Raw genomic sequence first — 72,089 nt, forward strand, 5'->3', positions numbered from 1 at the left:
GAAAGGAGGAGAGTGCATAACGTACTGTAGATGTGAGAAGGAATACAACGTGGCTGCTATGAAACTGTGAACTGTGTTTACGAGTGATCAGGGGTGTATTCATTCCACCGATTCTGTTGAAAAGTGTTTCTTAAACAGAAGCAAATGGAACAAAACGGGGATAAACATACCGTAATTTGTCCAATAGAAACTCTCGTTTGAACTGTTGGGCTAATGATTACACCCAATATCAGCTAGATGCAGGCAAGAGTGTGCAAGGCGGTATTGAATGTCCCGGTCTGTCCATGTGTCATTGTCTGTCACATCAAATTTGTCTCTCAACCTGTGTGCACCTACGTTGTAAACTTTCATTCATAGGCTAGGTTGCAGCAACCTCATGATGGGTACAGGGAAAATTTGAGTATCATATAGTAGCCTAAACCTATCGCTGTTACATTTATCTGGGTGAATGGAATATGAATGACAGTCATCCAATATGCTGTAATAGAAATAAGGCCATGCTCATGAAGAAAAAAAATCATCCTCCCTCATCTGAAACGGAACTGACCGATTTCTGCTGTGAATTATTTCAAGTACTATTTGTACAGTGTTTCTCAGAACAATGGTTCATATCCATATCGAACTAGCCTGGTTAATGCATGTAACAAAGGTGAACATCAAGAATTCAAAAGGCAGTTAGCAGGGCCTAAATGCAATGAGCAAACCTGCCTTTAGAAATTAACCAGCGCTGTGCCCGACAGTGCACTAAGCTGCAGGAAGGGTCATCTGTTGGCCTATGTGTGTTTCCAAATGGCACCTTAGTCCCTACATAGTGCACTACTGTGTGCCCTGGTTAAAAGTAGTGCACATATTAGGAAATAGGGTACCATTTGGGATGCATTCATAGTATCATGGGTCAGTACCGTTGTCATCATGTGGAATAAAAGGGGTCATGACCCCCAGGCTCCACTATGATCAAAGACCTTGGCCAACCTGTTCCATCCTGGGCAAACCCATTGACCCTGAACTAGTCTGCCTACTGAGGCCCAGCACAAACCAAGAATAAACCCCAAGGGAGAAAACGTGCAGCAAAGACACAATTGGCTTCGGGCTGTCTTTAGAAAGTCATTACTGACTGTCCTTCAATCAATCAAAAATGTCCTTCTGTTCACATATTTAGATGAAGCCACAGGGCGGGGGTAGATGGAACGTGATCCTAAGATTTGAGTCTGTTATTTTTGAAAGGAAACATAGGATGCCAGACGGATGCAAATCACAAGAAGACAATATACATTCATCAGGGATTTGGTAATTTCTACTATGGTTTGTAGGTCATTATTAATTAATATCAATCATCTTGTTCACCGATGATGTTAGGCTGAAAACTATGCCGCTACTGTCCGTTGTCTCACAAAATGTTTTGGGGGAAATAAAGTGTCATGATCACATCGTGTCAGTTCTTCACTTTTGTCTAAATCCATTGAAGCAATAACAATGCACAAATTGGTTCAATAACTATTCGCACTCTCTGTCAAGCAAAAATACTGTCAGTTGTATTCTTTCCAAATGACAACTTAATTTACATTATTTTCGTTTTGTATATTTCTGCTGACCACTGTCTCTTGCACGCATACAGTACACTTCCCACTTCTACAATCAGAGCTCTGTGTCTGCAGACAATACGTTAACCCTAGTGTAACAAGAGAATCTCCAGCCCCAGCACAGTGGGGTACATTTTAATTGGCAGTAGTCACTATAATGGTGATTTTCCCTGTATGTTTGGCCCACTTCTAAACACTCCCTCATTCACTACTACAAGCCACTTTGTAAAATATGTCCCTGCAGAAATGGGTCTTTTGTTCTCTCTACACTCTGTTGTGTATTCCTAGAGAGAAGTTCTCATGGAAGGCCTGATGGAGTTCCATTCTTTTCCCAGAGTGCCTTTCTTCCTCTCAAATGGGAAAAGAGGGAGTTTTTAGTGTGCTTGCCATAGACATCATCTGACTGTGAGGTAATACCCTAGCTGCATACCCATTGGCTGATGGGGATCAGGCTATGCTCGGCCCACAAAGGACAGGGTACAATCAGATCTGAACCCCGACTTCATAAAGGTGGCCATTCATGCTGGCTGACAAATTGCCACTGAAGCATGAGACGAAAGGACACCCCCCCCCCCCCCCCCCCCCTTTCCCCCTTCAAGACACCCTCTCTTACCACCATATTGGGGAAACAGGCTGAATTGCACAATCACCAAGCCTCCCTCAATGGCTGTCTGTGCTAAGTTTGGCTTTGAAAATCTGTGCCACTCACTCTCTTTATATTCTGTATGAGAAGGAGTAGGGTGTGAGAGCTAGCACCACATGAGGTTCGCTCTATGAATAGAACATCGTGCTTGTCTACAAGGGAATCTGGCCATGCCAAGAGTGATATTAAACTTTATACAGGGTTTTTGATTTACTAAGTGCTTGATGAAGTAGCAATGGCTATCTTTCATTTCACCACATATAAACAATGTAAAACACTCGCTGTTCCTGTGAATGTACAGCGCTGAACATTTGAATTTAAATGTCTAATCTCCTGTAATGTAAAAAAGGACTATATGCCCATGCGTCTTTTCGTTTAACCTCTCTGTGAGTTAAGTTACAAAGGGATTAATCAAAGTCCATACTTGATGAAGGAAAAACAGCGTTGAGCCTTGTTGTAAGCCAACAATATTACTCTCAATTACATTCTGGGGGGAAAAAACACAAAGCTGGGAGTGAGACAGAGTGAACTGGCCAGTCAGCAGAAGTTACAGTAAGCAATATTTACAGACCAAGGGCATTTCCCCCAGGAGGATTACAGGGCTAGGTTAGGGAGATGGGTTACTAGAAGTAACAGGCCAGATGACTCCTCTCCTTGTTGACGCAGATTCAGCACCAAGGCCTTGCATTGAGGAAGGAGAACCTAAAGATGACCCACAATTGAGAGGTGTGACTGAAAAGTATCTCTCCGGATCATCTACTCTTTATATAATACAATACTTCTCATGACTCATAGGGTTGAAGGGTTTGTATAGGTCTTGCCCAGCCCTGCAGCTATACTAGCTATAATAGGAGCCTATAGGCCTACTGCACAGTTAAATGGAAGTGGCTGTATTTTAGCTGAGTCTGCAATGTACACTGACATCATCCAACAATGTTACATCATTCATTGTCTACAAGCATAAATTACTTGTTGCAGGAATAGACCCACTGGTATTTAGGCTATTCTGTGCTGTAAATGGCATCCTTTTAGGTTTTAGTTGCCGCATCCAAAGTCCTTTTAAAAGTAGGTAAGGCCCCGATGTCAGATATTCTGACATTGAAATGAAGTGACAGAGAGGAGGGTGTGAGGACAGGTATCACCGATACGCACTACTCTTCACCAAAATGGCTGACGACTTGTCTCTTCATTAGACTGAAGGTGTGAAATATTGACCTGGGGTATGAGACTCGTTCACACACCACCTCCACATAATTATCATGCACACTACAACCATGCACCACAACTGTTACTAGACAGTTTTTTAAATATATAAATACAGTACCAGTCAAAAGATAACACACCTACTCATTCAAGGGTTTTTCTTTATTTTACTATTTTCTAGATTGTAGAATAATAGTAAAGACATCAAAACTATGAAACAACACATATGGAATCATGTAGTAACCAAAAAAGTGTTAAACAAATTCAAATATATTTTATATTTGAGATTCTTCAAAGTAGCCACCCTTTACCTTGACAGCTTTGCACACTCTTGGCATTCTCTAAACCAGCTTCATGAGGTAGTCACCTGGAATGCATTTAAATGAACATGTGTGTCTTTTAAAAGTTAATTTGGGGAATTTCTTTCCTTCTTAATGCGTTTGAGCCAATCAGTTGTGTTGTGACAAGGTAGGGTTGGTAAACAGAAGATAGCCCTATTTGGTAAAAGACCAAGTCCATATTATGGCAAGAACAGCTCAAATAAGCAAAGAGAAATGACAGTCCATCATTACTTTAAGACATGAAGGTCAGTCAATGCGGAAAATTTCAAGAACTTTGAAAGTTTCTTAAAGTGCAGTCGCAAAAACCATCAAGCGCTGTGATGAAACTGGCTCTCATGAGGATCGCCACAGGAATGGAAGACCCAGAGTTACCTCTGCTGCAGTGGATAAGTTCATTAGAGTTACCAGCCTCAGAAATTGTCAAGTAACTGCACCACAGATTGCAGCTCAAATAAATGCTTCACAGAGTTCAAGTAACAGACACATCTCAACATCAACTGTTCAGAGGAAACTGTGTGAATCAGGCCTTCAGAGTCGAATTTCTGCAAAGAAACGACTACTTAAAGACACCAATAAGAAGAAGAGACTTGCTTGGGCCAAGAAACACGAGCAATGGACATTAGAGCGGTGGAAATCTGTCCTTTGGTCTGATGAGTCCAAATTTTAGATTTTTGGTTCCAACCGCCGTGTCTTTGAGTAGGTGTGTCCAAACTTTTGACTGGTAATGTATATATATATATATATATTATAATATATAATTCATATGCCATTTAGCAGATGCTTTTATCTAAAGTGACTTACAGTCATGCTTGCATACATTTTACGTAGGGGTGGTCCTGGGAGTCAAACCCACTACCCTAAGCGTTACAAGTGTCATGCTCTACCATCTGAGCTAAAGGACCCTTTTTCATGGCTGAACATGTTCATTACTGGCTACTACCCCTCTTTTCCTCCACAACGCAACCCTGTAGTGTCTTAGAGACACAGCCAAGATAAACGGGACAACAAACAATGCACAGCTGCCTCTAACACATAACACCATGGCCATAGATGGAAAGACTGTGTGGGCATGGTAAAGTAATTTCAGAGGCAGAAAAGAGGATGTTTGGCTGTTAAAAACGTTTTAAACAAAGCCTTGGATAAGACTTGGATAATCTAAGTAACCGAACAGATGCTCTAAGCCTAGGGATAGTAAGACTAGGTATCACTCCCTTATTAACTAACATCGTGTCCTTGCTCTCCATGTTGAATAAAAGCCTCCCTGATCAAAGTAAGAAATTGTAATCTCTACTTTTGCTGTGCCATGTGTGTGTTCTCTGCTCTGCCGCCATCCCTTGAATTTAACAGTCATATTCCACAGATTCCAGTTCCCCAGGGGCCTGCCCAGTTACAAAATCTTGACAGTAATCCACAGATTGAATGTTTTGCGGCATCAACCCAGCCAGCAGGAACAAAAGCGCTGTGAGGAGCGGCGACTGATCACAGTCTGCTTGACCATAATGAGGGCTGGTGTTTAGCGTAGACTTGACCTACTGGGGTCCCTCGCATTGACCTCATAACTACAGCTCTTAAGGTTTTCAGGAAGCAGAGAGGGCCTAAGCATACGTGACAGCATTAACCGTGCCTTATTACCCACTTAATTGGCTACAGCTCAGTACAGATAAAAGGAATTCAACAAAATCCTATTCAGACAGAGAAACATGGACATGTCGAGCTTGTGTTCTGAGTTTTTACATCTTAAAACATAGATTGTTTATGTTACATCACAGATATCACAAAGATATATAGCAATACTCTCCATTACATAAGCAAGGCAGGCTGTTGAGTTCCTACTATCGCCCTAGATCACTGTGTAAGGCGATACAAAGGGCAGAGGGGGTAAATAATGGTATTAAGTCCACTAAGGCTTAAGAGCTTGGCCTTCTGTCATTATTGTCTGTGTGGATTATTGGTTTGAAATGTAGAGGCTTGGTGGCTTTCTGAGAAAATGCGCCTCGCTTCTCATAAGATGCCTAGAATACTGCTGATAGTTAGGAAAGTGTCTTTAATGGGCTTAGCCACATCCCTCTCTCACCTCAGTTCCACCCTACCCAAAACCTTTTTCAGAGGGTCTACAGTGCCTTCAGAAATAATTCACACCCCTTGACTTTTTCCACGTATTGTTGGGTTACAGCCTGAATTGAAAAATAACAAAATTGAGATTTTTTGGAACACTGGCCTACACACAATACCCCATAATGTCAAAGTGGAATTCTGTTTATTTTTCAACCCCTTTATTATGGCATTCCTAAATAAGTTCAAAATTGACTTAACAAGTCACATAATAATGTATATAGACTCACTCTGTGTACAATAATAGTGTTTAACATGATTTTTGAATGACTACCTAATCTCTGTACGTACCCCACACATACAATTATCTGTAAGGTCCCTCAGTCGAGCAGTGCATTTTAAACACAGATTCAACCACAAAGACCAGGGAGGTTTTCCAACGCCTCGCAAAGAAGAGAACCAATAGGTAGATGGGTACAAATAAAAAGTAGACATTGAATATCCCTTTGAGCATGGTGAAGTTATTAATTACACTTTGGACGGTGTATCAATACACCCAGTCACTACAAAGATACAGGCGTCCTTCCTAACTCAGTTGCTGGAGAGGAAGGAACCGCTCAGGGATTTCACCATGAGCCCAATGGTGACTTTAAAACAGTTAGCGAGTTTAATGGCTGAGATAGGAGAAAACTGAGGATGGATCAACAGCATTGTAGTTACTCCACAATACTCACCTAATTGATAGAGTGGGTATGCTTGTCATCAGCAAGGACTAGGGAGTTTGTTAGGGGAAAAAATGTATGGAATAGAGCTAAGCACAGGCAAAATCCTAGAGGAAAACCTGGTTTTGTCTGCTTTCCAACAGACACTGGGAGACAAATTCACCTTTCAGCAGGACAATAACCTAAAACACAAGGCCAAACATACACTGGAGTTGATTACCAAGTCGACATGAAATCTTCCTGAGTGGCCTAGTTACAGTTTTGATTTAAATCGCCTTGAAAAACTTTTGTCAAGACTTGAAAATGGCTGTTTAGCAATTATCAACAACCAACTTGACAGAGCTTGAATGTTTAAAAGAATAATGGGAAAATGTTGCACAATCCAGGTGTGGAACGCTTTTAAGAGACTTACCCCAAAAGACTCACAGCTGTAATCGCTACCAAACGTGTTGCTAACATGTATTGATATAGGGGGTTGAATACCTATGTAATCAAGATAGTTATTTTTTGTTATGTTTTATTTATTTTTTTACAAATGTTAGAATTTTTCATCCACTTTGACATTGGAGTATTTTGTGTAGTTCATTGACAATTTTTTTTGAATGAAATCCATTATAATCCCACATTGTAACAATAAAATGTTGAAAAGGTCAAGTGGGGTGAATACTTTCTGAAGGCCATGTATAAGAAGTGGTGTGGAGGAGGCCAATCCAGGCATTCACTTCTACTGCCCACTGCAGGTAGATAACAGTCTCCTGATAGATTTATACTGTTGTTTAAAGCCTGGCCTGAACCCAGGACAACTCAGGGAGGCTTGCGGGTAGTGAAATCTGAAGAGCAAGAGACCCATTCTAGTCTCAAACAGTCACATCGACAGGGCAAATATTGACCCAGCTCTCTCTCGCTTGCTCCATCAGTGGCTGGTCCTTTGAGGGGAACCAGCCTGTCTGATTGGCAGTCCAGTAATTCACGCTTATTAGTGCATCACAGAGTCATTAGTGAGGCCTGCCAGAGTTCTGCTGCAGTTACCCCGGAGTCGTCTTTATCACCATGTCAACCACTAACCTCATTTCCACAGTCCCTTCCACCAGGCATTGTGACTCTCCCAGACTCTCTCAGCCCCTGAATGCTAATGTTAAACCCAGTTGAGGGCATATGAGTGAAAAGATTTCGTCCCCAAATCCAAAAGGCAAGGGCAGATAGTCCTTCTGGACTGTGGGGAGAGGGGGAGAGAAGCGGGGAACAAGGGGAGAGGAGGAGAGGGTCGAATAGGGTTGGGGCTGTCTGATCTCCCATCCCCCGCGGAGTGGTTTGGTCTAGAGTGGCATTTGCTAGCTTTTCATTTTCTCCAGCGAGGTCATGAGTTAACCTCTCTCACAGTACAGCTATTGAGGGGACTGGGGAGCAGGTGAAGAGGAGAACTGTAGCATGACAGCTGGAAAAACAATCTCCCAACTAGGGCCACTTTGATCCAGAGAGTTTGATCTCTGCACATGAGAAACTGATGGTGTCGCAGAGAACAAAATATCACAACTTACAAATGTAGAGAAAATTGTTGTGCCATCTTTTATTTTTGGGAAATAAACAAGTGCATTGAAATATAAAAAACATTTTTCTCATAAATGCCCTCCCCTTTTGTGCAACAGTTCCACTTAGATGCAATTTGCTTTATTCTGCAAGCAAAGCAATTCACCGTTTACAGTTTATTCATAACTGCCAGACATTTTAAAAGCAATAACCATACAGTGTACTTAGCAATTAGTGATCTATTTCTCTTTGATTTGAACATGTCACAGAGAAATCAATAAGAGGTCAAAAAATGTTGTACACAATATTTGGCCTTTTGCGATTATATAATCATCAACATTATCATCTGGTATCGTGTCCGTATTTCGACCTCAGAGATGCTTAAATTGTCATCATTTAATTGAAAGTATTACATTATACATTTATATTTCATGGTCATGTGAATACATATGAAATATCTCTACAGCATTAATAAAATCCCTGAATTTTTCCATTACAGTAGCTCACAAAAAAAATATCCCTGTTTTAGTGTCCCTTTTCAATACGTTTGAAATAGGATGTATAGTCCAAGGACTGCACCGCAAAGACCTGAGTCAGCTTGCAGGCCCCATCACACACAATGTTATCATCATAGCTCACCATAAAATGGCAAAAATACTTCTGAAACGCTTCACTTTGCCCCATTTCAAAACTCAGGGCAAGTTGAAACAAGCTGTGTGGTTGAATATCCTTTAATCCAAATGGTTCAGTGATTACGTATTCAAGTTTCCAGTCAGATCTTTTTTCTTGGTTGGCTTCGATGAGATTCAAGTAGTACTGCCAAATATCCTTCAGAGAGAGAAAAATACTATTTCAAAAGCATGAAAAGCAAAAACCTTTACTGAGAGAGTACCTTGATTAGAAGTAGATTTGTTATGAATGACAGCACCATTAATCATGAAGGAACAGCATTGCTGTGGGTCTAGGGCAGGGATCATCAACTAGATTCAGCTGCGGGCCTATTTTTTTCTTGAGCGGATGGTCGGGGGGCCGGAATATAATTACAAATCATTTGTAGACTGCAAATTGACAGCAAGAAGCCCAAACCAATATAATATTTGACTAAAACATAATGATTTCAAGCCTTGCTTGCATTTGTATACGATCACGTGTTTCTCCCTCTATTATGCGTGGAAATACTAGGGAATAGACTTCCAAAATGTATAATCATTTGGAGACGATTTCCAGGGCTTTTTACAGTCTTTTATGTCCAACAATGAAAATCCCCCCGCTCCCTCCCCCCAAAATGACCGCCAGTTGGGGAACCCTGGTCTAGGGATTTGTTAAGTTGTTGAGACTGAATGCTCCCCATTTGAAAAAGTGTTGTCAAGATGTCTCTGATTCGTTCGTATTTTCCACATTGCTTTTCTTAACAGATTACCCCAGGAAGTAGAGCTACAAAGAGACTAACAGTGATTTTCAAAGGCTGGGGCCTTCCCACTGTTGACTGTGGCGGTGACATGTTTGAGCTCCCGTCTTTGGGGCATGCTGAAATCACATGTAAGCTACTCTGAGCTCTATGCTGTATGAGCGAGAATCACATTGGGATTGCTCTGTTGAAACTGTACTTTAATAAACCAAGCCAAGGACAGATCAGTGCTGACCTCATGAAAATAATAGGAGGGAAAGTGAAAATGCAGAACTGAAATCAGTCTCTGCATGGTAATCATGAAATAAGTTCAGCTTAACTACATCACCTTGAGAGGGTTAATGTTAGACATAAGGATGATAATACATAATGAATGGATATTTCCAAATGAAAGTAGATTGTCCCAAACCCCTGGATAATGGTGGTTCACAAGTTAACTGAGTTCCCTACTTACCAGCAGCCCGTAGTCCTTTGGGTCATAGTGCTACATGTGGAAGGCTCTGTTGTTGGAGTACGGCTCTTCTGCACTTTTGATTGGAGTAACAGCCGGTGTGACAAACAGGGAATTAACCGGCTCCCCTTCAAAGCAAACAAATGATCATTTGGGTAAATAAATACATGGCTAAAGGCATTAATTCCTTAGTTCCTCCTCCATTGCATTAAGCTAGCTAATTATACAAACACGCATTTTTGTGGCTGTGGGGATTCTAGCCAACACCGACAGTCAGGATAACACTGAACCCACAGGAGGTGTATGAGTCACATTGGTCGATGTCGATTGTCTGAGTAATTTGAGGTGGAATTGAACACGATCTAAACACGTCATTATAGTTGGAAAGGTAAAAAAAAGGTCACTTAGAGTATGATGCCTCCTTCACACAATGAAGTAGAGTTCAGAATTTGATGACAGATAAAAAAAATAATGTTCTAACCTCATCCAGTCACTTACCCGACAAAAATTAACTTTTGCAAAAGAGGCTATGATTAAGTTAACAGCATATGATCTATTGAATACTATCGAATGCTATCAATACTATAAGTTAATCAATACTAGTTACTCCTTGATGACAGTCACTTATCCAACGCAGAGCCTTGACGCATTCCAGTGACTCACCTTGCTGATCCTGCAAGACCATTACGCTGTCTCTATGAGTGTGGCCATAGAAATACCCTGAGATGATCTCCCTGTAGTTGCGAATTATCTTCACAAGTCTCTCACTGTAGAGTTCTCTGACGGCCGTGGTGTTCCTGGCATAGGGCAAGTAACCCACTGGAACATGAGCAATGTCAACCTAAGGAGGGATGACAGGAGAAACAGCATGCTTAGGCATGATAGGACTGGTTTGGAGTCAAACCTTACTTTAAAAAAGACTTACATGTTATATCCTGTATAAGCAGTCTTCTGGTGCTTAGAATCCATGCAGGACTATTCAGAAGCCCTCAGCACCTGGCTAGACATATTCCTTCTACTAAGTCATGTAGCTACAGTGCCTACAGAAAGTATTCACAACCCTTGAGTTTTTCCACATTTTGTTGTGTTACAAAGTAGGATTAAAATTGATTAGTCATTATTTTTGTCAACAATCTACACAAAATACTCTAATGTCAAAGCGGAAGAAAAATTCTAACATTTGTAAAAATAAATAATTAAAAAGTCATGAAAAATAAAACACTAATATATCTTGATTAGATAAGTATTCAACCCACTGAGTCTGGCTAAAGCATGAGAGAACTCATTTTAGGCCTGCTGATCAGGCTTCTTGGTACTTTGCAATTCTTTTTTGCATTGTTTTTAATATCCATAAACATTACATATTGATAACCATTGTAAAACTCACAATAACTTGACCCAGCACACAATAACCTTACCTGATCTTTAACTTATTGTCCCGTGTGGCTCAGTTGGCAGAGCATGACACTTGCAACACCAGGGTTGTGTGTTGAGTTCCCATGGGGGACCAGTACAAATTAAAATGTATACACTCACTACTTTAATTAGCTCTGGATTAGAGCATCTGCTAAATGCCTAAAACATACATTTTGTGAAGGAACTCTCAGTTGGTGTAGCCCAAGCTGCGACTGATAAGCCTGAACACAATCCTAAACTACATCCCCAATAAAGTGACGGTGAATATGAGTGACCCAGCAGGACAGTTCCATTGGCTGCAGGACACCCTGGAAATATCCTCACAGAGAATGGAGAAGGTCAAGAGGTCAAACAGTGCATTCAGAAAGTATTCACACCCCTTGACTTTTTCCCAAATTTTATTGTGTTACAGCCCGAATTTAAAAATGATTAAATTTAGATTTTTTTTGTCACTGGCCTACACACAATACCCTTTAATGTCAAAGTGTAATTATGTTTTTCTTTTTTTTTTATTATAAAAAAATGAAACGCTGAAAATGTCTTGAGTCAATAAGTATTCAACCCCTTTGTTATGGCAAGCCTAAATAAGTTCATGAGTAAAATTGTGTTTAACAAGTCACGTAGTAAGTTGCATGGACTCACTCTGTGTGCAATAATAGTGTTTAATATGATCTTTGATTGACTAACTCATCTCTGTACCCCACACATACAATTATCTGCAAGGTCCCTCAGTCAAGCAGGTAATTTCAAACACAGATTCAACCACAAAGACCAGGGAGCTTTTCCAATGCCTCGCAAAGAAGGGTACCTATTGATAGATGGGTAAAAATGTAAAAAGCAGACATTGAATATCCCTTTGGTCATGGTGAAGTTATTAATTACACTTTGGATGGTGTATCAATACACCGAGTTACTACAAAGATACTGGCGTCCTTCCTAACTCAGTTGCTGGAGAGGAAGGAAACCGCTCAGGGATTTCACCATGAGGCCAATGGTTACTTTTAAACAGTTTGAGTTTAAAGGCTGTGATAGGAGAAAACTGCAGATGGATCAACAACATTGTAGTATGTCCACAATACTCAACTAATTGACAGAGTGAGAAGAAGGAAGCCTGTACAGAATACATGTTTTCTGCAACAAGGCAATAAAGTAATACTGCAAAACATATGGCAAAGCAATTAACTTCTTGTCCTAAATACAAAGTGTTATGTTTGGGGCAAATCCAACACAACACATCCCTGAGTACCACTCTCCATATTTTCAAGCATAGTGGTGGCTGCATCATGTTATGGGTATGCTTGTAATCATTAAGGACTGGGGAGTTTTTCAGGATAAAAAAGAAACGGAATGGAGCTAAACACAGGCAAAATCCTAGAGGAAAATCTGGTTCAGTCTGCTTTCCACCAGACACTGGGAGATGAATTCACCTTTCAGTAGGACAATAACCTAAAACACAAGGCCAAATCTACACTGGAGTTGCTTACCAAGAAGACAGTGAATGTTCCTTAATGGCCGAGTCACAGTTTTGACTGAAATCTGCTTGAAAATATATGGCAAGACCTGAAAAGGTTTTTCTAGCAATGACCAACAACCAATATGACAGAGCTTGAAGAATTTCGAACAGAATAATGGTGTCACGTCCTGACCATAGAGAGCTCTTAATTTCTATGGTAGAGTAGGTCAGGGCGCAACTGGAGGGGTTTATTCTAGTTTAATTTTTCTATGTTTTTTGGTTCTAGTTTCTGTTTTTCGATGGTTTTTTTTGTTGGATGATCCCCAATTAGAGGCAGCTGGTCATCGTTGTCTCTAATTGGGGATCATATTTAAGTAGTTGTTTTTCCCACCTTTGTTTGTGGGAGATTATTTTGAGTTAGTGCATGTTGCACCTCTGTCGTCACGGTTTGTTGTTTGTTGTTTGTTTATAGTTTATTGTTTGTATTGCGAAGTTTCACATTTAAATAAAAGATGTGGAACGATATTCACGCTGCGCCTTGGTCCGTTCCTACACACAGACGTGACAAATGGTCAAATGTTGCGCAATCCAGGTGTGGAAAGCTCTTAGAGACTTACCCAGAAAGACTCACAGCTGTAATCGCTGCCAAAGGTGGTTCTAACATGTAATGACACAAGCAACTTACCTTCTCTCAGAGTTACAAGGGCTTCTGGCTTCAAGCGAGGCTCTCACAATTTGGCTGCAGCCTGGTAAATATCATTGGTGGAGGTCAGAAGTTGATCCTGAAAGTAATGTTTAACACGATCTTGAAAATACAGTACATATACAAAACATGAAACAGAAACATTCTTATAGAGGTAAAATAGGCAATCAACTGCTGCCCACACTAAAAATGCATGAAGGAAACTTTATCTTTCAGACATGCCGATACAATCTCTGGTTTGAACCAGGGTGTCTACCACTGTCAGCATTTAACCAGATGTCTATCCATCACAGGTCATCTCCGCCCCATCAAATAAATAGAATACCTGGGGCCAGTAGTCGTGGTTCCCGAGGGCGGGGTACACCGGCATGTCTAGGAGGAACTCCCTGATGGTTTGAGTCATGTTGCTGATGACTTGGATCACCACGTCCGTGGACAGCTCCCCTGATGGGACATGTGGAGGGCTGTCTCTGGAGAGAGGAATAAGCTCATTCGAATAACTTATTACAGAGAGCCCAGGGCAGAATTAATGAAATAAAACAAAGATCTGCTAATGTGTTACCCATAAATCCCTGTAATCCAGGAGTTGTCTTTTTTCACATTTGAATCTAGGTGCAGTGGCAGGGCCTTTCACCAAAGCATCTTAATTATGCTTAACAAGTATTATACATGCCAATAAAATGTCAGGCTTAACCGATTAACTGAAGATTTGTGAAATAAACTAGCTTAGCGCCATACACATGCAGTACAAGTCCTTTCGTGTTATGTGTGATTCAAATTTTCAGGCCTTAGCATAGCATTTAGTCCATTTTTAGTAGCCTTTGCTATGCATTGCTCTTTATTCATATGCACACCTATCTGATGCGGAGTTGTCCCCACTGGTTGAACGTTGGCATATTGACTTTATAGCACTTGGTTTTAATATCAGCAGAAGTTATTGTATGGATGATTTATGGCCTATTTGGCTGCTGTGCAAATTGCTTATTGCATTTCGGGTCGAGACACAGCCTAGAGCCGTTTCAAGATGATACACTATACAGACATTGTTCATGCTTCAGTGAGCAAATCACTGATTGGTTGCTTATTTTACAACAATTCCATCAGTGACAATATCATTGTTAGTTATCCAATGACAGGAAGGAGGAAGCAATATGTTTTGTTAGTTGTTTAACCTCTCAAAAGGTGCACAGGGTACTCCTCCATTAGTGTTGTATATGAAACAGGAAAACAAATCCACATTAACACCACATGTTGTTTTCCATACCATAGAAAGCTACAAACCTTGTCCGGATCATAAACTCTGGCTGTGGGGCAACTTGTTTCATGTGCTGGAAAGCTGACAGGATGAGCTGGTAGAGTCACACATGAAGTTTCCAAAAAGACCAGGGTTTGAGGCTGGGACACCCTTAGAGGAGAAACACACTTTGGTGTATTCATCAGTCACATGGTAGGTGGGGTCAAAATGCAGGTCAAAGATGTGACAGAATCTCCCTGAAATTGAAATCTTATTGGGCATGTTATATCAATCTATTGTATTACATGTAGGGGATTATGTAATTCATGCTAGTCAGGATTTATTAACTATAGGTAACACAACTCAGTGGCCAGTTTATTAGGTAAACCCATCAAGTACCGGGTCGGACCCCCCTTTAACTCCAGAACATCCTGAATTATTTGGGGCATGGATTCTACAATGCGTGGCGTTCAAACATTGCTTCATTGGTATCAAGGGACCTAACTTGTACCAGAAACATTCCCCACACCATTACACCACCGCCACCAGCCTGTACCGTTGACACCAGGCAGGATGGTGACATGCGACTCCTGCTGCTTAAGCCAAATGCACAAAATTCTAAATCACACTATCAGTGTCATACCATGTACAATACATGGATAGATCTAGGCAATGGGGACTGTCTAATTGTGTTATGATGTTTTACAATATTGCGGACAGGCAGAGATGTAGAGAATGAAGTTGGGTTAGTCCTAAGTCATTATCTTCAACATTGTTACCTTCCATTACAGAACTTTGCTTGTGTGTGGATTGAGGCCTATACATTCAAATCATTGGTTTCTCCATTGTATTGACATTTCCTTATTTATATTGTGGATGGTGTTTCTGTGGACCAATGGAAAGTCTACAAAACTATAAGCAAACCAGCCTTTGTATTGAATACATGAAATTGTGATGACACTGATTAAAGTCCCCTTATTTTACCAGCTAAGTTGACTGAGAACACATTATCATTTACAGCAAGAACCTGGGGAATAAATGAGCCAATTGTAAGCTGGGGATGATTAGGTGACCGTGATGGTATGAGGGCCAGATTGGGAATTTAGCCAGGACACCAGGGTTAACAACCCTACTCATACAATAAGTGCCATGGGATCATTAGTGACCACAGAGAGTCAGGACACCCGTTTAAGTCCCATCTGAAAGACAGCACCCTACACAGGGCAATGTCCCCAATCACTGCACTGGGGCATTGGGAAATTATCATTTTTAGACCAGAGGAAAGGGTGCCTCCTACTGACCCTCCAAAACCCCTTCCAGCAGCATCTGGTCTCCCACCCAGGGACTGACCAGGACAAAACCTACTTAGCTTCAGAAGCAAGCCCACAGTGGGATGCACAGTGGTATGCTGCTGGAATGTATATTAAATAGTTTGGTAAAATATGCTTAACATTTTTGTAATTACCCATAATTCTGTACATTTGAATACTTGTACTTCCAATTTTGATCATCATGATTTAGCGACTATAAATAAAATGTGTTGATCTACTGGGATTTATTTTCTTAAACGTTCTGTTCTGTCTGCTTGGACTCAAGAGATTAGTAGCCTATGCTTGCCTTAATCTTTTTGCAGGCAGTTATGTTCTTTTGTTAATGTATTTGCAATTTTGATGGTATAATATAGTTTTGATAAATATAAACTCAGCAACTCAGTTCTCTCACTGTCAACTGCGTTTATTTTCAGCAAACTTAACATGTGTAAATATTTGTACACTTTAAAAAATTACCCACGGGCTTAGTAAATATTGCAAAAGAAAATCAATGATTTTTACTTAAAATAATAGGTTTCTGGTTTTACTTACATTTTTGAATATAGTACTTCATTTATATGTGTTGTAAAAGACTGGCATTTGCAAATAAAAATCCAAGGTAATATGCTGCTAAATTTGAACAAATATTTCTAAGTAACAACCATCAACTTAAAAATATGATATTCATAATATCATTATTATGTTGGACTGACATGCTAGATCAAGTTCTGAACTTATATTGTGCTTGGAACAGCTCAATGGACCTCGTCTTGATCTTTCTCCTCTGGAATGGCCATATTTTCCAGAATACATTGACATGGTATGTAAATATATTCAAATGTCTTTGTGTTGTCATTGTAGCTCACATTAGGGCTTGTAAGGCCCTATGATTTCCGCAATGCCGAAATCCTCGACGGAATCCAGAAATGTAAACAGAATACACGGTACCCCTCAGACAGGATATTTTTATTACAGTAACCCAACATTAGTGTGAATAATAGGTATTAGATATATACTGTATTTTTTTAATCACCCAAATGGATTGAACACATTAGGCAACAAAAAGTTAACATGGAATTCCTGAAAATAAAACGGCATTTGGGGAAAAAAAGAACAAGGATTTCATAGGGCCCTATTAGTGTTTTACACAACGCGCTGTCACCCAGGCAGGTATTGACAATGTGTGTCTTCCTTATTTTAGAACGAGATAACATATGGGATGTGTAAGTAATAATGTTTTAAGCGTTTGTAGTGCTTATGTATACACAAAAAAAAATATTGATTTTATCTTAATTCCGTAGGGATCAGGCAGCACATGCAATGTAAGATCTGCAGTTTTTCTGCATTCAAGTACAAATACGTGACAACCACAACATTGTGAGTGCTAAAATGGCAAAGACCTTCTCATATCGAAGACAAGATGTCGTTCAGGCCCTTCCTGTGAAGGACTTCAATGAAAGATGGCCAACCTGGTTTGAACCCACTCAGGTACAAAATACAGCTGAATGAAAATAGTCAATGTAGGTAAAAAATGGATTTAAATATTTTGCTGTCTTGACCTAATATTATAACCTACAATTCAATATGCATTAAAGATTAGTCTGAACATTCTCACTCTGCACAAGCTTTGGGAGGGGTTTCCCAATAGCATCTGTCTCTCAGATCATCTTTTGTACTTATCTGTTCAGAAGATGTTTTCTCTCCCTCTCTCATATTAAGGAAGAGTTCAGAAGAATTACAAATGTTGCTCTTGAGTCCACCTTTATGCAGAAGCTGGACGAATATACACCAAAACTTTTTGACTTGTTTAAGTCAAAAGGAGGTGCTGTACAGGCGGACATGCAGAAAATCCTTGAAGTTCTGTACAGGGTATGCACAGTAACACCTTCACAATAGTATATAGGTTATACTGTAAGTATTTAGTTGCCGGTATTAAATGCAATTATTTGCATAACATTATATTACAGTGCAACACCATCCAGGAAAGAAGAGACAGTGTGATCCGTGGCCTGATCATATACCGCGGTGAGAGGGTTGAAGACCTTATCACAGAATACAAGGTAAAGGTTTTTCATTTTTGTATCCTTATTTATCTCTAAATGAGGTATCTTCCTTTCTTTCCCCCTCTCCTCTCAAGTTGCACAGTTAATGTAATAGCCTAGTCTGTTATTTCTTCATTTTTTCACTCAGGATGCTGACGACACCATGATCCGAGAGGACCTCGTTCAGCATGTGATGAATGTGTTCACTGTGAAGGATCTGCACCAGAATATAGAGCATGGGATCTGCATCGAAGGAGCAGAGGTCCTGGCTGGTATTCCTAGTGTTACACAGTCCTGTACGTTGCTTATGGGCCTCATCTATGGCTTAAATCTGAGGTACCCAAAGAACTGAAATATACATTTGAGGTGTTCCAAAAAGTATTCTTGGAACTTGATGATCTCAGGACCTCCCCACGGGTCCAAGCTCTAAAGACGAAGTTACTTGTTTTCAGAGATATCTAAAGATATCTATGAGATATCTAGAGCATGGTGTTTGCAACGCCAGCATGGTGTGTGCAACGCCAGGGTTGTGGGTCCGATTCCCACGGGGGGCCAGTACAAAAAAAAAAATGCATGAAATGAAATGTATGCATTCACTACTGTAAGTCGCTCTGGATAAGAGCGTCTGCTAAATGACTAAAATGTAAATGTAAATGTAGAACTCTCAAAGGGCCACTCACAAACTGTGGTCTAAACCCTACTGAGTTAGCTGAAAAGCTAGTTGCTAGGTGGTATAGGAGCTACAGTTTACATGATGCTCGTTGTCAGGTGAAGTCATAAGAGACATTGTTCATTCCTGTTTAAAAAACAGCTTCGTTTTAAAATTTACTCCATGTGCACTAGTGGATATCTGAGATTATTTGTCAGATGCAAGGTGGAGCTATACCCAGAATGCTTATACCTGTCAAAACAATATGTGCATATGGAGTCAGGTTTTAAGGGAGAATTTGGCATATATTTTGTAACAACTTACTCCATGTACGTTTTGAAAACCCATGTTTTGATTAATCTAAAACAGTTTGAATGAGGTTGTATTTGAGCTAAAGTTCATATTGTGACTTGTGTAAAGTCTATTAAGACACATCTTTAACTTACGTTTCTGTTAAAATATTGCTTTGTTGTTAAGGGGCACACAGACCACTAGAAAATATTTGCCAAACTGTACAAGATGTGAGGTCAAAGTGCTAATCCCAAACTATCACCTAAACTTTATGCAGTTGTGAAGATCAATAATTATTTGTAGTCAGGTGCAAGCTATCGGATGTAACTTTACCTAAGGAGGCAAGGTGTAGTTATACCCAGAATGCTTGCAGATGACAAAATATGAATGTCTAAGGAGAAGGGTTTAAAGGGCAATTTGAGATTGAAGTTTGAAGAAATGATAAAATGATAACATTTATTTTATTCAAAATAAATGTGTGGAAGTTCGAAGTTGAACACTGTTTCTTTTTGCAAATTCCCTTGAATAGAAATAATATTTTTTTGTAAATTATCCCAAGTATATTGAGGTAACTATTTGCATCAGCTTTTTAAGAATATTTGTGAATACAATTGAAGTCGGAAGTTTACATACACCTTAGACAAATACATTTAAACTCAGTTTTTCACAATTCCTGACATTTAATCCTAGTAGAAAATCCCTGTCTTAGGTCAGTTAGGATCACCACTTTATTTTAAAAATGTGAAATGTCAGAATAATAGCAGAGAGAATGATTTATTTCAGCTTTTATTTCTTTCATCACATTCCCAGTGGGACAGAAGTTTACATACACTCAATTAGTATTTGGTAGCATTGCCTTTAAATTGTTTAACTTGGGTCAAACATTTTGGGTAGCCTTCCATAAGCTTCCCACAATAAGTTGGGTGAATTTTGGCCCAATCCTCCTGACAGAGCTGGTGGAACTGAGTCAGGTTTGTAGGCCTCCTTGCTCGCACACGCTTTTTCAGTTCTGCCCACAAATGTTATATAGGATTGAGATCAGGGTTTTGTGATGGCCACTCCAATACCTTGACTCTGTTGTCCTTAAGCCATTTTGCCACAACTTTGGAAGTATGCTTGGGGTTATTGTCCATTTGGAAGACCCATTTGTGACCAAGCTTTAACTTCCTGACTGATGTCTTGAGATGTTGCTTCAATATATCCAACATTTTTCTTCTTCATGAAGCCATCTATTTTGTGGAGTGCACCAGTACTTCCTGTAGCAAAGCACCCCCACAACATGATGCTGCCACCCCCGTGCTTCATGGTTGGGATGGTGCTCTTCGGCTTGCAAGCCTCCCCTTTTCCTCCAAACATAACAATGGTCATTATGGCCAAAATGTTCTATTTTTGTTTCATCAGACCAGAGGACATTTCTCCAAAAAGTACGATCTTTGTCCCCATGTGCAGTTGCAAAGCGTAGTCTGGCTTTTTTATGGCGGTTTTGGAGCAGTGGCTTCTTCCTTGCTGAGCGGCCTTTCAGGTTATGTTGATATAGGACTCGTTTTACTGTGGAAATAGATACTTTTGTACCTGTTTCCTCCAGAATCTTCACAAGGTCCTTTGCTCTTGTTCTGGGATTGAGTTGCACTTTTAGCACCAAAGTATGTTCATCTCTAGGAGCGGTATGACGGCTACGTGGTCCCATGGTGTTTATACTTGCATACTATTGTTTGTACAGATGAACGTGGTACCTTCAGGCATTTGGAAATAGCTCCCAAGGATGAACCAGACTTGTGGAGGTCTACAATTTTTTTTCTGAGGTATTGGCTGATTTCTTTTGATTTTCCCATGATGTCAAGCAAAGAGGCACTGAGTTTGAAGGTGGGCCTTGAAATACATTCACAGGTACACCTCCAATTGACTCAAATTATGTCAATTAGCCTATCAGAAGCTTCTAACTCCATGACATAATTTTCTGGAGTTTTCCAAGTTGTTTAAAGGCACAGTCAACTTAGTGTATGTAAACTGCTGACCCACTGGAATTGTGATACAGTGAATTGTAAGTGAAATAATCTGTCTGTAAACAATTGTTGGAAAAATGACTTGTGTCATGCACAAAGTAGATGTCCTAACCGACTTGCCAAAACTATTGTTTGTTAACAAGACATTTGTGAAGTGGTTGAAAAACGAGTTTTAAAGACTCCAACCTAAGTGCATGTAAACTTCCGACTTCAAATGTATATATTTGAGTAGTAGGAACCCAAATTAAATACATTTTACTAACCTGAGTACCTTAAGTCAACAAAAACATTTGTAAAACAGAATATAAACTACTATACTGAGTAAATTCAGCAAATTAAACGTACAATATTAGCTCTGTAACGGATTGCATTTAGTATATCAAACTTATAACATTAGTTCTGGAACTTGAAGGATTTAAGCAGGTCAAACAAAAAAAAAACGGTTCTGAAACTGATCAAATTAAGTTGAATGAAAGGAATTTTTGAGATCCAGTTAGTTGTTTGCACTTCACATATTTGAGTTTGTAATACACTAATAGCGAAGTATATTATACTTACAAGATCCTCCTTGTTGGATTTATTTAAAAAGCTGATGCAAATAGTTACTTACATTTTTTTGAGTAAAAGGGGCACAATATGTTTTACAGTGTAAGGTTCAACAACTGAGACATAAACTGAACAAGTTCCACAGACATGTGACTAACAGAAATTGAATAATGTGTCCCTGAACAAAGGGGGGTTCAAAATCAAAAGTAACAGTCACTATCTGGTGTGGCCACCAGCTGCATTAAGTACTCTCGCCTCATGGACTGAACCAGATTTGCCAGTTCTTGCTGTGAGATGTTACCCCACTCTTCCACCGAGGCACCTGCAAGTTCCCAGACATTTCTGGGGGGAACGGCCCTAGCCCTCACCCTCCGATCCAACAGGTCCCAGATGTGCTTAATGGGATTGAGATCCAGGCTCTTTGCTGGCCATGGCAGAACATTGACATTCCTGTCTTGCAGGAAATCACACACAGAACGAGCAGTATGGCTGGTGGCATTGTCATGCTGGAGGGTCATGTCAGGATGAGCCTGTAGGAAGGGTACCACATGAGGGAGGAGGATGTCTTCCCTGTAACGCACAGCGTTGAGATTGCCTGCAATGACAACAAGCTCAGTCCGATGACGCTGTGACACACCGCCCCAGACCATGATGGACCTCCACCTCCAAATCGACCCCGCTCCAGAGTACAGGCCTCGGGTGTAATGCTCATTCCTTCGACGATAAACGTGAATCCGACCATCACCCCTGGTGAGACAAAACCGTGACTCGTCAGTGAAGAGCACTTTTTGCCAGTTCTGTCTGGTCCAGCGACGGTGGGTTTGTGCCCATAGGCGACGTTGTTGCAGGTGATGTCTGGTGAGGATCTGCCTTACAACAGGCCTACAAGCCCTCAGTCCAGCCTCTCTCAGCCTATTGCGGACAGTCTGAGCACTGATGGAGGGATTGTGCGTTCCTGGTGTAATTCTGGCAGTTGTTGTTGCCATCCTGTACCTGTCCCGCAGGTGTGATGTTCAGATGTACCGATCTTGTGCAGGTGTTGTTACACGTGGTCTGCCACTGCGAGGACGATCAGCTGTCCGTCCTGTCTCCCTTTAGCGCTGTCTTAAGCGTCTCACAGTACGGACATTGCAATTTATTGCCCTGGCCACATCTGCAGTCCTCATGACTCCTGCAGAATGCCTCTGCATATTCATGCAGATGAGCAGGGAACCTGGGCATCTTTCTTTTTGTGTTTTTCAGAGTCAGTAGAAAGGCCTCTTTAGTGTCCTAAGTTTTCATAATTGTGACCTTAATTGCCTACCATCTGTAAGCTGTTAGTGTCTTAAAGACCATTCCACAGGTGCATGTTCATTAATTGTTTATGGTTCATTGAACAAGCATGGGAAACAGTGTTCAACTCTTTACAATGAAGATCTGTAAAGTTATTTGGATTTTTAAGAATTATCTTTGAAAGACAGGGTCCTGAAAAAGAGATGTTTCTTTTTCTGGTGAGTTTATTTATGTTTTGAGAAGGCAACCACATTTTGAAAACGCATTTACTGTTTTCATTTTATATGCAATAATGGTTGACAGCTCAACAATCACCTTAAAAAAATAAATCATTGCTGCAATCACCGCATATAAACAATGTACCTATGCTAGGGAGGTGAATGCTATTTACAGGTGCAAGAGGCGCCGCGTAAATCAGCAGCCCATTGAACAGCAGCCCAACCAGAAGGGACACGACGCCCATACTCTCACATTAAGCTCATAAAATGTGTGCGAAAATACGTCGTATAAGTTCTCTCAGCAGATACAAACAGGAAGTATGGCGGTCATGTGACTGCTTTATTCGCTCCCTGGTTGTGAAAACAGTGTGGTCACGGGAGCACTTTAGATAGCTTACATTTCAGAGTGTCAAGCGGAGGTCCCTCGGCGCAGATCTACTAAAATGATATTTGACTTTGGCACAGGCATACACACGCCAAAGCCCTTTTTGTAACATTGTTTCAACATGGACTTCCAAGGGATGTGAGCTTGATTTCTGCTGATACATTGCATGGAATAGTCATAAAATGAATACATTGTTGCAGACACTTATGACATAGGATCTTACCTACGAGAACAACATCCAGCAATGCAGGACAGACTTGCTCAACCCTTGAGTGAGTGAATATGTTGACTGAGTGAATATGTTGAGTTTGAGGAAATTGCGTAGTCAATGGGTATCAAATAGTCATTTAAATAATAGAGAAAAAAATATATACTTTTTGAGTTAATTTTTTATTTCAGCATGTTTCACACATGTTTACAAAAGGATCATCTATCATGAAAGAAATGTATATAAAAATGTCTTTAAAAAAAAAAGATTTCCAGCCCATGTCATAAAACATTTGGAAGGATGAAGTGCAACGGTCAGCATACAGTAAAAAAAAAAAATCATAATAACATTGGCTGTCTTCCAGTAAAATGGACTCAAATGATTTAAATAGTGATGTCTCCCAGCTCATGCCTTCTCATAGGTACGCACCGCCACAATGTCTTCAAATGTGAGAGTCTGTGGATCAGATCAAATAACAAATAAATCACTGTGAAATGAGCAAATCAAACATGAAATAGAGTGGAAATAAACATTCATCATTATTCAAAGTAAGATATTGCTTGTTTTATGGTGATAAAAATAAGACTCCAGTTTCTATTAGCTAAATACATGCCACCAGGTCACACCAGAAATGATCATTTAATATGATAATTGTGTAATATGATAAATGCATAATATGGACAATTAGAGGTAAGCCTGCAAACTTGCATTAAAGAAATAGATATATAACTACAGTCATCATGCTGAACTGATGAGGACAATGAACATTTTCTTTACTCATTTTCACGTCTCCACATTGACAACTATACTACTATTCTTCAGAATAAAGGCTTTCAGCGTAGAAATACCCTCTCCACCAGTACTACTAGTACTAGTGGGCTTGCTTCCCCACCTCCTTGTTTCATCATCCATATTACCCAGGAATTCACATTTCATAATTGACTTAGTAAGGCTCTTACCATGACCAATTTTCCATCCTTGATTTCTCTCACAAACTTGGTCTCCTTGCCGTCCCACTTCTGAACGTGCGCAAGCTTATCGCCATCCAAGCTCACAGTGGACTACAAACAGACAGGCAAAATAGGTCAGAATATTGCTCTCACCAACTAGTTACATATAATTGCAATGTTATTCTATCAAGCAAGAGATACATACAATCATACAACATCCAAAACATAATCCAGATCATATTACTCTTACAAATTCGGACTGGGCTCTGTAACAGGCTTCTCAAACCCAGTGAAAAATATGAGCTGTTTCAACTGCCAAAGCCTATAGCTAAGTAGGGTCCAGTGCATATATCCTCAATTTTGACCATAAATCCCACATTGTAGCACTTACTTTACAGTTTCTGTCATCTGCAGTGGCCTCGTCAAACTCCTCCCCCAGTTTGAAGGATATTTCTGTGTTCTTGAAAGTACTCTGGGTTTTTACGACCACTTTGTCCCCCTCTTTTGAGATGATAACGGTTGGTTTGGTCACATTTCCGACCTGCCTTGTTGCAAAACCAACACCTGCGAAATGAAGGGAAAAAGGAAATAAGAGGTGTGATCATGCGAACTACCATACATCATGTCATTTATAAAATATAAGTCATAAATAAACTGTCTTATTATTAGGTTATACTTTTAAAGTTATAAAAACTCACCAAGTGCTTTCATGTAGTCATCGAAGTTTTCACTGTCGACCAGTTTCCAGGTGGCACAGAAGGCATCAACCATGATGAAGAGTTAGAGGACCGTGCAATAAGAGAACTGAGGTAAAGTTAATACTGATGGTGCCGTGAGTCTGAGCGTTTTCCCGTACACCTACGTTATTTGTTTTGGGCTTATTAATATGCATCCTATATGGGGCGGAGAATTACTTCCCATTGGCTCAGGAGATACTCTCTATCTTCTGATTGGCGTTGAGCGCTTCTAAAGCTATATTTCGATTTTTACTTTACATTGATTTCACTCAGCGTACCCATTGCAAATTACGAATGTTATTTATCAACTGCTCGTGCATCGATTGCAGTTGCAGATCCGTCTTGTGACTTACTAGAGGAAAGTTCGGCACAACACTAACTACTCTCCTTGCTCTGCAAGACAGACTATAAATGGAATATGTCATATCTAGGTGTGTGAAATGACTCAGTCGGAATCAGAGCTTGTTTGATAATTCTTTGTCATTAAGTGGATTAATCCACTCAAACAGTCGCATGGGCATTCTGCATGGAGGACAGCCATTATGCACTCTGTGTGAATTCGACTAAGCCATATGTTTCAGGCAAAAAAAGCTTTTTATTTTCAGTATCATAAATCTGAAGGAAAGTAAAAATGGAACATTCATGTATTGCATTATTGAGTAGGCTATGGTTACAGTAATTATTCCATAGCATGACATCAGGTTCTGACTATTCTGATTAAATATGTGATGAATATGTATGCATGTGCATGTATGAATACTATTAGAACACAGTCATCTTTTTTACTTGGCCCTCTGAAGATGTTCAAGTGCTTTGTCTCCAAGCGCTTTGACATTTGATACAGAGTAAGTTAACATGGGTAGCCTAATTCATAGCATGGGCATTTCTTACTACAGTAACATGCATAATCCATATTTGAACAAATATTTATCCTTCATTTATTGTTTCAATATCTATATTCAGTTAACAATTTTCTATATATTTAATGTCAATAAAAAAGGGTGTTATAAAGAGAATGTACTGTGTATTTGCCAGTAGATTCTGAAAGATCCATTAATGTCGGCGTGAAAGACATGTTTGGTGCCCTCCTCTGGCCAAATCAGTCACCAGACACTGTTTCAATACAGTATAAGACATAAATAAAATACAAAAATAAAAATTTCAATGGCGACAAACACAACAATATTCTGATTTCATGGCTAAGAAAAGCTCTTCTGACATACTGTATTATTGCAGCTGACTAAGGAAAAGTAGGACAGACAATGTAATCACCATTTTACTGCCAATGATTGCGCAAAGTTGGTATCAATTTCACTGTGTAATGAGATGCCTCCCCTGTACAAAGACAACAAACAAACATAGATTTTTTAATCATAGCATCTGAAAAATATTCACAACAATGCCGTATGTAGAGGATAATGTTTATTAGCTGCAGTGGACATTGAAATGCATCTTTACAGGGAGGCAAATATAATGTAAAACTATATTTACAGACCGAAAATACATACATATTTTTTTTTTTTTTTTTTTTTTTTACTTCTAATGACTTTGTTGTTAATAATGTTGATTTTAACAGTAAAAAACATACAGTAGAGGTTGCACTGTAGCACACTAATAAACCACAATTATAAGATAAAAATTGTACTTACATCACCAAATGGAATGTTTATACTTTTGTTGTGCAAAGAGACATTCCTGCATCTACATGTTGACATTCTGAGAAAATGCTTTCATTGGAACACCTCTGTATGCAACGTATGTACAAGTCACTCTTGCTCAAATATGAAATGACATTTTTCAGAGTCATGTCCGACTGTCAGCCACTTCACCAGTTCACTGCATATGCTAAGATGAACAAGACATAAATGCAGGCTCATTCACCGTACATGTAATGAATTATGGGTAATCTTGAATGAATACCCCCCCCTTAAAGCTACAAAGAAACAACCACTTCATTCCTAGCGGCAGAGCTCTCCCTTCCCTTCGTCATCCAACAGCTCTTTAAGTTTTCATCATAGGTGTCCTGATGTTGCATAGCACGGTGCATGGCGATTACAGTTGTCTGGCCGATGGGGTTTCTTTGAGGAGAAGTGGTCCATGTTAGAGACAGTCTCTCTCTTGTTCTCCATCTTCTCTCGTAGTCAGTTAGCCAGAGACCAAGGCCCAATTACGTCCCCTCTGCCTTCTCCTCGCCCTCTGTAGGACTCTTCGGTGGGCTTCCAGAGGACGAGCCCTCTCCTCCTTCTCCTCCATCTGAGAAGCACACAGAACAGCAGTCATTATTTTAGTCAGAAACAAACAATTGAAAATGCCTCAAGGCCCATGTAGTTGAAAATGTCTGCATTCCAATTAGAATCCAAGCTGTGTACGCTCCCCTCTTTCGTGTTACTTTGTAAGATATGGATGATGTGTTGCATTCACAAGATAAAAGGAATATGAGATTACCAACCTCAGCACATAACGTATAGCTGGCTGACACCTTGAATATCAACAGAGACTAATCATAGCATAGACCCTCAACTCGACCACTTTGTTCATATCCAGCATTTTAATAGTGTTTTGAACACTGACAAAGTGGAATACGCCACATAGAGACGAGAATCTTCTGAGGAAATGGGCTGATACCGACTGCTTCTTGCCAGACACTTACAGTATTTTATTCTACCGATCAAACACTACTCTGCTTTGATCCTTATAGGGCAAGGCCTAGGGGATTTATACTGCAAATTGCAGGCAACTATGTTATATCTGGTTCATGCCCTCTATAACATGAGGACCTATGGACCCCGACATTGCACTGCAGCCACTAAGTGAAAAGGAGCAGTGCTGAGTAATAAAGTTATACATCTACAGAGGCCTCCAACTAACAATTACTTCCCCACCCCTATGAACCAATGCACTGATTGGCTTCCCCTCACTGATAGATAGCCCTTTCCAAATGACCCTCACAGCCATTGAGCTATTACTAAAAAGAGAGAGATGGCTGTTCCCTTCCTTAGTTTCCATTTAAACAGTTAAAGCTGTGGTACATGTTCCATACTGTTAACTTCCAGATGCCCTTTCCACTAAACCCTGCTTGATTAATGGAAAGCTGGCTGTCCAGACAGACACTTGCTAATGGTGATGGTTAGTCGGCTGGCAGGGCCTAACAAAATCACTCAACCATCTATTAATGACAGAGTGCTTTGTTCTCTGATTGGGTGATGCTCTGCCATGCTTTTCCCTTATACTTAGGTTTGGATTGTATCATTTATGGAAAAGTGCAATACTACATCTAAAATAATCTAAATGTTGAGATGAAATCACCTTCAATTGTGCAATTCATCCTAATCATGAACAGAGTGAAAGCATGCAGGCCTATGTAAATGATTGTAAATATTGCTGAAAGTATGCAGTCAAGTACTGTATGTAATTAAAAATACATTTCACTACCCACCTACAACAGAAAGCTCTGCTAGTTTGTCTGACAGGTCAGCAGGCCCCGCCTCAACGATATCAGGTACAGCGTTCCTCCGGCCAGTCCTCCCCGTGGCTGCAAAGTCAGTGACAACAGGCTCCACATCAGTCATCGCTGGGCCCTGTCCTCATAGCGTAGTCTGGAGGGAAAGTAACATAACACCATCGTGTAATTTATGTCTAAACATATTGTAACTGGTTGATAACACTGCGTTATAAATCATTACACAAGCTCTCAGTCACGCATCACAGTACAACAGAATATCTGCAGTGCATATTACAGAGGTAATCCCTCACAGGAAGTTGGTGGCACCTTAATTGGGGAGGACGGACTCGTGGTAACGTCTGGAGCGGAATAGGTGGAATGGTATCAAATACATCAAACACATGGTTTCCACGTGTTTGATGCCGTTCCATTGACTCTGTTCCAGCCATTATTATGAGTCGTCCTCCCCTCAGCAGCCTCCACTGTAATCAATGTATTGGGCACGCTGCACTTGTAATAATAAGCAGTAAACAGGCCTAATATTTTTTGAAAAAAATGATGTTCAGAATGAATCAGTCTATATTTCTTTGTCTGGTAAAGTGTCATGCTTTTAACTCCAACTATCTGGTAAGGTATTGTACAGTATAGTAAAGCTCTACAGACAGAACCCTGATATGAGCAATATTACAGATCGTAGTGCTTTCACTAAGAGCACTGCTTCAATACCCTGCCCTAATGCCATTTGGTCCTTAAGCTGTAGTCTAAATATCCAGGACCTTTGTTAACTTGGCCTAAAGGCTATTGATTGGTATTACTACAGGGACCTATAAATCTGATCAATATTGTGATCAATACTCAACTATGTGTTATGTAACCTTTCCTGCAGCTCCATTTCCCCTTTGAATAAACAACCCTGCATTTTACATGATGAGACCAAACGTAGTAAAGACTAAATACCATGCAATGCAGTGTACAACTTGACCAGCAGAGGGCGCATTTCACATCAGTACAGTATTGTAGGTCTAATAATAATCTACTGTCCATGTTAAACAGGGAGTAACCCATTCCCTCTTGTTTTGTTTTGTTAACGCTAAGTTAACATACTCAGAGATTGGATTACAGTTTCTCCTGGACTGTTCACTATCTTATATTTTTAACACCAGCGATAACATTTAGACAGCCTATACATTTCCAAAGGGAATACGTCCTACCTCCAAGAACACAGCACACACACAGATAGTGCCTAAAAACCCCATCTAGCCATCCTTCAACAGATGGTGCATCGCCTCCAGTGGGTGTAGATCAAGGCCGTAGGTGATAAGCACCCACTGGATGTCACAAGATTTAGAATTTAATCAAAACCCCCTAAGTCAACACAGGCCATTCTTGGATTAGCTTTGTCGCTATTTTAAATAGGGCTCCAGCTTAACACCTGGGGCACCGGTGAGGCAGGTCAGACGGAAGCAGGGAGACGTTAGTCAGAATCAGGGCCAAGCAGGGAGACGTTAGTCAGAATCAGGGCCAAGCAGGGAGACGATAGTCAGAATCAGGGCCAAGCAGGGAGACGATAGTCAGAATCAGGGCCAAGCAGGGAGACGATAGTCAGAATCAGGGCCACGCAGGGAGACGTTAGTCAGAATCAGGGCCAAGCAGGGAGACGTTAGTCAGAATCAGGGCCACACAGGGAGACGTTAGTCAGAATCAGGGCCACGCAGGGAGACGTTAGTCAGAATCAGGGCCAAGCAGGGAGACGTTAGTCAGAATCAGGGTCAAGCAGGGAGACAATAGTCAGAATCAGGGCCAAGCAGGGAGACGTTAGTCAGAATCAGGGCCACGCAGGGAGACGTTAGTCAGAATCAGGGCCACGCAGGGAGACGTTAGTCAGAATCAGGGCCAAGCAGGGAGACGTTAGTCAGAATCAGGGCCAAGCAGGGAGACGTTAGTCAGAATCAGGGCCAAGCAGGGAGACGTTAGTCAGAATCAGTGCCAAGCAGGGAGACGATAGTCAGAATCAGGGCCAAGCAGGGAGATGATAGTCAGAATCAGGGCCAAGCAGGGAGACGATAGTCAGAATCAGGGCCAAGCAGGGAGACGTTAGTCAGAATCAGGGCCAAGCAGGGAGACGATAGTCAGAATCAGGGCCACGCAGGGAGACGTTAGTCAGAATCAGGGCCAAGCAGGGAGACGTTAGTCAGAATCAGGGCCACGCAGGGAGACGTTAGTCAGAATCAGGGCCAAGCAGGGAGACGTTAGTCAGAATCAGTGCCAAGCAGGGAGACGATAGTCAGAATCAGGGCCAAGCAGGGAGATGATAGTCAGAATCAGGGCCAAGCAGGGAGACGATAGTCAGAATCAGGGCCAAGCAGGGAGACGTTAGTCAGAATCAGGGCCAAGCAGGGAGACGATAGTCAGAATCAGGGCCACGCAGGGAGACGTTAGTCAGAATCAGGGCCAAGCAGGGAGACGTTAGTCAGAATCAGGGCCACGCAGGGAGACGTTAGTCAGAATCAGGGCCAAGCAGGGAGACGTTAGTCAGAATCAGGGCCAAGCAGGGAGACAATAGTCAGAATCAGGGCCACGCAGGGAGACGTTAGTCAGAATCAGGGCCACGCAGGGAGACGTTAGTCAGAATCAGGGCCAAGCAGGGAGACGTTAGTCAGAATCAGGGCCAAGCAGGGAGATGTTAGTCAGAATCAGGGCCAAGCAGGGAGACGTTAGTCAGAATCAGGGCCACGCAGGGAGAGGATAGTCAGAATCAGGGCCCAGCAGGGAGACGTTAGTCAGAATCAGGGCCATGCAGGGAGACGTTAATCAGAATCAGGGCCCAGCAGGGAGACGTTAGTCAGAATCAGGGCCACGCAGGGAGACGTTAATCAGAATCAGGGCCACACAGGGAGACGTTAGTCAGAATCAGGGCCAAGCAGGGAGACGATAGTCAGAATCAGGGCCAAGCAGGGAGACGATAGTCAGAATCAGGGCCAAGCAGGGAGACGATAGTCAGAATCAGGGCCACGCAGGGAGACGTTAGTCAGAATCAGGGCCAAGCAGGGAGACGTTAGTCAGAATCAGGGCCACACAGGGAGACGTTAGTCAGAATCAGGGCCACGCAGGGAGACGTTAGTCAGAATCAGGGCCAAGCAGGGAGACGTTAGTCAGAATCAGGGCCAAGCAGGGAGACAATAGTCAGAATCAGGGCCACGCAGGGAGACGTTAATCAGAATAAGGGCCACGCAGGGAGACGTTAGTCAGAATCAGGGCCACGCAGGGAGAGGTTAGTCAGAATCAGGGCCACGCAGGCAGACGTTAATCAGAGTCAGGGCTAATCAGGGAGACGTTAGTCAGAGTCAGGGCCAAGCAGGGCCATTTGGTGAGTAACTAATGGTGTTATGCAGTGGTGTAAAGTACTTAAGTACAATCACTTTAACATACTACTTTAGTAATTTTTTGGTGTACTGTCCTTTACCATTTATATTTTTGACAACTTTTACTTCACTACATTCCTAAAGAAAATATTGTTACATTTTGGATGCTTAGCAGGACAGGAAAATTATCCAATTCACAGACTTATCAAGAGAACATCCCTGGTCATCCCTAATGCCTTTGATCTGGCGGACTCACTAAACATAAATGCTTTGTTTATAAATTATGTCTGAATGTTAGGATGTGACCCTGGCTATGCGTAAATAAATAGAAAAACAAGAAGACTGTGCCATCTGATTTGCTTAATATATATATATAAGGATTTTTAAATGATTTATACTTTTACTTTTGATACTAAAGTATATTTAAAACCAAATACTTTTACTCAAGTAGTATTTTACTGGGTGACTTTTCTATTAAGGTGTTTTTACTTTTACTTAAGTATGACAATTGCGTACTTTTTTCACCACCAGTGTTATGTATGGCCAGCTTCATCTGTGGCCAGCTTTAGAAGACAGAATGCTGATTAAGCAGCATGGCCCATATAATGGCCCTGTGTGCGCTGAGAGTGAGACCCTCGGAGGAGTGATCCTGCATGTTTATAGGCCCACTGCTAAACACATGCATCCATAACTGTCTGAGACTACAGAGAGACTGCTGTATTTGGACTTGGGTTCCATCCAATAGAGGGCTCTGGGTAGCAGTGGAACCAACAGTGCCCTCGCAGAGTGGGAGCAGCAGGAACTGGTGTTGGCATTCTCCTCAGTGCAGCCATTCAATCATCTACGTCCAATGGAATAAAAGGAGCTGGCTGCGTTGCCAGTAGGCCCCTGTGCCAAGCAACCAACGAGAGCCCAGTGCCAGAAGACAGGAGGGAGGCAGCAGCTTGTGTGTGTTTGACTGAGAACATCACTGCCCACTGCTGTTAGAAACACAAGCTTGTCTCAGTATGGTTGAGCTCACTCACACACTGCAGAAAGGAGGGCGTAGTAAAGCATCATATGCATATGTGGGTTGAAAGGTGTAGGTGTGTTAAGGCCTATTGTTGTCAGAATCAGAAAGGATAGAATCTGACTATAGGTTAGACCACTAAAGACTGACTATAAGAGCCTTGCCAATCAGCAAACATGTTTCCCTTGAAAGGCCTCCCGGGAGGTGGCGCAGTGGTCTAAGGCACTGCATCGCAGTGCTAGCTGTGCCAGTAGAGATTCTGGGTTTGAGTCCAGGCTTTGTCGCAGCCGGATGTGACCGGCAGGCACACAATTGGCCCAGCGTCGTCCAGGTTAGGGGAGGGTTTGGCCGGCAGGGATGTCCTTGTCCCATTGCGCACTAGTGACTTCTGTGGCAGCCGGGTGCCGTACACGGTTGCCAGGTGCACAGTGTTTCCTCTGACACATTGGTGCGGCTGGCTTCCGGGTTAAGTGGGCATTGTGTCTAGAAGCTGTGCGGCTTGGTTGGGTTGTGTTTCGGAGGATGCATGGCTCTCCACCTTCGTCTCTCCTGAGTCTGTACGGGAGTTGCAGTGATGAGACAAGACTGTAACTACCAATTGGGGAGAAAATGGGGTAAAAAAATAAATAACTTTCCCTTGAAAGTATGCAAGGAAGTCAAATATCTTGAAGTCAGCACTTGAGTAACACTAGCCTGGTGGAACCAGCCTGATTGCTGCATTCACCATTCTGATTCACAACTGAAATAGAATGATGAACACAGTGATCAGACTGGTTCCACCAGGCTACTTCAACACATGCATTATCTAATAACAAACCCCTCTAAAACAAAGACTGTTAATCCAGTCTTAATCCTTAACAGTATTGGAGTAGCACAACATCTTATCTCCTTCTAATTCTTTACAACTTTCCACGTACAGTATGACAACAAGAAGTTGTTAATGGAGAGAAATCTCCTCATTCCTGAATGCGTTTTCTTTCATGTCTATTTATGGTAATGCTCAATGACTACCCAGCTAGGACATTTGGTTCCTTGGAAGTTGTGGGAATGTACATTTTGGTTTCCCATTGGTTCTGGGAACGAAGCCATAGGATTCCTGACTGGAATGTTTTTTAAACGTTCTGAAAACGGAAGTGAACATTTCGTCTGTTCTGGGAATGTTCATTTTTAGGTTGCAGGGAGGTTCTGAGAATGTTTTACTATGGTTCCCTGAAAGTTCCTGGGAGGTTTTATTAATGTTCTGAGAACGGAAATTATAGGTTATCTGTTCTGCAATTAAGTTGGGGATGGGATTGAAGGGACAAATATAGGAAAAATATACTAACTGAGCACAGCACAGATGACTGACATCTCTCCATCAGATGAAGATTGACAATCTTGACAAAAACGTGAAATCCAGTTAACAATTCCTAAAATGCAAACATAAATGTGGAATATCTCCAAAACATTTGCAATTATTATAGTCAACAACAGAGGAGGTGTCTTGCATTTCAGGCACGTCAAAGCTAAATATACAAGGTAACACTACTTGTGAAGTACACAAATAAGTCCATAAATATGCAAAAATAGGTTTAAATGGCTGAGCTAGGAATGGACCCTGGGAGATGAGGGATTCATGCTAAAACTCCAATTATGTTCGAACTTATCAAAAGATGAAATCAGTTGTAACGGACTTAATATACTTCACACTAATTTGAAAAACAAGCCTTAAAATACTCAGCCCATCTTATTGACTTAATAAGCCATCCCTTTAAAACATAGGATTGGTTATAGGGACAACAGGACTATACAGATACTTATATATGCAGCAAGCACTCATGCATACGATGAAAAATGTATGATGTGTGACCACTCCACGTTACATTTTATGAAGCATGAAAAGAAACACACGTGTAAAAAACTGTGGGAATATAACGATCAAGTAAAAAACTTATTGGGCATATAACCCTCAGGTCGTTTGGGTTCTATTTACGTTCCAACAAACAAGATAAGCAAAACATGTTTGAGTTCAGTGAATCATCGCTGCTCTACAGAGTGGGGATAAGATGTGCAAAACCACTGTGCCGCAATGCTATTCCATTCACATGGCACTTCCCAGGAGACACTGTACAGACTAAAACTAACTCTGCACAAAGTCGTAAACACACTTAACTAGGCTCTGCTGCTCTACTACTGAGAATGTTTCACTGCAGAACTCTTTATGGAAAATACCTGGATGAGCCTACAACTTGTCTTTCTGAAATTTGAATGGAAATCTGTCCTTACTTGTAAATGGAAGCTTCTTATGTCATGTGGTCTGTCCTCCCAACCTGTCAAAGCGTCGTTATTTTAGTGGCTTGAATTGTCTCACTAACTAATGGCTGAACTGTAAACCTTCTCCCTCTGTTCACCAGTGCTGGTTGGACCAATGTGGAGTGATGACCTAGAGCAGCTTGGACGGCCATTGGAGGTTCCTATTCCTGTGTCAGAACAGCAAACAACACGTGGAGCCCCAGCTAATTTACTTAGTGACAATGGCTTGAAAGAGAACCATTACTCTGGGCGAGGCTGACCTTCAAGCTCAGACGGCCACCACCACTCATCACTAGCGTTGCACACCCTGCCAGCCACAAGGTTTCTTGATCCTCCTCATATTAAATGGAGAATATAGCACACTTTCAATAGCCCCACTGCCTCTTAATCTACATGGAAATAAGCTTTCAATTGAGGTAAGAGGATTAATAGGTGAGGGAAAGTGGAGCAGTTACAACAGCTCAGATGTGACACAGGGTGCAGAGTCAACATGTCAATTAGCTCATAAGGGAATGAAAATAACTTCAGTGCACTTTTCTATTTCAACCAACTGTTTCTAGAGCCTTCTCTAGTATTTCATCTCTAGGTGATAAATACCATTCAACCAGCTGTCATAAAGGCCATTGATGTGAAAAGGTTATCCGACAGTAGCAGTATGTCCGATTGCCAGGAGGCTTACATGGACAGATATAAGTGATCCTCTGTAGCTCAGTTAGTAGAGTAAGGTGCTTGCAATAGTAGGATATTGAGTTCAATTCCCAGGACCACCCATACTTAAAGTGTATGCACACGACTGACAAAGTTGCTTTGGATAAAAGCATCTGCTAAATGGCATAAATATATATATATTATAGGTGGATGAACTGCATGCAGAGAGAAAAACACCTGAGGCTCAACCTGTCCCTGGGTCCCCCTCTTCTTTCCACTCCACTGAGAGAAGAGCGAGCTCCCGACGTCTGATAATGAGCCGTGTTCAGTGGGAAACTTAAGGGAATTAAGTCACATGGCAGCACTGTGAATAAACAGCTGGCTGTTCATTATTGAGGTGGGTCAGGGACTCTCATTACTGTAGCCCCAAACAAACAAAAGAGTCCTGCTCACAGCGCATAGTGAACAGCCTGCCTCTCCACTCCCACTGTTTACTCCCGCTGTTACCCGGTCATATAGCAGCGCAAAGCATAACATGACATCATTGATCTGGCACCATTGTTTAATTGTCCACTGAGGTATTATTGAAAACAATGATTTTCCACAGATGGCAGATACTCTACAAGGAAGAGAAATGTGACAGTGTCCTATTTATATCTGAGAGACGTCCATCCAAAAGTGTTGTATCCTGCCCCTATGGGCTCTTTACCCAACCCAGTGGTAGCTGTGTTGATCCCGCTGTGAGTGACAGCGTGGAAGGCCGGCCCGTCCTCGGTCTGTCCCTCTCAGCAGGCTCACAGGCTTTTCCCAGCAGCCCTCTGTCCAAAAGGGCAGCATGTGACCGAGCGAGCAGTCAGATAACACGGCGAACACAGAGAGACCCCAGCAAGGCAACGGGAATGACTGCCAAACATAACCTAGAAATACTGTGACAACATTTGATTAAGGCACAGCAGATCAGAATTAAAAAACAAACGAGCACGTAACAACCATTAGGCTAAGGAAGAAAATGAGTAATCTCTTTGAATGTTGTAGGAGCCAAATGCTTGTTGATGTAACTGATAAGAAACCACATTACATTGCGAAAACATGCAATTAAATTAATCACAGGCATCACGGCTACAGTACAGTATGTCTCTGCACAATGTTTTTTCAGCGTTACTATAAAGCCTTGACAGCAGATGCCCATGTGATCATATTACACTGCTCATTGGACCTCTTCTACCCAGAAATATATCCTAGTTGGGGAGACCACAATATTTCCTCTCAACTACTATTTGTCATTTTGCTATGGAAAGATGTAATTTGAAACAAAGCCTACAGAAGTTGCCTCCATGTTTTGCAGCATAGAGAGGGTAATTAAGTAAACGTCTCCCATAGCAGCTGGGAAGAGAAGAGGGCCCTCCACCTCCATATAGGGCTATATTTGGACAGGCGATCTCCTGATGCCTGGGATTTAGAGGACACAGCTCCCAGGGCTGCACATTCTCTGTCACTCATATGTAAGAGCACCAAACTGACAAGTGACTTTAGTGCACTGAAAAGCTTATATTTTTCAAATCACTGAGTAGGGCTCCTCCAGGGTATTTCCAATCGAGAGATTCATAAGCCTGATTGAGCATCTCTTCAGTTCATACCATCTGCAAATTCCTGTTGCCATTTCTCATAAATATTCTACATTAGTGTAGCTAGTGTCACATCTGGTCAGACAGTCATTCTTAAAGCCACTGATGAGCTCATAAAACGTCTTTATAAACACCCCCAGTGCTCAAAGAATACATATTACAAGAAATGGAGAGAGAGAGAAAAAAACGAAACATACTTTGCAGGCGAGTTGAAGATGCTGTGCAGGTAAGCCGGATGAGAGGTTTTAATCTTTCCCTATTTATAGCCAAGTGAGTTGGCCTGAGCAGCAGCAGCGAGGAGAGATGGAGATGAGGCAGAGCAGAGGCAATGTGATTCATCTTCTACTGACCACTGTAGAGGCGGGACCATGGTCGTTCTCCCATTCCAGACGGAGGGAGAGAGGCTGTCCCTGGAGGATGCCTGTCCTGCTGGCCACCTGCCTCCTCAAACAAACATGAAACATTCTCCCGATAGGCTTCATATGGGCTGTTTCCCAAATGGCACCCTATCCACTGTATAGTGCACTATGTTTGACTAGGGCGCATAGGTCAGCGTAATAGGTTTTGGGTTGGCATTTGGGACACAAATATGATCAAACCCCTCCAAGATTTACTAAAATCCTTTGAACTGGATAGTCAATTAGATATCTTACATGCTTTGAAGTGAAGAAAGCCAGTACCTGATCTTGAAATAAGCCACAACAGAGCTTTGGACAACAGCTGCCCGTGGCTGAGCTGGCAATTTACAGAACACAACACATTGAGGTCTTATTGAAGTTGAGCATTTGAAGAACAAAATGCATTTTTCACTTCATATTTCTGTAAAAGTCCTAGCTAAGTCATAATATCTAAGAAAATCACCCAGATGCCTAAAATAGCCCCACAAAAAAATATAATACCCAAACAAACATTTCTATCACACCAGTGTGTTGAACTGATCAAGGCTATATTGAAGCAATAAGGCCAGAGGGGGTGTGGTATATGGCTAATATACTGTACCACGGCTCGACGCAACACCGTGGGATAGGTACGATGCAATGCCGTGGTATATTGGCCATATACCACAAACCCCGAGGTGCCTTATTGCTATTATAAACTGGTTACCGACGTAATTAGAACAGTGAACAATACATCTTGTGTCATATCTGTGGTATACCACGGCTTTCAGCCAATCAGCATTCAGAGATCAAACGACCCCATTTATAATCACAATTAATGCATATCTTAGATGCTGGTTTCAAAGCTTGATGCTGTGACCCGTCGTGTTGCCAAGGGCATCTTTGAGACTCACTGTCAAGTCATGGCCCTCTCCCCCAGGAAGCAGCCTGTGACTTTGAAAAGGCTTCCTCCCTCTGCACTTTGTTGAAAAATCACCTTGAGAAGATTTATGAGGAGTTTAATGTCGGGGAGAGCAAGAGTCAGGGAGCGGAAATGCTGAAAGCCGATTCATTACACACACCTGCCAGAAGAGGTATGCACCCCAACACTGTAACTCTTCTCTCTGGTAGGTCTGATGGCCTCACCATTATGTGCCCGAGTGACAGTGACCCTATCAAATAAAAACAGCTCTCTCTGCTCACCCAAGATGAATACAATTGCATAATTAATGATATAAGCAGATTTGAATAAAATATTCATATTTTGTACCGTGTTTATGCACACACATGCACTGGCATTCTCTACAAATAGATATTTATGGTGACTCATCTATTTGGCTACATGTGAAATGACACATTTTCAATAGGCCCAAAGACCCTCCTTTATAATCAGTCAATCAATGCATTCATAAAGTATTTACACCCCTTTACTTATTTTCACATTTCTTGTGTTACAGCCTAAAGGTAAAATGTATTAAATTGCAATTATTTTGTCACTGGCCTACACACAATACCCCATGATATCAAAGTGGAATAATGTTTTTAGACATTTTTACAAATGTATTAAAAATGAAAAGCTGAAATGTCTTGAGTCAATAAGTATTCAACCCCTTTAGGCAAGCCTAAATAAGTTCAGGAGTAAAGTCACAATCACATAATAAGTTTCATGGACTCACCCTGTGTGCAATAATAGGGTTTAACATGATTTTTTTATGACTGTTTCATCTCTGTACCCCACACATACAATTATCTGCAAGGTCCCTCAGTCAAGCAGTGAATTTTAAACACAGATTCAACCACAAAGACCAGAGAGGTTTTCCAATGCCTCGCAAAGAAGAGAACCAATTGGTAGATTGATCAAAATTAAATAAAAAGCAGACATTGAATATCCCTTTGAGCATGGTGAAGTTATTAATTACACTTTGGATGGTGTATCAATACACCCAGTCACTACAAAGATACAGGCGTCCTTCCTAACTCAGTTGCCGGAGAGGAAGGAGACCACTCAAGGATTTCACCACGAGGACAATAATGACTTTAAAACAGTTACAGAGTTTAAAAGCTGTGATAGGAGAAAACTGAGGACAGATCAACAACATTGTATTTACTCCACAACACTCACCTAATTGACCTAAGCAAAAAGAAGGAATCCTAACAGAATAAAAAAATATTCCAAAACATGCATCCTGTTTGTAACAAAGCACTAAAGTAATACTGAAATACATTTGGCAAAGGAATTACCTTTTTGTCCTGACTACAAAGTGTTATGTTTGTGGCAAATCTAATACAACACATTACTAATACAACACATTACTTGTAATCATTTAGGACTGGAGAGTTTTTCAGGATTAAAAATAAAACTTAATGGACAGGCAAAATCCTAGAGGAAAACCTTGTTCAATCTGCATTCCACCAGACACTGGGAGATGAATTCACCTTTCAGCAGGACAATAACCTAAAACACAAGGCCAAATCTATACTGGTGTTGCTAAGAAAGACAGTGAATGTTCCGCCGAGTTACAGTTTTGACTTAAATCGGCTTGAAATCCTATGGCAAGACCTGAAAATGGTTGTCTAGCAATGACCAACAACCAATCTGACAGAGCTTGAAGAATTTTGAAAAGAATAATGGGAAAATGTTGCACAATCCTGGTGTGGAAAGCTCTTAGAGACTTAACCAGAAAGACTCACAACTGTAATCGCTGCCAATTGTGATTCTAACACGTATTAATTCAGGGGGTTGAATACATATATTAGTGTTTTATTTTTCATCTACTTTGACATTCAAGTATTGTGTGTAGATTGCTGACAAAAAATTACAATTAAATCAATTTTAATACCACTTTGTAACAACAAAATGTGGGAAAAAGTCAAGGGGTGTGAATACTTTCCGAAGGCAGTGTATCTGTACAATTTCCACAGCAATTTTGCTTAAAACAATCCAGATTAATAAGGTTTATTACACATGAAAGGAAAAACAACCATCCAAGTGTAACGGCTGTCTTCTGTAGAAATGGACCAAGGCGCAGCAGGTATGTGAATACTCATTTTTAATTAAAATAAAGGAGTAAAGCATCCACTTAACAATTCAAACAAAGTAACAACAGCTACAGTTCTGCAGGCTAGAAACACAGTGCAAAAAACAACCACCCACAACCCCAAAGAAAAACACACACACCTATATAGGACTTCCAATCAAAGGCAACTATACACACCTGCCTTCAATTGGAAGTCCCAATCATCCACCCAACATTTAACCAATACAAACATGCCACGTCCTGACCCCAAAACTAAAACACTAGCTCCATCTGCTGGTCAGGACGTGACAGTACCCCCCCCCTCAAGGTGCAGACCCCGGAATGCACCTACCAACAAAAAAACAACAACACAAAACCCATAAACAATAACCCTAAAACAATAAGGGAGGGAAGGGAGGGTGGCTGCCGTCACCGACGGCACTGTGCTACACCCTCCCTCCCCAACCCACCTATCCTGGAGGTGGCTCAGGTGCAGGGCGTGGACCTTGCTCCACCGTCGGCGTAGCCCACTTCGGTGGCGTTGCTAACTGCGCCGGGCAGATGGGCCACTTGGGCTGACCCTGGCAGACGGACCACTCGTGCTGGGCCGGAGGACAGGAGGACCCCTCGGGCTGGACCGGGGGACAGGAGGGCCCCTCGGGCTGGGCCGGGGGACAGGAGGGCCACTCGGGCTGGGCCGGGGGACAGGAGGGCCACTCGGGCTGGGCCGGGGGACAGGAGGGCCACTCGGGCTGGGCCGGGGGACAGGAGGGCCACTCGGGCTGGGCCGGGGGACAGGAGGGCCACTCGGGCTGGGCCGGGGGACAGGAGGGCCACTCGGGCTGGGCCGGGGGACAGGAGGGCCACTCGGGCTGGACCGGAGGGCAGGAGGGCCACTCGGGCTGGGCCGGAGGGCAGGAGGGCCACTCGGGCTGGGCCGGAGGGCAGGAGGGCCCCTCGGGCTGGGCCGGAGGGCAGGAGGGCCCCTCGGGCTGGGCCGGAGAGCAGGAGGGCCCCTCGGGCTGGGCCGGAGAGCAGGAGGGCCCCTCGGGCTGGGCCGGAGAGCAGGAGGGCCCCTCGGGCTGGGCCGGAGGGCAGGAGGGCCCCTCGGGCTGGGCCGGAGGGCAGGAGGGTCCCTCGGGCTGGGCCGGAGGACAGGAGGGCCACTCGGGCTGGGCCGGAGGACAGGAGGGCCACTCGGGCTGGGCCGGAGGACAGGAGGGCCACTCGGGCTGGGCCGGAGGACAGGAGGGCCACTCTGGCCGATCCTGACAGGCAGGGCACCCTGGCAGATCCGGGCAGGCGGGCACCTCTGGCAGAACCGGGCAGTCTGGCCACCCTGGCAGTTCAGGGCAGTCTGGCCACCCTGGCAGTTCAGGGCAGTCTGGCCACCCTGGCAGTTCAGGGCAGTCTGGCCACCCTGGCAGTTCAGGGCAGTCTGGCCACCCTGGCAGTTCAGGGCAGTCTGGCCACCCTGGCAGTTCAGGGCAGTCTGGCCACCCTGGCAGTTCAGGGCAGTCTGGCCACCCTGGCAGTTCAGGGCAGTCTGGCCACCCTGGCAGTTCAGGGCAGTCTGGCCACTCCGGCAGTTCAGGGCAGTCTGGCCACTCCGGCAGTTCAGGGCAGTCTGGCCACTCCTGCAGTTCAGGGCAGTCTGGCCACTCCGGCAGTTCAGGGCAGTCTGGCCTCTCTGGCGACTGTTGACTGGCGGGCAGCTCTGACGACTGTTGACTGGCGGGCAGCTCTGACGACTGTTGACTGGCGGGCAGCTCTGACGACTGTTGACTGGCGGGCAGCTCTGACGACTGTTGACTGGCGGGCAGCTCTGGTGATGGTTGACTGGCGGGCAGCACTGACGACTGTTGACTGGCGGGCAGCTCTGGTGACTGTTGACTGGCGAGGCTGGGTTGACACACTAGACTCCTGATGCGTGGGGCTGGTATAGGACGTGCCAGCCTGGAGACACGCACCTCCATGCTAGTGCGTCTGGCGGGAAACACCGGACCGAAAGGGCGCACTGGCGGTCTTGAGTGCAGGGTTGGCATCACCCCTTCCGGCTCGATGCTCCCCTTGCCCTGGCACCTGCGGGGCGCTGGTACTGGGCGAACTGGGCTGTGCGTCCGTATAGGCGAGATGGTGCGCACCTCAGCGTAACATGGCGCCCTCCACCTCGTACGCACCTCCCTGTAGTCACGGGTAGCTGGCTTACGGCTCTTCCCTGGCCTGGCCAAACTACCCGTGTGCCCCCCCCCAAAAAAAAATCTTGGGGCTGCCTCTTGGGTTTCCTAGCCAACCGTGTTCCAGCGTAACGTTCCCGATGGTTCCTCTGTCCAGCTGCCTCCACTCTCCTGAGTGCCTCCACCTGTTCCCATGGGAGGCGATCCCTTCCGGCCAGGATCTCTTCCCAGGTGTAGGCTCCCTTGCCGTCCAGGACGTCCTCCCATGTCCATGGTTCCCTTTTTCTCTCCTGTGGCTTCCTCCTCTTCTGCTGCTTGGTCCTTTGGTGGGTGGTTCTGTAACGGCTGTCTTCTGTAGAAATGGACCAAGGCGCAGCAGGTATGTGAATACTCATTTTTAATTAAAATAAAGGAGTAAAGCATCCACTTAACAATTCAAACAAAGTAACAACAGCTACAGTTCTGCAGGCTAGAAACGCAGTGCAAAAAACAACCACCCACAACCCCAAAGAAAAACACACACACCTATATAGGACTTCCAATCAAAGGCAACTATACACACCTGCCTTCAATTGGAAGTCCCAATCATCCACCCAACATTTAACCAATACAAACATGCCACGTCCTGACCCCAAAACTAAAACACTAGCTCCATCTGCTGGTCAGGACGTGACACCAAGACTCTCAAATTGGATAACATGGTGGCTCTTGGGCAATTCAAAAGGCTGACTGAGGACCTTTTACCTGAATAATGTGTTTTTCTATGATTGTGTTTTGCTTTTATAGTATTGATATGAATATTGATATGTACTGTTGTATATACAGTGCTAATCTGTAAAATAAACCTTGGTCTCAGCATAACTCCCTGTCAAAATTGTTGCGGATAGTTCACCCAAATTACACATTGGTTTCCTTACCCTGTAAGCAGTCTATGGACAAGGTATGAAAGCAATCCATTCTTTGGTTTAGATTCCCTGGCACGGTTTCCACATGCTAACATTTTAGCATTTTTGGCACAAATCCCATTCAAGTCATGGGACTGATATTAGCATTTTCGCACATCATGTCCAAATAATTCGAAAGTATCTCAAATGGATTGTGAAGCTCAACAAAGTCACATAGCTGCATTGAACGTGATGCGCGAAAAATGCTAATATCAGTCCCATCTCTTGAATGGGATTTTGTGCTACAAATGCTGAAATGTTAGCATGTGGAAAAAGTTCCAGGGAAACTAAACCAAAGCATGGATTGCTGTCATAACTTGTCCATAGACTGCTTACAGGGTAAGGAAACGAATATGTAATTTATTTACAAACTATTGCTTGTAAATCAAATAAATAAAAACTTAAATTATCATTGGCTTTAATAAATAATTAATTTCCTCACATTCGAGAGGATTCCTGCCGGAGGTTAATAACAGATTTTGTGAATGAAACCCTTGTCTTTATATCAGCTCATATATCATGTGTCACAGACTTCATGAGCAGACAGGTGGTTTGTCTAGCAGTAAATGAGAGTACCATTTCATCAAATCACATAGGCCAGTCTACAATAAACAACCGGCTTGTTGATGTCACGGTTGTCGTAGGATGAAGCGGACCAAAGTGCAGCGTGATTATCGTTCCACATATTTTACTGAACTGTGAAACTATGCAATACATACAAAATAAACTGAATAAACAAAAAACAACAAACCGTGACAAAGCGTTAACGTACACGTACTCAAAAACAATCTCCCACAAACCCAGGTGGGAAAAACACCTACTTAAGTATGATCTCCAATTAGAGACAACGATTACCAGCTGCCTCTAATTGGAGATCATCCCAAACAAAAACCCAACATAGAAATACAAAACTAGAACATCACAACATAGAAAATCTAAACTAGAAAACCCCCCCCCGTCACGCCCTGACCTACTCTACCATAGAAAATAACAGCTTTCTATGGTCAGGACGTGACAGTTGAAGACTTTACCAGGCAGTTGTGCGGTCTGCTGGGGCCAAACAATCACAGCTAGGTGGTCTATTTCATATTTGTTATTCCTCGTACAGTGTCTCATTCAACCGCAGCTTCATCAACAGAGTGCAACACAGGATATAAAGCAGGGCGACGAGTACAGCCTAGATTGCTTATGGTTTATCTTTAGCCTCTGTGATGACTCGGCTCAAATCCAGTGATTTAAGATTACACAATCCTGGTTGTTTTATTGCCCCAAGTCTCTAGACTTTACACAAGGCTGGATAAAGACAAGGATTAGGCCTCAGAGCTGTGTGACTGTGGGGCTCTTCATCTACTGTGTGCACTCTGTGAATTATAACGTGTATGGTTATAATTTATACAGATGTACACTGCCGGTCAAAAGTTTTAGAACACTTATTCATTCAAGGGTTTTTCTTTATTTTTACTATTTTCTACATTGTAGAATAATAGTGAATACATCAAAACTATGAAATAACACATATGGAATCATGTAGAAACCAAAACAGTGTTAAAAAAATCTAAATATATTTTTTATTTGACACAATTTTCCTTGATGACAGCTTTGCACACTCTTGGCATTCTCTCAACCAGCATTATGAGGTAATCACCTGAAATGCATTTCAATTAACAGGTGTGCCTACTTAACAGTTAATTTGTGGAATTTCTTACCTTCTTAATGTGTTTGAGTCAATCAGTTGTGTTGTGACAAGGTAGATAGCCCTATATGGTGAAATACCGCCCATATTATGGCAAGAACAGCTCAAATAAGCAAAAAGAAACAACAGTCCATCATTACTTTAAGACATGAAGGTCAGTCAATACAGAAAATGTCAAGAACTTTGAAAGTTTCTTCAAGTGCAGCCGCAAAAACCATCAAGCGCTATGATGAAACTGGCTCTCATGAGGACCGCCACAGGAATGGAAGACCGAGAGTTACCTCTGCAGCAGAGGATAAGTTCATTTCATTAGAGTTACCAGCCTCAGAAACTGCAGCCCAAATAACTTCACAGAGTTCAAGTAACAGACACATCTCAACATCAACTCTTCAGAGGAGACTGTGTGAATCAGGCCTTCATGGTAGAAGTGCTGCAAAGAAACCACTACTAAAGAACACCAATAATAAGAAGAGACTTGCTTGGGCCTAGAAACACGATCAATGGACATCAGACCGGTGGAAATCTGTTCTTGGTCTGATGAGTCCAATTTTGAGATTATTGGTGAACGGATGATCTCCGCATGTGTGGTTCTCACCGTAAAGCATGGAGGAGGAGCTGTTATTGTGTGGGGGTGCTTTGCTGGTGACATAGTCCATGATTTATTTATAATTCAAGACACACTTAACCAGCATGGCTACCACAGCATTCTGCAGCGATACGCCATCCAATCTGGTTTGAGCTTAGTGGGACTATCATTTGTTTTTCAACAACCAAATTGAGATGGTTTGGGATGAGTCGGACCGCAGAGTGAAGGGAAAGTAGCCAACAAGTGCTCAGCATATGTGGGAACTCCTTCAAGACTGCTGAAAAAGCAGGCTACTACATGATTCCATATGTTATTTCATAGTTTTGATGTCTTCGCTCTTAATGTAAAAAAATGTTTTACAAATAAAGAAAACCCCTTGAATGGGTAGGTGTTCTAAACTTTTGACCGGTAGTGTACAATGTGATTTATTTGTGTTTTAAAGAAAATCTATGTCTGTGGTATGAATTGCCATCTGTGGCTCTGGGAACAAGGAACCCAACCTGTGTTGTGGTCTTAAAATGACTTCTGCTGGTACGCACCAGTGCACTGTGTAGACTAGAATAACATAATTGCACATGCTCCCAGTGAGAGCTAAGTACTCTCATGGGGTTGCTGCATGTGTGTCATGTAAGACTGGCACTGCAACATATAGTAAGCTCCACTGTCTACTTTTCAGTTTACAAACTGGCAGCTGGTGACTCAAAGGGACCAAGACAGAGAAGGATGGACAAAGACAAACCAAGACGGTAGGAACCTCGGAGGAATACCACTGTTCACCGTGGGTCAATGGGCCAATCAGCACATTTGGATCGAAATCCAGTGTGGCAACAACAGGGAAGTGGAGATTTAATCCCCAAATTGTTTATTTACTCCAAAAACATGATGAACTTAACACTCTACTACAGTACACAACATAAGAATAATGTGGGATTTCATTGCTGTTCTGCCACTAAACCAATGGCTCCTTTCATTACCAAAATGCCAGAGGTTTAAAGGGCTAAAAAGGACCAAATGTGATCCAGCAGTATGGATAAAACATTAGCAATACATCCAAAAACAGTTTCCTTGTATTCAATATTTCACAGAAAGGACGTGTGTGTGTGCAGCAGCCTCTGGAAGCTGTTCTGACTCTGGCAGAGCAGTCCAGAATGACAACGTTAGACTCCCACAATAGGCCAGATTTGTGATCATTTTATTGACTCAATAGTAAGAGGAGCAAGAGCATGCTTGGCTAAGTGCTAAAACTGATGCGATTTCACAAGAGCCAATAGAGAGAAATATTAACGGCGTCTTTTTGTAGGCACTAACTCTGCCATGGTTCGTTGGACAAAGCCTATGGGAAAGTTCATTTCGTTTTTGTAGGGTTTTTTGATAAACACAGAAAATAGCGTATGTGGTAAACACAGGTTTAGGAGATGTATACGTTTTGTTCTATGAGATAATCTTCATCAGCTAAAGTCACGTTCTGTGCATTTTGAAGCATTTATGTCATAAAAAAAGCACATAAAGGCTTCATAATTCGTAAAGGTCATGTTAACTGACTGATATTACAATCATAGAACAAAATGTATAAGATCTTCTAAAGCTGTGTTAACCTTATTTTCTACCTTTATCCCACAACCATATTCTTTCCTCATTCATTTTCTCCATAGGAATGGCTGAACGAACCAGAGGTAACTCTATTCTGTTTTTCAGGCCTACAAGCTGTCGAGCTCTATTAATTACCGTAGGGCAGACTAAGCTGAGAGGGAGCCAGGCAGAAGAGAGGAATGATGGGAAAGAGGAGCCCTCCTGGGGCATTGCTAGTGAAATACCAGCACAGAAACTGTCAAAGGCATTCACAGATGCCTTGATGACACTCATTGAAGAAAAAAAAAACTTCAAACAGCATGAGCCACAACAAAACCGCTTTCCTGTAGCAGGCAGACTGTAGTTAAAGATGGCCAAATTGAAATGCCACCTACTGTCAGCGTTTACCTGACTAAGCCCTAATCCTTTCAGACGCCATCTTTAAAAGACTGTTGGTCTCTGGGGATTTAAGGTAGCGGTGTCTTCGATCAAACTCCTGATGAGTCTCTGATCAGGTTACAGCTTACCCTCTTTGTTTGATAGAAAAAAAACACTGTTTCTCTCTGCATTTGTTTTATCAGACATTCCTGAGAAAAACTTTTGATGTGTAGACACGACACAATGTGATAACAGGGAAATAAGTGGTACCAAACTGCCCTTTTCATTCCCATCATGTGTGCAATTACACACACTATTAGGCAGACCACATTACTAATTCTCTGTCATCAACTCAGCCAATTAACAGGATTATACAAATGTGAGGCACCTAAGCTCATTACCTGAATACATGTTTTTAAAGTACAGTCACAACTGACCGATTTGGAATGATTTACTGTGACATAAGATCCTTAGTGACAGGCAGATGATGGTCACTGGTCCACATGAATGATGAATAGTTATATTTGCATATCTAACACCGGACAGCCTCCAGATAGCAGGAATATAAGCCTATAGGCAGCTACCAGCTCGGGCATACAAACCCCACCTCTAAGGTGAAATGGGTAACAGCGTTCTTCACATTTCTCTTTACCTTTCCAGAGAGTAATAATAATGGTATAGCGTTGCGAGGTGAAGGAGCGCTGAGTCTATTTGACAAAGTGCTGACCAGAGGAAGCAGAGGGGGGGTGTAATGCTATGTCCCCATGCAACTTCACCAGTCACTCTGGATATGCGTTAACAACATCTCACTTCTACTTTTAGTATCCTCTCCTCTAGAAAATACAGCAGTCCGTTGACAACAACAGCCTGGTCCAAGCTGAGTGGTACTGTTTGGATGGTAAACTGACACCTACACTACAGTAATTCTAAACTTATACAATGATTATGGTGGAGAAGGTCAGACAGATTGTGCGACGAGGTCTGGAAATGACATGTTACACAGGATTCTAAAGACTAGAGCAGGCAGTCAACAGATTTATGATTAGAATGTGTCTGCAATCTCTTCCCTCTCCATGTCATAATCAACACATTTCCCCAGGCTGGCTCATTATTCTGCCAGTCATGTAGTCTCTCAGGGCAGGTGTTGACTGGTGGATGTGTAGAAAGGAGTGAAAGGAATAGCATGGTGCTTTCCCACTACTCAGCAGGAGTTAGGGAGTCAGACTCTGGAATGGAATGCATGCTGTAATCAGGAATAAGCCCAGTGCTTGGAGATCACCATAAATACAACATCCTACTGCAAGATGCACATAGAGCAAACACTGTTTCAAACCATAGGTTTGAGTTTTCATCGTAAAGGTTTTAGCTGAGTGTCACCTTCCTCAAACACCTTATGCAAAAGATGAGAGCCATATAAATGTGACCATGCTTTATTTGATCAGTGGGAATAATATAATATATAATATAAAATAAATGAGGAAACACTGATTGATAGAATCAGTATTGTTCCTCGTGATTGCACTGCAGTCAGGTAAGCTAATTGAAACATTTATGGCATTAAATCAAATCAGCTAGGTATTCAGACAGAGGGACAAACAATTGAATTAGAGATAGGTGAGCTTTGTTTCAAGTATTGAATAGCCTTCAAAGGCTAATGTCATTTGGAATGAGAGGAGGATTTGTCCTTAAAATACAACGACCTTATGAACAATTAATAATAACCCTGATTATCAATCAATCCAAGTAGCATGATATTCGTTGATATTCTTCTGCATGACAAACAACATGATTGTTCAATAACAATGGAATGTATGTAGCCTGTAACGGATAGATCGATTAACAAAAAGGTTGCTCAATCATCTGCACATTGTAGCCTATGACATTGCATATACGACATTGTCGTGTGTGGAATTTACATGACTGATATTCTCTGGCTGCAGATTTCTACCACAAGCAATGACAACAATAACCAGCTGAATTAAGAACCGTATAACTTGCGCATAAATTAGGCTTCAGCAGCTTGTAGGTTACTTGTCGGCATTGGGCAACAACCTGACGACGAGTAACCTTCCAAAACACGAAATATTGTGACACTTACTTACCCAATGTGTAGAACAAATGGTTGTTACAATAATGTGCTTTAAATGCGCTCCCCCGAAATATATATTTCACCATCGACAACCCATGGATAGGACGCGTTGCGCACAGTCCATCCTCATCGTGATTTCCTCTACTCTCTTTATTCTAGTGAAAGGAACTATATCCCCTCCACGGTGACATCACACAGACATACTTCGCACGGGAACGCGCAGAGGCCAGTGCGGATTTAACTTGAGCACATTTGTTTCGTCCTCTATCACAGTATCTTTGAAGTCTATTATAATGTAATTATGACCCTATATCACCAGTTTGATGGACATTCAGATTGACATATGCTCTGATAAGGAACTGATAAAGTAGTATTGGCATTGCATCAGTTTGAATTTACCTGTCAGGCAATGAGAAACAAAGACTTTGGCCTACTATGTCATTGTAGCAATTCCAGTCATTGCATATTTCTGATGGAGAAAGATAGCTTACCAAATTAATGCTTGAATTCCTTACTTGTCTAGTGGTTCATTTATTTGTAAAATAAATATGCATCACTGAACACTAGGTGAAGTGTAAGCCTCCACATTATTGCTCTGTTTCCAGAAAAAAAATTAGCAATGAGGTTTCCTGTAAATTGTGAAATGTAACATTAAATTCCAGAGCAGACAGACAGCCACAGAGAAAATTAGTTTTCCAAGATATAATTGTGCGTATATGCATGGAAGGACAGGGAGCACACTTTTTCCAGCTGGAGAAAACACAGACTAACTGAACTGGGACAAAGCCAAATGCAGCACCGTTGTGTGTAATGAACTATATGTATCAGATGCAATTCCATTTCAAGAGTTTCAAATTGTTGGGGTCTCTTGCGATGTTGAGATTTGTTGTAGTTCTTTATGAATTGCATTCATTTCCCCCAGACCTTCCTGTTCTATTAAATCACCAGGGATAGGCTATAGTAAGTAGCTTGGAGAGGTAAAACAAACGGAATATGATATAAGTACGCATACTGCGTATCTGCAAATGTGATTTCACTTATCACTGCATTCAAACATCAGTATCATATACTGAGAATGTATGAAGACCCTTTGGAGAATTAGGCTGCTTCCAATCAATGCAATTTGTTTTATGGACTGTCTGAACAAGCAGTAGCTGTTGTAAAAGAATAGCCACTGCTGTGACTTAAATTAAATGTGATTTCAAACCATCTGTTACTCTTCTTACTGTCTAGAATATAATTTAGATAAGGGAGGAAATGTATCTTCTAAATCTAACTAAAGCAATTAAAATAGCAACAAGATCAGACTGTGTTCCCCTTCCACAGCCAAAATCTGGGTAGCCTAATATTCAGTACGGAAAGGCTCAATTATCACCTGAGTATGGTACCTGGCTGATAAGCTGATGCCCATGTGAAACCCACAAGCCAAGGCTCGTGCAAGACTACTTACATACTTACTCGTTTACATGTGAAACCCAAGGTACTCATGAATGACTTCCTAATACTCCATAGCCAGAATATGTGATTATCCAAATTAGCCTAATCTGATATGAGGAAGGTGACAAAGCTACCACATATCTGAATTTTAACAGTAGCCCTTTGTACTGTCGCTCACTGCAAAAAGCCATGAATGACTCATTTACATACTTATTTTCCACACATGATCTTTTTTCCCTATCTTAATGTCTCCCACTGCTGATGCCATTAGTGAATGATTCAGAGCAGCATTTTGTGCTCAGGGGGAATGCAATTAGGATACATTTTTCTTCTCAAATTAAAGTGATGGTGATGGAATCCATGGGATAGATTTAAACGAGTCCATTTGACCTCCTTGATTAATAAATATATTTCTTTCCATGAACATGATTCCAGAATTATCCCTGCTTGTCCCTTTGAAAACAGCCCAGGGTCTATTAATAGAGGTTTCCTAGAGATGACCTTGTTGTGACAAGGAGGTGTCTGAGCTCACTCCACGCCAGAGCTGTCTGCTGTCTCCAACAGCTGGGCATTTTGGGTAGAGAAAAACTCTAATGTCTGTCTTGTAGAATGTGTCGTGCTTTATAACCCCTTCTAATCTGTTGGGTTCATGCTAAATCATTGCTACTATGGGTTTTTATTGGTTGGATGAATTGTAGTAGCTACAAGTATAAGGTGAGACACATGGCTGAGCAGGAAATTTGGCATCCACTATTCAAGAACTGAATGACTTCACTTGAATAGGAAATATACTGAATAAAAACATAAACGCAACATGCAACAATTTCAATAATTTCACTGAGTTACAGTTCATATAAGGAAATCAGTCAATTGAAATAAATTCATTAGGCCCTAATTTATGGGGTTCACATGACTGGGCAGGGGCACAGCCATGGGTGATCCTGGGAGGGCATAGGCCCACCCACTGGGGAGCCAGGCCGAGCCAATCAGAATAAGTTTCTCCCCAATAAAGAGCTTTATTACAGACAGAAATACTCCTGTTTCATCAGCTGTCTGGGTGGTTGGTCTCAGATGATCCTGCAGGTGAAGAAGCCAGATGTGGAGGTCCTGGGCTGGCATGGTTACACGTGGTCTGTAGTTGCCAAATTCTCTAACACAACGTTGGAGACGGCTTATGGTAGAGAAATCAACATTCAATTCTCTGGCAGCAGCTCTGATTCCTGCAGCCATCTGTGGCGTTGTGTTGTGTTACAAAACATTTTAGAGTGGCCTTTAATTTTCCCAGCACAAGGTGCACCTGTGTAATGATAATTCTGTTTAATCACCTTCTTGATATGTCACACCTGTGAGGTGTATAGATTATCTTGGTAAAGGAGAAATGCTCACTAACAGGGTTGTAAACAAATTTGTGAAATTTTAGAGAAATAAGCTTTTTTATGGGTATGGATCATTGCTGGGATCTTTTATTTCAGCTCATGAAACATGGGACCAGCACTTTATATGTTACATTCAAATTTTTGTTCAGTATAGAACTATCAACTTGAGGTTTCCAGGGTTAGAGTAGTGCAGAAGTAAGAAAGAAGAGGAAGATGGGTCAAGGGGGAGGGATCCTGAGAGGAGTGATGTGAGTAGTAGATCTGTACCAGTACAGAGGGATAAGCCAACAAGTGATATATGCTTCAGTAAGATTGGATTTTTTTCATTTATAGCAATGGTTATCAATTGTACTGCAGGGATGGAACATAAGTTGCAGAAATATTAGGTTATGGTGGCAGCTGCAGAGAGGTATTTGGATGTACGAGACCTGATGTCAGAAGAGTTACAAGGTGTGTTGAGTGGTGGTGTCCCGTCCTTTCAAGCTGTTGGCCTGAGGTAGGACTAGATAGATGTAAATAGTGGAGTAGGGTGGTATGTTTTTAGTGAGCGTAGGATTAGATGGTAGGGTATTTGTTGTATTTGTATTTATATAGAGCACCTGTCAAAAGTTTGGACACACCAACTCATTCTAGGGTTTTTCTTTATTTGTACTATTTTCTACATTGTATAATAATAGTGAAGACATAAAAACTATGAAATAACACATATGGAATTATGTAGTAACCAACAAAGTGTTAAACAAATCCAAATATATTTTATATTTGAGATTCTTCAAAGTAGCCATCCTTTGCCTTGATGACAGCTTTGCACACTCTTGGCATTCTCTCAACCAGCTTCATAAGGTAGTCACCTGGAATGCATTTCAATTAACAGGTGTTCCATGTTAAAATAGAAGGTAGGGCTATTTGGTAAAAGACCAAGTCCATATTATGGCAAGAACAGCTGAAATAAGCAAAGAGAAATGACATTCCATCATTACTTTAAGACATGAAGGTCAGTCAATACGGAAAATGTCAAGAACTTTGAAAGTTTCTTCAAGTGCAGTCGCAAAAACCATCAAGCACTGTGATGAAACTGGCTCTCATGAGGACCGCCACAGGAAAGGAAAACCCAGAGAAACCTCTGCTAGAGAGGATAAGTTCATTAGAGTTACCAGCCTCAAAAATTGCAGCCCAAATACATGCTTCACAGAGTTCAAGTAACAGACACATCTCAACATCAACTGTTCAGAGGAAACTGTGTGAATCAGGCCATCATGGTCAAATTGCTGCAAAGAAACCACTACTAAAGGACACCAATAATAAGAAGAGACTTGTTTGGGACAAGAAACACAAGCAATGGACATTAGACCAGTAGAAATCTGCCCAAATTTGAGATTTTTAGGTTCCAACCTCCATGTCTTTGTAAGACGCAGAGTAGGTGAACGGATGGTCTCCGCATGTGTGGTTCCCACCATGAAGCATGGAGGAGGAGGTGTGATGGTGCTTTGCTGGTGACACTGTCTGTGATTTATTTAGAATTCAAGACACACTTAACCAGCATGGCTACCACAGCATTCTGCAGCGAAACGCCATCCCATCTGGTTTGCGCTTAGTGGGACTATCATTTGCTTTTTAATAGGACAATGACCCAACAAACCTCCAGGCTGTGTAAGGGCTATTTGACCAAGAAGGAGAGTGATGGAGTGCTGCATCAGATGACCTGGCCTCCACAATCACCCGACCTCAACCCAGTTGAGATGGTTTGGGATGAGTTGGACCACAGAGTAACGGAAAAGTAGCCAACAAGTGCTCAGCATATGTGGGAACTCCTTCAAGAATGTTGGAAAATGATTCCAGGTGAAGCTGGTTGAGAGAATGCCAAGAGTGTGCAAAGCTGTCATCAAGGCAAAGGGTGGCTACTTTGAATCATCTAAAATATTAAATATATTTTTTATTTTTTAACACTTTTTTGTTTACTACATGATACCATGGGGCAGATACCATGGGTTTACTACATGATACCATGGGGCGACAGGTAGCCTAGTGGTTAGAGCGTTGGACTAGTAACCGAAAGGTTGCAAGGTTGAATCCCTGAGCTGACAAGGAAAAATCTGTCGGTCTGCCACTGAACAGGCTGTCATTGAAAATAAGAATTTGTTCTTAACTGACTTGCCTAGTTAAATAAAGGTAAAATACCATATGTATTATTTCATCGTTTTTATGTCTTCACTATTATTCTACAATGCAGAAAATAGTAAAATAAGAAAACCCCTTGAATGAGTAGGTGTGTCCAAATTTTTGACCGTTACTGTATATTTATTTGTTTTTAAGCAAAGTGTAAGGGAGTTATACTCCAGTCTAGTAGGTGGCGGTAATGCATCATGTATTGAAGCAACCTCATTGAAGAAGAAGAGATCGTAAACAGACGAGAAGCATCCATATTTCTTCCCGGAGAAGTCGTATTTCAGAAAAACACCATGGGGGCCGTTCTTGGACTGTGCTCCATGGCGAGTTGGGTAAGTATTTTCTTAATTAAAATAAAAGTCGACATCATATCCAGTTATAAAAAACAAAAGGGCCGAATCAACTATTTCTTCCGAGATAGCTTCGCTAGCTCAGTTGCTAACCTACTGTAGCAAATGCGCAACAACAAAGGCAAGCCAGGGTGGTTCCTCCCTGTTCAGCTGTCGGGATTGGCGCATTGCCTTTTTAATGAAATAAATTGGCCTGTGATAATATATCCAAAAGATGAACACAAATTAATTAACAAATTATTGAAAAAATATTATTTTATTTGGCAAACAACCGTCATAACTATCTGGGGTTTCACAGTTCGACCCCGACCATGTTTTATTCAAATTAACGATTGCTCTCTCTCTACCGTCTACGTTTTACATTTTCGATATTACACAGCAATGTAGCCTTACGTGAAAGCTAACTAGATAGTTAGCCATTTTGTCATTGATAGGTAAGTTAACGTTAGCTACCGGTACTTGGAAATATTGCAACACCGTTGCCGTTAAAGCGGAGTCAAATGTCAGATAACAGCTACAGCTATGACGTCTCCACTTAACGTTACCCTAGTAGTGAATTGCGAAATGTGCGTCCTGAAAATACACTAAGTTCATGTAGAGACAATAACAGGCATAGGTCTGTTTTTTTCCTCCCTATTTGGTTATACTAATACTATTCCTGAAACCGTTTAAGCTGAAAGTGTAACGTTAGCTGTTTGATCTTTCACTTCCACATTGGTATCCACTTGATTAGGTTTGACACCAGCCATGGCCAGATCTCTATTCTTGGCAGGGATTTGGTTTTCATAATAGTTAGCAACTTGTCAAAAACAACAGTGTTGGTGTTATGTTAACCCTAGGTGGATTGATTAACTTTGATCAATGAATAAATAACCTATTGACTTGGTACCATTATTCTATTTGTTCAACCATTCAGTGGTAGCTAGGCAGATGCATAATTCTGTCACCATCAGTTCAATGCTTGTATTATTAGCTAATTGATTAATAATTTTGTCTTCCCTGTAGATCCCCTGCCTGTGTGGCACTGCCCCCTGCCTGCTGTGCAGATGCTGCCCCAGTGGGAATAACTCCACTGTCACCCGACTTATCTATGCCTTCTTCCTCCTTCTGGGTGTGGGCATCGCATGCATCATGCTAATGCCAGGGATGGAAGAGCAACTCAAGAAGGTACCAAACTATGTTATGTGTTTGATGTACAACATGTACACTCGAACCGATGCTCCTGGCACCTACTACCATACCCCGTTCAAAGGCACGTAAATCTTGTCTCGAGGCTTAAAAATCCTTCTTCAATCTGTCTCCTCCCCTTCATGTACACTGATTTGAAGTGGATTTAACAAGTGACCTCAATAAGGATCATAGCTTTAACCTGGATTCACCTAGTCAGTGTGTCATGGAAAGAGCACGTGTTCATAATGTTTTGTGTGCTCAGTGACCTCTAATTCTATACATTTTTCAATTCGCCTGACTAATTACCTGTGCATCTTGGCTCTTGCAGATTCCAGGATTCTGTGATGGGGGAATGGGTACATCAATCCCAGGTGTGGAGGGTCATGTGAACTGTGATGTCTTGGTCGGCTACAAGGCTGTGTACCGCGTCTGCTTTGGCATGGCCATGTTCTTCCTGCTCTTCTCCCTCATTATGGTCAAGGTCAAGAGTAGCCAGGATCCTAGAGCTGCAGTACACAACGGGTAAAAATGGCACAGCAAGTCTTATTTATAATTATTATAGGTCATGACGATATCAGTAAGCTTATATACTGCAAGGCAGGAAGATAATTAATAAATAAGGGTATCTGTTTATAAGGAAGTTAAAACAAAAGGTCAGACAGTTAAAATACTTATGCTTTCTTTTAGGTTTTGGTTCTTCAAGTTTGCTGCTGCGACTGCCATTACCGTCGGTGCATTCTTCATTCCAGAGGGTGCCTTCACAACTGGTAACGCCCCTTTTCATTCAAATATATTTTTCTGTCTCATGGAGATATTAGCATATCCTGCAGCTCGTTGAAAGTAGTTCACACATTGTCCTTCTCTGCCATAGTTTGGTTCTACATAGGAATGGCTGGAGCTTTTTGCTTCATCCTGATCCAGCTGGTCCTTCTGATTGACTTTGCCCACTCCTGGAATGAGTCCTGGGTGGAGAAAATGGAGGAGGGCAACTCTCGCTGCTGGTATGCAGGTAGGGGACTCGACGTGAGCTTTTCTTTGAGAATACCTTGTGGAAATGGTGATGGGTTGAGTTAAAGCAGTCTTCAGCGTCTACTCTCCTCTAACCTCTGTCCCCATTGTCCAGAAATAACCATCAAGTGTCATTCCTCCCTTGCAGCTCTGCTGTCTGCTACAACCATCAACTACATCCTGTCCCTTGTGTCTCTGGTCATGTTCTACGTCTACTACACCCACACTGATGGCTGCACTGAGAACAAGGCCTTCATCACTGTCAACATGCTGCTGTGTGTGGGAGCCTCAGTTATGTCCATCCTGCCACAGATTCAGGTAAGGAAGTGCATTGGACCAGCATGTCGCCTACACTCCATGTTGTATCCCTAAAACCTTCATTTCTGGACCATGTTATATAATAAACATGTCATTATAATATGTTCTAAGACATTTACATGTCTGTGTTATCTCACCCATTTTCTCAACAGGAGTCCCAGCCAAGGTCCGGGTTGCTGCAGTCATCCATTGTGACTCTGTACACCATGTATCTCACCTGGTCTGCCATGACCAATGAGCCAGGTGAGGATTTTAATGAGCCAATGTCTCCCTTTTCAATACACCAATCAGTGGCTTGCTCTTCATCAAGACAACTTGAGTGAATGTGTTGTTCTTTGCCATCCACAGACAGGAAATGCAACCCAAGCTTGCTGGGTATCATTGGCCTCAACAACACCACCCCAGCTGGCAAGGACCATCCTGTTGTTCAGTGGTGGGATGCCCAGGGCATTGTGGGGCTGGTCCTGTTCCTGATGTGTGTTCTATACTCAAGGTAGAAAACGGGTCAAACTCCAACTGTCTGCAGTTTCCTATAAGAAGGAACTGCTAATGTTATTTTATCATCAGGTAGCCTAGTGGTTAGAGCGTTGGACTAGTAACCCGAAAGGTTGCAAGATCGAATCCCCGAGCTGACAAGGTACAAATCTGTCGTTCTTCCCCTGAATAAGGCAGTTAACCCACTGTTCCTAGGCTGTCATTGAAAATAAGAATTAGTTCTTAACTGACCTGACTTGCCTAGTTAAAGGTAAAATACAAATCTTTTTTGTGTAGTTGCCATTGACCCTAACAATAACAAGTTATCCATTCATTCCTCTAGCATCCGCAACTCCTCCAACACCCAAGTGAACAAACTGACTCTGACCAGTGATGAGTCTGCACTGATTGAGGATGGCCCCCACCCTGAGAACTTTGACGTGGAAGACGGCGAGAACCGGGCCGTGGACAACGAGAAGGACGGAGTCACCTACAGCTACTCCTTCTTCCACTTCATGCTCTTCCTGGCCTCCCTCTACATCATGATGACCCTCACCAACTGGTACAGGTGTGTATCTCTCACTCTCCCTGGTTGATCTGGTCTTATACATGACAATTAGGCAATAATGAGTCTGCTGCTTAAGTATTGAATATTGTGAACATATACACAGGTCACTCATTTTAAAAGGTCTGTTTTTGATTCCCTCAGCCCCGACGCCAGCTATGAGACAATGACCAGCAAGTGGCCCTCTGTGTGGGTGAAGATCTCCTCCAGCTGGATCTGCATTGCCCTGTATGTGTGGACCCTGGCTGCACCACTGGTCCTGGTCAATCGAGACTTCGACTGATGAGCTAAAGAATTAGAAGGGAGCGCAATCATTTGCTCATGATTGTGACTATTCAAATTGTATAAGGTGAACAAGCTCTGTGTGTGTATTCCCTGTGGATAACCCACCCTTTTTGTTTTTAACAAACTGCATGCATGCAAGTATTGAGTACATATGTGTTATCCACTGTGTTTTATCCTATTGCACAATTTAAAGAATGAGGATTACTTATGCAGAGTTCGGGTTGTAAAGGTCGCTGGGGCTTGGGGAGATGGTCAGTGGACATGTGGTCAGTTAATGAAGGGAGAAGCACTCTTCCTCAACTGTAATCGGTTCTGGATAGGACATTCAGAAAGAACTGTTTATTTGTTACAAAATGGGTAAGACTGCTTTGTTTATGCTACACTTTCCTTCACTTTAAGTATAGAGGAAGTGCAGGGTTCCAGATATTAGCTAACATTATCCTAGGTTCATAAGTGAGCATGATTTACCATTTGCATGATATTATAGGCTAATCTACAATCATGCAAATCTTAATGTTGCTGTGATTTCCTTTTCAGAATATCCGCCCCGATTGCTAACCTGCACATCTTGTAATAGCTCAAATAAGACCTTAAGTTTTATGTACCTTGTGTTACTTATTATTTGCACTAGTTATCTTCTAAAGGTAAAATACTGATGTTCAAACAGTGGATAAGTTATTTTGTAGATGCTTTAGCATAATTTAAGGTGTATTAAGTGTTTCTAGCAGACAAGATACATGTCAGAAAATGTCAACTCCCATTTCTCCAGAATAGTTTGCCTTTCGATATGTATTAAAGTGCATTGCAAACCATGCTTTTTCTTGAATTTTGCCACTTCATTATACTGCATTCAGAATGAAAATACACTTTATTTGAATGTTATTGTGAAGCTTAACAGGGAATCTCACAGGATAGGCAAAATCACAGAAGCCTTAAAACGACACCTTATGATACACACCAGACTATAGTATTTGAAATGCTGAGCACTGTAGTTCTAGGACAAGGAAGTATGCAGGCACTTGTTTTTTTCATTTAAAGAATGTGATCATTGACCTATCAACACAGAAATCAATAATACAGTGAAACAAAATTGCAGCCTTTTTTTTAAATCAGGGTTTACCTTCAACTGCTAGTGGAAATAGTGGAGAAACCATAAACAGCTACATTATGGAATGTCTTTTGACCTAAATGTACCAAAATATACAAGGAAATAAATACAGTAAATCATTGAGTTTTTTCTGCTCCTTGGTTAAATCTCCAGCTGTGTCGAGTCAGTGCCACTCCCTTCTGGGTTGAGTTCACACAGGTAGAAAAGCGTGGCCTCTGCCTCAGTCAGAGGCTCTAGGCGGATCAGGGAGCTCCGTGGAGGCTCCTCATCTGGCTCCAGGAGGTCTGTGGGTACCTCAGTGCTGGGCTGCAGCAGGCTGTCTCCCAGCTCTGTGGCTATGCTGCTGTCTGGCTCTGGGGCCAAAGGGGTGCAGCCATCCAGGAAGGCCAGCAGAGGGCAGGACGTGTACTGGACCAGCTGCTTGTCTGCAGAGACGCCAGACTTGCCTCCTTTGGATAGCAGCCCTGCATTTCCTTTGGAACCACCACTCTCCTAAAGATTACATAATTTAGTGAAATTAATTCAGTAACACAAAAGAATTCAGACAGGAAGGCTTGACGTTGAGTAAAGAGAGGGGAAGCAGGTAGTAGCCTCACTATAGACTTGTGTATTGCCTGTTTGACAGGACTCACTTAAGCTGTGCAGATGCTGAAATCTCGCAAGTTCACAGGGCAATTTGAACTGAAAAACTGAAGAGGAATCATAGAACTGAGTAAAAACATTTTGTATGAAATGTCATTAACATAAACCTCTGTGGCCTATCAACTTCCCAGTTACATTTAAAAATGAAAAGCATACCTCTAAAATATCTGGATCAATGCTGAACTGCTTCCCGTACAACATAGCCTGAAAGTCTTCCAAACTGCAGTCAATGCTATCCAAGTAGTCCATCAGCTCAACCCTGTTAAAACATATGGATGCTTCTTATTAACTGTAAGCTGAAACAAATTCCATAGGCCTATATATCCTTAGTAATGCAAAAATGCTACCCAGTAATATGGGACATATTGTGAGAGCCTTTTCAAGTTCTTCAGGAACTACAGACCTCGAAGGTAAAGCAAGTCCACTTACTTGCCGAGGAGGTTGATATTCTGAGAGATAGCTCCACTCTCATTGAGGATTGAGTCCATCATCTTCATGGGATCCTCCAGGCTCAAGCCTGATGGTTTGTTGAGTTGCAAGACGCTGCTGGTTGGAAGGCTATCATACGTGCTTATGGTGGTCTCTTCTGGTTCGAATACCAAAGAGTTGGTCTGGCCTGGATTGTCAGCGCCATCTGTCTGTGACACAGTATTGCTGTCGAAGACCTCAACAATTTCTACATCCCCCCTAAGAATGAAGGAGCGGAGAACAGGCATGATAGATGATGGCACAGACGGAAATATACATGAAACAAAAATGTAGATGTTGACTTACGATTGATCCATTATTGAGGGGCCCTCTGTGATCTCTGTATCGTTGTCAGTTACGTCACAGATGACAACATCATCAGTAAGATCAGCGTTCTTCAAACCACTGACAGAGGGCTGGGAGAGGGCTCAGAATATACATTTTTAGAATGCTTTTCATTGGAATAACATTATAAACTCATATTGGAAAATTCCCCCCGAACAATGTCAAGTTTCATTGACTCTCACAATTTAAGCAATTGTCCTGGGCAATGATCCTGCCTTAATCTTGTCAAGAAAAAAATATATTAGTGTGATGTCTGAATGGATGGACATCCCCATGTAAACCTTACATAAGGAGGCAAATCCCTTCAGACCTCTACACATACTTTGTTGTGCTCCAGAGGGGGTTCGTCGTAGATTTCATGGATGTATTTAGGCTTCTTTCCATTGTTGTTCAGTAGAATAGGTCTGAAAAATTGAGATTGAGAAGTAAAATGTATTAATAATGTTTCGTAATCGATGTCATTCGGTGGAAGAATTGTTATACTATGAAGGCTTACCGTTTGCGTTTTAAACCCATAATCCGGTTCTTCTGTACGAATGTGACAATGAATTGTATCAACTGCAATGAACAAAGACCACAACAAGCAAAGTTAGACTCAACTTTTATAGCCTTAAGGCCAATTATGCATTCAATGGTTAAGCTGTTTTATTGTGAGAAAATTGTCTCCAATTCAATTTCCACTGAATATGTGAAGTAATTTGGGGCGAAGAACGTTTTCTGTACCTTCTTAATGATTTGCTGCTGTTGGGAGTGCTTCTGTCTCAGGTCTGATATTTCCCTCCATAGACCTTCATTATCTCTGTAAACAGAAATTCAAGCATCAGCATCCAAGCATTCAAGCATCCAAACCAACACATCACTACTACTTTTATACCCCCATTTAATTGCCAGGGCATGGTAGTTTGCATACCTTTTCAATGTGTTGAGTCGGGAATCAATGCTTTCTTGTTTTCCATGAACATTCTGAACACTGGCCAAAATATTGGACAGGTCTTCTTGTTTGATCTTAGTATCCTCTGGTCTTGCATTAGAAACCTGAAGAGAAAAAAAAGCCCATTACACAATGTCTACCTTATTCAGTTTGACCACTTACTGATATAGGTCATTTATGTGTTTACCATTATAGGTTTGTTTCCCCATGATGGTCTCACCTTTCTTTTGATGTTTTCCAGCAAGTCATCCTGCCCATGTTTAAAGTAAGGATGCTGGAATTCAACTGGTCCATCACGCTCTTGCTTCACTATGCCTGTGTCAATGTGCATCACTTTGCGAAATCCATCTGCAGAGAGACCACCCATTAGACAGCTGCACAGGGGGCATTCCACTAGAACAGCTATGTTTATAGAATAGCTGACTTACACATATTTAGCTGTCTGACAAAGCTGGCCATGTTGTTGTGTTTGAAGAACTTGGGAAGGATCTCCTTGGCAAATCGCTGTTCGTTCATGACGAGGAAACTGTTACCCTCCTAGAAAACAAAACATTATTATAGTTATGAGACTGCAATGTCAGCAACTACTTCCACTAAAGGGAATGTATTTGTGTTACATGTCAGGAACTAAACAGTGCATGGACTTTCTTTTCTGACGGAATGCTTATTGATGTGCTCTTATAAGGACACTAGTCAACATTCAAACAGATATTTCAAATAACGCTAGCTATAACGTTAGCTTCTGGGGGGAGGGTTGTAGCGGAGGCTACAATGCAAGCTTCAGCAAGCACGGACAACAATAGCAAATTCGTATTTGACATCAGTAGCAAAACAAAACGATGCTCCTTGAAGCCTACCAGTGACACCTGCATTTAAGACTATGAAGAAATACTATAACTCAGTGTATGAGGCAACAGATGATAAATCGCTAAGTTAGCTGGCTAACTCGTTCGTTTCACACCCTGCAGCGCTAGCGCTTACTCGCTAGCTAGCTCTGGCACGCTCAGCGGGGCAATTTAATTTACCTGACTCCAACAAATAAATTCATTTGTATCAGAATCCTCCACAAGAGTCCAAAGCTTGGTGAGGAAAGCTGGAACATTTGAGTTTTGTTTCATTTTGCAAACTGTAGGTGGAAAGATGCCTTTTTGGGATGAAAAAAGCAAGTCGCTGAGAAGAAAATAATGTCGTAAACATGCACACAACTTCCTGTTTAAAGAGCAGGAGCTGATTGGTTGAATGTTGACTTACGTAACGTTTATCACGTGTAACGTAGAAGCATGGCTCAATTTGCAATCTGCAAATTATTGCTGAAATATGTTAGCTATTTTTTTCTGTGAAATGCTTTAAGGTAACTGGAAATGTTTTCACACATATATTGATAGCTCTCGAGTCAGCTGGCATGGGAGGATGCTCATAACTAGGTAACCGTACTTACCTCGGTTTGTTTACGTTCGATTGATGAGTCATTCTATGTATTGCCACTAGGTGTCAGCCTTAGATTATGTAAATTACAGCCTAAAGTGAATAATGGCACCGTAGTCCTTAGGATAACCTTGTCACCCCTCAAATTTAGTCACTACAGGTAGCATGTAAAATTTTTAGGATAGTTTTCTACTTCCGATATTTCTCAAATTTCTGCTCCTATGTGTTAGTTTTCCTCTTACAGTTTGCTTTTATTCAACTATTTACTGCATAAGGGTCTAACACAAATACAAGTAAAGCAATTATCAAAATACTGAAGTGAAATGAAGATTACACTTTCAATTGATCTGAATCATTCATTACATTTCTGGAATATCTGTAATATTTGCAATGTTCAGGACAAAATGTCCTGAAAAGAATGGAAAGAAGAAAACGATTTGCTTTTATAGCCATCTCAGTGGGAAAAGCCACAAAGGATAGTTTAAGTGATAAGTAAAACCGTTTCCCTCCACAGGTTGAGAGGACCACTGTTGACTTCCTACCTGCTAGAGTGCAGCTAGAGAACAGCAGAAACAATGTGTGGGGGTTGGTTGGCCAAAACTCCCTGCTTTGTGAAACAGATAAGTAAGGATGTAATTTATTCTCAATAGAGGGCATTTCTCATTTGACATTAAAAGAACACTATTGTGATCTAGGTAACTTTACATTCGATTGGTATTTTTTGCATTCTTCAAAGGGATTCATGCAAATGTTTAAGAATTACCAAACGCTGCACAAGAAGAACATTTAATGATATTATACTGTATTTATAAAACACACATACATACACTTAATTTCTGTGCTTTTTTCTGTGGCTTAACAACATACACTAAGTAGGCTAACATACTACACAGAGAGGGGCACGTTTTGCAGAAAGATCTATGTTGCCAACAGTGCATGCCTCTTCTACTCAGACATCATAACAAAATTAGGTTGACAAGTGCACAGCTAATTGGGACAGACAGTAATATTACATCAAAAGACGTCATGAAGTCCTTTTAAATGGCACTAATTAGGACATTCTTTGATTCTGAGACAGCGAGATTATAGGAAAGACAAAAATCACAGCACATTAAAGTAAGACAGGTGACATTCTGCCTTTCATTGTATAGTACAGGGAAGTAAGCTCAGTGCCATATTTACAATTGTCCTGGATAGAAGTAAAATACTGCTTGCTCCTTGAACATTAATATATTTAAACAGTATGGTGCTGCTGTAATGTAAGTTGCTTCTTATTATATTTGACAATAGCCATGCTACAGTTGAAAAACAAATGCTGGAGAGTAGGTGTAGCAACAGCAAATACAGTATGTATTGCTAAATCTGAAGGGAACTTACAGTATGTCTCACTTGGTGGCAGCATTGTTAAAGGGCTAATTCAGAAGATTCATTTGGTTTGACTTTGTGTTTGGTGAATGTCATGAAAGTCTTTGACATACTGGCCAATCAGAAGTGACACCCTTCTTATCTGACCCTTCCTATCTGACTTGTAGGTGTTAATGCCATAGGAAAATATAGAATTTGCTGTGAACTGATCCATGTAGGGCTGCTTACAGTGTTCCAAAAGGAGTTGGCTACTGTATATGACTTGGCCTACATTAATATGTTTTACAGCGACTTTTATTCAGGCCTGTGTTAATATGAAGAGTTTCATTCCAAAACGCTATATATCCATTTTCAGAAATGTTGGTAAATTAGCTTTTATTGTTTAAAGACATTTTGAAAGAGATTGGTGAGTTTTTTTTTCTTCAAGATCTAATCATGGCATGGGGTTGTTCAATGACAGAAATGCATTTGTTTAAAATCTATAACTTGGTTTAATTTCAGAAAAACAAATAATCATGTTTTTTGCAAAATGCTAGGTTTTACACAGTCAAATGTAACAAATAACTACATCTTTAATAAAGACATTTACAAATGCTACATTTGTGACATCGACATTTATTTAATAAAACATTTAAATCAATAAATTAAAATGAAATTTACATTTGACATTTTAGTCATTCATCAAATCCTCTTATCGAGAGCAATTTACAGTAAGTGCATTCAACTCAAGAAGATGGCTAGGTGAGACAACCACATATCACAGTCAAATATACAGGAATACGAACATTCCATTCCAACAAAAAAATGGATATATAGCATTTTGTATAAAAAAACAACAACATTTTCATAAACATCTAAAATCTATGAATAAAAAGTCTGAGAACAGTAAACACGTGAACAATTTGTGGAAGTAGCGTTTTGGAAATAAACTCTTCATCTGTAACCTTGTGGAGGACAAAAGAACTGTTAAGGTTAAAGTTTTACCAAAGCATTCCTTAATCATGCCCATTCTTTGGATCAGGCCCAGGGTGTTCAGGTAGTGGTTGTGAAGCTGCATACTCACTCTCCTTTTTTTTGCAGCAGCAGAGTTGGAACAAAAACTTTGGAATGAATTGACATTTTCCATTGGATGTAGAACTTGGGCCCGCGTTTTATAGTTGTTGTTCTCATTATTCGATTAATCTCGAAGTCTTAACTGAAAAGAACCAAAGAAAAATATATTAGTGCTGATCTCAGCAGATTTATTTTTTACTTAATGAATAAATACGTTTGGAGTTTGCCATGCAGGCATTAGACTTCCTTCAGACTGCCAAACGAGTGGTTTACATCTTTGATTCAGTGTTACCGAGCGGGAATGCCTCTGTATATTAATTAATGCTGCATTTCCAAATTCCTCCACACAAACTGAATGATCTCACCAAATAAATAGTTATTTTTAAGAGCTATGTATTAAAAGAGCAAAAATAACATCCGTTGGATTTTAGAGACAAACATTAGAACGTTTTTCTTTACTTTGAGGAAGTTCTTTGTAAAAAGAGTATTACATCCATTTATTTACTTTTAGCTGAGTGAGACTTGGAAATTATATGACTACTTACAAGCCAGAACCCATAAAAGACATGTATGCACATTTCACATTAGTGTTAAGTCTTGGGTCAAGAATAAATGGGTTACAGCATGGAGGGGACATTTAGGTCAATAGGGGCTGGGATGTAGAACATCCTAGGCACTTAATTTAGTGAATTTGTTTTAATTAACTTTGTTCTCAGATTGATGACATACTGTATAGGCCTAGTAAAATTGTTGACAGAATTCAGAAACCTGGCCATTACTTACCCATCAGCTGTGTAGATCTCCCTCATTTTCTTTAGGGAACAATGATGTCTTTATACTTTATTTTTTATTCAACTAGGCAAGTCAGTTAAGAACAAACTCTTATTTACAATGACGGCCTAGGAACAGTGGGTTAACTGCCTTGTTCAGGGGCAGAATGACACATTTTTACCTTATCAGCTCAGGGGTTCAAACTAGCAACCTTTCAGTTACTGGCCCAACGCTCTAACCACTAGGCTACCTGCCGAAATCTAAAATCTTTTGCTTTGTCCAAATGGTCTTATTTCGTATTTTTCCTCCATCCTCCACCAGCTGATGCCAATGACATACACTAGATCACTAGACTCTTAAAAAAAAGTTGAAATAGGGACATTTGATTGGTTGAATTCGAAAACCTCAACAATCATGGGACTACTTTGAAGGGGAAGAAAACTTCACCTTTAAATTGCGGAAAAGGCTGTTTGAAACATATACCTCAGTGATATGAAACCGATATTTAATTTCAAAATGTGTTAAAATTAGCTTAAGTTTAGCTTTAAGGTAAGGGTCAGTTTTAGATTTTGGCACTGTCATGAAGCATTATGACCATCCTGTGTCACTTTACTTGGACTAAGAAAATGCACCTTATGATAATGTCAAGAAGCATTATGACCATCATAATCATATTATCCGGATAGGCTTATCACGTACATGCCCTTATGTCATTCATCAATCAAAAAGTGAGTGTCTTGTCCTGCTCCTGAAATCTGCTCCTGCATTCATCCTTGTCATCATCAACAGAGCGTTGGGGTAGGGGCATGTCTGACATCAATTTATGCGCAATTACAATGATCATTATTATGGACAATTTTAGAAAATGTTATACAACATAACATACTGTTGACACGTAGGCTATGGTGTAATGGAATGTTTTGCCTTGTGTGGTAGGTTTTGTGGGTTTTGACACTCTTATGTAGGTGTCATAACCAGCCATAAAATAATGCAATATATGTCACAACAGGTCTAAATAAATGTGTCATGACAGTGTTATGACCATATTATGACATGTTATGACACATAATGTCGTATGTTATGACATATTATGACATGGTTATGACCATGTCATAAAGTGTTATGACACTGGGTGTCAAGTAAAATGTTACCAGACAGGTATTCACCAGTGAATTTGATAGCTAGTACTGATGTTAATTACAGTAAAGTAAAACCAGTGCAAATTAGCTATTACGATGAACAATTAAACGTTCAGCAGCCTTTACTAGTCCCATTTGCTCATTTGACATATGTTTTGTTTCATCATACAAACAATTCTAGGTTGGGCTTGTCTTTTACTTGTGGATGGAAGAACAAACTGCTTGTTGTGGCCTCCCAACCGGTTCATAACCAACCTGGGTTAAAGTGATGCTCAGGAACTTTTGTATAATTTCATCCAGTAGTTTTGAAAGTGGTGCTCACTTGCCAAAACGTGCCCCCCGCTTTTTGTGTACTATGTCATCCATTTGTGTACTACGTTAATCATTTCGTATGATAGGTTACGTCCGACAATGTTTTTATATACAGTACCAGTCAAAGGTTTGGAGACACCTACTTATTCCAAGGGTTTTCTTTATTTGTGCTATTTTCTACATTGTAGGATGATAGTGAAGACATCAAAACTATGAAATAACACATATGGAATCATGTAGTAACCAAAAAAGTGTTCAACAAATCAAAATATATTTTAGATTTTAGATTCTTCAAAGTAGCCACCCTTTGCCTTGATGATATCTTTGCACACTCTTGGCATTCTCTCAACCAGCTTCAGCTGGAATGCTTTTCCAACAGTCTTGAAGGAGTTCCTACATATGCTGAGCACTTGTTGGATGCTTTTCCTTCACTCTGCGGTCCAACTCATCCCAAACCATCTCAATTGGGTTGAGGTCGAGTGATTGTGGAGGCCCGGTCATCTGATGCAGCACTCCTGTCGATGACAATAGGGGCGTGATCCCCCCCCCCCCCCCCGTTTCCTGTATTCCACGATCAGCTTCTTGATTTTGATGACGTTGAGGTAGAGGCAGTTTTTTGTTTACCCCGGCACAACGTCTGTTTGAGCCTTTACCGGATGGAAACTACAAGTGTAACGGCTGCGCTCAATGCAATGGCACTTACAAATGTAGATTCTTCAAACATCCCCAAACAGGCAAACAGATCCCAATCAAAGATGTTATCACGTGCTGGAAGCGAACCACTCAATTTCGTCCCTACGTTATATCGGCATCAAACATGTCACCTTCCCTAGGAGAGGGGGTGACCTTGACAATGTATTGTTAAAATGAGAGGCTACCTGAATCTTTAATTTAAAGACCCTTGCTCCCTTTGGTCTCAACGTAGACTTTGATCTGAAGCCATTCTTATGATTATTGTGATTTTGCTATTCATTGTAAATGTTTGTAGGGCTATGTAGCCAAATTGTATCTATGATCGTATACTATCCATTTATGGTTTTAAATGTTGTATTTATATCTGTAAATTAACCAATGATATCAAGCCACACCTGGCCATGATTACAGACACCTGTGTGTATCCTTTGACACTATATAAACTAGTGACCCGCAGTGTTGGTCATTATACCCTGATGAAAACAGCTTGTCTGTTGAAACGTTTGTTATTAGGTTATTCAATTATTGCATCTGAGTGTGCGGCGCTCCTTTTCTTTTTCAAGAGGATGTTTTCCTAGCACCACTCTGCCAGGGCTCTAACCTCCTCCCTGTAGGCTGTCTCATCGCTGTCGGTGATCATCTGATCATCTGAAAACTTTATGATGGTGTTGGAGTTGTAAGTTGCCACACAGTCATGGGTGTACAGGGATATCATAAGGTGAATGCACCAATTTGTAAGTCGCTCTGGATAAGAGCGTCTGCTAAATGACGTAAATGTAAATGAGTACAGGAGGGGGCTGAGCATGCTACCCTGGGGGGCTCCCATGTTGAAGGTCAGTGTGGCGGAGGTGTTGTTACCTACTCTCACCACCTGGGGTCTGCCTATCAGGAAGTAGAAAAATGTAAGCTCACGCTAATGTAAGTCGCTCTGAATAAGAGTTTCTGCTAAATGACTAAAATGTCAAATATAAATATAAGTCTAGGATCCAGTTGCAGAGGGAGGCGTTCATACCCAGGGCCTTGAGCTTAGTGTCGAACTTAGAGAGGATCATGGTGTTGAACCCTGAGCTGTAGTCAATGAACAGCATTCTCACATAGGTGTTCCTTCTGTCTAGGTGGGATAGGGCAGTATGTAGAGCAATGGCGATTGCGTCATTCATGGATCTGTTGGGACGGTATGCAAATTGGAGTGAGTCCAGGGTGTCAGGTAAGCTGATGTGGTCCTTGACCAGCCTCTCGAAGCACTTTATGACGACAGAAGTGGGTGCTACAGGGTGATAGTAATTTAGGCAAGTTACATTAGTTTGCTTGTGTACATGGACAATGGTGGACATCTTGAAGCATGTGGGGATCATAGACTGGGACAAGGAGAGGTTGAATATGTCTGTGAACACACATGTAGCTAGTAGGACTATGACTGTCAAATGTGATTGTGTATGTAGTAGTATTTATGTATTTGACAACTGCTGATTTAGTAGAAAGGGCTTTATAGCTATATAAAATGAATTGACATTTGTTTGTATGTGTCTCTACAAGACAGGGCCGTTATTCCTTCATTGGAAGGCCTGTCCGCTCCAAGACCTATCCATCAACATTGACTACTCCATTGTGTCCCAGACTGCAAAGAACCAATGGTGCTACAATGCATAGACTACTACTGCTGCAACTCACACTGATTCACAGGTAAGTTCTACCTGTATATTTGTATTAATTTATACATCTCAGGCTCTGTCTTTTCTTTGTTGGCATCATAACTGGCATGTACCTGGCTCTCCGTGAGCCAGTCATATTGAGCACACTGAGGACACAATTGTTTACAGATGGTCTCACACATTGTATGTGTAACGGCTGTCTATGGAAGAAGTGGACCAAAATGCGGCGGAGTTAGGGTTCGTCATTTTTAATGTTACGAACACTATGCAATTAACAAAACCACAAAACTGACAGCCAACATAGTCCTGTCAGGTGCAACAACAGTGACAAGCACAATTACCCACACCACACAACGGAAACGTAGGCAACTTATGTGTGACTCCCAATCAACCACAACCCTCTACAGCTGTGCTTGATTGGAAGTCACACGGCCAAAATTAAATGAAACAATAAAACACTTACTCCCTTCTGCCACGTCCTGAC

The 72,089-nt window shown here is 41.5% G+C and overlaps 5 protein-coding genes across 8 annotated transcripts; 1 reads left to right on the forward strand and 4 right to left on the reverse strand.

The window, feature by feature from the left end:
- Window positions 1-8,084: 8,084 nt before the first annotated feature.
- Window positions 8,085-23,309, reverse strand: LOC106607619 (cyclic GMP-AMP phosphodiesterase SMPDL3A). The gene is given in 10 exon segments (XM_014204762.3): window positions 8,085-8,896; window positions 9,931-10,055; window positions 10,591-10,768; window positions 11,619-11,662; window positions 13,482-13,578; window positions 13,825-13,969; window positions 14,781-14,856; window positions 14,859-14,990; window positions 22,120-22,144; window positions 23,238-23,309. Coding segments are annotated over 10 exon segments (1,197 nt in total). The 3' UTR covers window positions 8,085-8,593.
- A 519-nt stretch (window positions 23,310-23,828) lies between these two features.
- fabp7b (fatty acid binding protein 7, brain, b) lies at window positions 23,829-25,427 on the reverse strand. Its single transcript, NM_001256957.1, is given in 3 exon segments — window positions 23,829-24,113; window positions 24,617-25,171; window positions 25,306-25,427. Coding segments are annotated over 2 exon segments (309 nt in total). The 5' UTR covers window positions 25,379-25,427; the 3' UTR covers window positions 23,829-24,113; window positions 24,617-24,935.
- Window positions 25,428-26,753: 1,326 nt separating this feature from the next.
- Window positions 26,754-50,730, reverse strand: pkib (protein kinase (cAMP-dependent, catalytic) inhibitor beta). 3 transcript variants are annotated; one of them, XM_014205116.3, is made up of 3 exons: window positions 50,566-50,730; window positions 28,781-28,940; window positions 26,754-27,597 (listed from the first exon to the last, which is right to left on the reverse strand). In XM_014205116.3, the coding sequence occupies exons 2-3, from the start codon at window positions 28,911-28,913 to the stop codon at window positions 27,512-27,514; spliced, it is 219 nt and encodes a 72-aa protein (XP_014060591.1). In that variant the 5' UTR covers window positions 28,914-28,940; window positions 50,566-50,730; the 3' UTR covers window positions 26,754-27,511. The 3 variants fall into 3 exon arrangements, with proteins under 3 accessions (XP_014060591.1, XP_014060593.1, XP_014060592.1); XM_014205118.3 differs by lacking the exon at window positions 50,566-50,730 and adding an exon at window positions 37,920-38,076; XM_014205117.3 differs by lacking the exon at window positions 50,566-50,730 and adding an exon at window positions 35,423-36,119.
- Window positions 50,731-55,704: 4,974 nt separating this feature from the next.
- On the forward strand, window positions 55,705-60,515 carry serinc1 (serine incorporator 1). Its single transcript, XM_014205119.3, has 10 exons — window positions 55,705-55,863; window positions 56,887-57,048; window positions 57,380-57,573; window positions 57,739-57,818; window positions 57,923-58,060; window positions 58,208-58,377; window positions 58,530-58,620; window positions 58,726-58,870; window positions 59,195-59,419; window positions 59,561-60,515. The coding sequence occupies exons 1-10, from the start codon at window positions 55,825-55,827 to the stop codon at window positions 59,697-59,699; spliced, it is 1,383 nt and encodes a 460-aa protein (XP_014060594.1). The 5' UTR covers window positions 55,705-55,824; the 3' UTR covers window positions 59,700-60,515.
- A 35-nt stretch (window positions 60,516-60,550) lies between these two features.
- Window positions 60,551-64,408, reverse strand: hsf2 (heat shock transcription factor 2). 2 transcript variants are annotated; one of them, XM_014204746.3, is made up of 11 exons: window positions 64,221-64,408; window positions 63,624-63,732; window positions 63,416-63,543; window positions 63,175-63,299; window positions 62,988-63,063; window positions 62,761-62,822; window positions 62,587-62,668; window positions 62,226-62,335; window positions 61,881-62,138; window positions 61,608-61,710; window positions 60,551-61,301 (listed from the first exon to the last, which is right to left on the reverse strand). In XM_014204746.3, the coding sequence occupies exons 1-11, from the start codon at window positions 64,311-64,313 to the stop codon at window positions 60,951-60,953; spliced, it is 1,497 nt and encodes a 498-aa protein (XP_014060221.3). In that variant the 5' UTR covers window positions 64,314-64,408; the 3' UTR covers window positions 60,551-60,950.
- Window positions 64,409-72,089: the final 7,681 nt, after the last annotated feature.

Source organism: Salmo salar, chromosome 06, assembly GCF_965601325.2.
Source record: "Salmo salar chromosome 06, fSalSal1, whole genome shotgun sequence".
Classification (NCBI taxonomy): domain Eukaryota; kingdom Metazoa; phylum Chordata; class Actinopteri; order Salmoniformes; family Salmonidae; genus Salmo; species Salmo salar.

Excerpts from the sequence above, each read along its gene's own strand:
- hsf2 (XM_014204746.3), bottom strand. The coding sequence starts at position 64,313 with ATGAAACAAAACTCAAATGTTCCAGCTTTCCTCACCAAGCTTTGGACT. Across the intron at positions 62,823-62,987 it reads AGCAGCAAATCATTAAGAAG|TTGATACAATTCATTGTCAC; the intron begins GTACAGAAAACG and ends TGTTCATTGCAG. Across the intron at positions 62,336-62,586 it reads CCCCTCTGGAGCACAACAAA|CCCTCTGTCAGTGGTTTGAA; the intron begins GTATGTGTAGAG and ends GCCCTCTCCCAG.
- pkib (XM_014205116.3), bottom strand. The coding sequence starts at position 28,913 with ATGACTGATGTGGAGCCTGTTGTCACTGACTTTGCAGCCACGGGGAGG. Across the intron at positions 27,598-28,780 it reads AGCAGAGCTTTCTGTTGTAG|ATGGAGGAGAAGGAGGAGAG; the intron begins GTGGGTAGTGAA and ends TGTGCTTCTCAG.
- serinc1 (XM_014205119.3), top strand. The coding sequence starts at position 55,825 with ATGGGGGCCGTTCTTGGACTGTGCTCCATGGCGAGTTGG. Across the intron at positions 58,621-58,725 it reads TGCCATGACCAATGAGCCAG|ACAGGAAATGCAACCCAAGC; the intron begins GTGAGGATTTTA and ends TGCCATCCACAG. Across the intron at positions 59,420-59,560 it reads ACCCTCACCAACTGGTACAG|CCCCGACGCCAGCTATGAGA; the intron begins GTGTGTATCTCT and ends TGATTCCCTCAG.